This window comes from Musca domestica, unplaced genomic scaffold, assembly GCF_030504385.1.
Source record: "Musca domestica strain aabys unplaced genomic scaffold, Musca_domestica.polishedcontigs.V.1.1 60, whole genome shotgun sequence".
NCBI lineage: Eukaryota > Metazoa > Arthropoda > Insecta > Diptera > Muscidae > Musca > Musca domestica.
In genome coordinates this window covers 2,651,972-2,705,347 of record NW_026712364.1, presented here as the reverse complement: position 1 = coordinate 2,705,347, position 53,376 = coordinate 2,651,972, and the positions used below count along the sequence as shown (strand labels likewise).

General features: G+C 35.4%; 6 protein-coding genes across 6 annotated transcripts; 5 read left to right on the top strand and 1 right to left on the bottom strand.

The window, feature by feature from the left end:
- Positions 1-6,563: 6,563 nt before the first annotated feature.
- On the top strand, positions 6,564-7,268 carry LOC101895028 (protein FAM98B). The gene is made up of 2 exons (XM_005181691.3): positions 6,564-6,758; positions 6,816-7,268. Exons 1-2 carry the CDS (start codon positions 6,711-6,713, stop codon positions 7,104-7,106), a joined length of 339 nt encoding a protein of 112 aa, XP_005181748.3. The 5' UTR covers positions 6,564-6,710; the 3' UTR covers positions 7,107-7,268.
- Positions 7,269-27,332: 20,064 nt separating this feature from the next.
- On the top strand, positions 27,333-28,317 carry LOC101895195 (uncharacterized). Its single transcript, XM_005181692.4, has 2 exons — positions 27,333-27,453; positions 27,604-28,317. The coding sequence occupies exons 1-2, from the start codon at positions 27,448-27,450 to the stop codon at positions 28,162-28,164; spliced, it is 567 nt and encodes a 188-aa protein (XP_005181749.2). The 5' UTR covers positions 27,333-27,447; the 3' UTR covers positions 28,165-28,317.
- Positions 28,318-32,120: 3,803 nt separating this feature from the next.
- Positions 32,121-32,988, top strand: LOC101896221 (ctenidin-3-like). Its single transcript, XM_005181698.3, has 2 exons — positions 32,121-32,167; positions 32,322-32,988. Exons 1-2 carry the CDS (start codon positions 32,162-32,164, stop codon positions 32,871-32,873), a joined length of 558 nt encoding a protein of 185 aa, XP_005181755.2. The 5' UTR covers positions 32,121-32,161; the 3' UTR covers positions 32,874-32,988.
- A 3,212-nt stretch (positions 32,989-36,200) lies between these two features.
- On the bottom strand, positions 36,201-36,909 carry LOC101896572 (ctenidin-3-like). The gene is made up of 2 exons (XM_005181700.3): positions 36,904-36,909; positions 36,201-36,791 (listed from the first exon to the last, which is right to left on the bottom strand). The coding sequence occupies exons 1-2, from the start codon at positions 36,907-36,909 to the stop codon at positions 36,282-36,284; spliced, it is 516 nt and encodes a 171-aa protein (XP_005181757.2). The 3' UTR covers positions 36,201-36,281.
- Positions 36,910-40,144: 3,235 nt separating this feature from the next.
- Positions 40,145-48,295, top strand: LOC101896756 (uncharacterized). The gene is made up of 3 exons (XM_059129397.1): positions 40,145-40,237; positions 40,328-40,604; positions 47,830-48,295. Exons 1-3 carry the CDS (start codon positions 40,232-40,234, stop codon positions 48,237-48,239), a joined length of 693 nt encoding a protein of 230 aa, XP_058985380.1. The 5' UTR covers positions 40,145-40,231; the 3' UTR covers positions 48,240-48,295.
- Positions 48,296-52,515: 4,220 nt separating this feature from the next.
- On the top strand, positions 52,516-53,005 carry LOC101897101 (uncharacterized). Its single transcript, XM_059129365.1, has 2 exons — positions 52,516-52,581; positions 52,694-53,005. Exons 1-2 carry the CDS (start codon positions 52,516-52,518, stop codon positions 53,003-53,005), a joined length of 378 nt encoding a protein of 125 aa, XP_058985348.1.
- The last annotated feature ends 371 nt before the right edge of the window (positions 53,006-53,376 follow it).

Below are 53,376 nucleotides of genomic sequence, written 5' to 3'. Positions count from 1 at the left end.
TTAAACTAACAACTATGAAAAACACTTTTATTTCACAATACCCGTTTATTTATAAACTAATACGAACGACTTCGAACGTTGCCGAATATAAACTGAAGAAAGCATCGTGGGAGCTTTACAGCAATATACGAAATGACAATGTTATTATTCTATCTAATCATGTCATGTTTAATGTTAGTAAGATTCTGATAATTACATTATAGATTAAAAAAATCGACCATAGTATTATTGCTTACAACTATGTAAATGGTATGTAACCATAAAATATTTTATTAATGCAAACAATTATTGTATCAGCAACTATTAAATAGTTCCTCTGATAATTGTATGATTGTTCAAAGCAACCGTACTGCAGATTTTTTAATGAAAAACATTTTTCCTGCAAAATATTGATCAGGTTTTTATTGTGGAAATAATGATGTGGTTAAAACCAATAAAAACATGTTTGAGGGAACAATTGTATGATTGCAGCAAATATTTAGTGATTGCAGTGAAAATGTTCAACTATATTTTTTCTCTGCGTGCAGGCACAATAGTCCAACGAATTGGTATCCGGAGATTTGGTGGCCATGGTGCGCTGGAAATGAAGCGAGGAACCTCATTTTGTAATCATTTTTGGGGGCGCGTGCTGATTGCGAAGTTGCTAAGTTCTTTGGGATTTTCAAAGTCTGCAAAATGCTTGCGTGCCAATGGCTTTAATACTTCCTTCAGAATATTTTCGCGATAATATTCGGCATTTATTCTGATGCCACGGTCGATTAATACGAGCGGAGAGCGAACATCGACTGTAATGGCGGCCCACACCATCACCATGGCCGGCGCTTGAGTTCTGTTGGCAAACCGAAGGTACACATTTTCAGCTGACCTCTTTGGCAAGTAAGCACGATTATTTCGTTTGTTTACAAAATGCTGGACAACGATAGTTTTCTCATCGGAGAAAACCAAATTCGGCAGTTCACCACTTTCGGCCAAGCGAAGCAACACTTTAGCGCTTTTGAGTCTATTTTTTTTCTGTTGCAGTGTAACTTCTTTCACTTTTTGGAATTTCTATGGCTTTACCCCGAGCTCATTTTTCAATATTTGTCGAATAGAATATTGCGATATATTCAGCTTACGAGCCATTTTTCTGCCACTGTGACGGGGGTTTCGATCAAGTCGCTTCTTTACTTTTCGAACCATTTCGGCTGATGTTGCTGTTTTCTTCCGTCCACTTCCTTGACGTCGGGCTACGCTACCGGTATCATGGTAACGAGCGATGGTAGGAGACACAAAAAATTTATTCACATTTAAATGCTGGAGTGCTCTAACGATAGCCACTTGTGACTTTCCAGCCAAATATAAAGAAATCACACTATCACGCTTGAAATCCATCACGAATAACTTTTTTTCTGGAAAGTTCTCTTGTAAACAATATAATGAGCTGTCACTGGAATAATTTCAACAGCTGTCGGACGAGTGGCTTAGAAATAACAGCAGTTTGAAGTTGGTTGTAGTTTTTTCATCTCACCCTGCATATCAGAATCGATTTTCACCAAAATTTGAAGTACTTGCTTCTTGGCTGAATTTCGTAGGAAGTGTCAAAATTCGGTTCGTTTGGCTGATATTAGCCATTTGATGCATAATTAACCTGATTACGGATAAAGATATATATGGTAGCTATATTCAAATCTGATCTTCATATATATTTACAAAGGTATTTCTGGGTTGTATCTGATATCTGGCACCAAATATTGTTATTGTGAAGCGCATCTGAGGGACGTGAACACCAAATCGTAATTTGATGTACTTGCTTCTAGACTGAATTCTGTCGGATGTGCCAAAATGCAGGTCATTTGGACTGATATTGGCCATTTGGTGCACAATTATCCCGAAATCAGTTGAAGCTCTGTATGGGGGCTTATCTAAATTTGCACCGATTCTTACGAATTTCAATAGGGTTCGTCCTTGGGCCAAACAAATATTGTTTGAAAAATTTCATCTCAATCGGATAGTTAATGCGACTTGCATTTTGTTTACAAAAATACATGGACTGACATGCAAAATTCGACAAAGAAAGTAATTCTATGAAGATCTTTAAAAGTAACTATGGGTCTATCTCGCTTCCTTCTCCATGTTACAGATAAATGGTGGTAACGGCATGCGTTACTGTAATATAGGGGTTATATCAAAAAGTTGATCGATTTCAATATATTATTGTACTTGTTTGGCATGCCCATTGTAAACATCAAATACAACTAATAGCCGATGGAGTTGGAAAATTTCAATTCCATAAAACTGGCAGACATGATATAATTATCAACATAGTTTTAGACATCTAGGCCAATCTTTATAATAGTTATAGAGACGACCACAGACCATATAACTTGCCATAAAGTTAGACTATGATAAAAAAAGTAAAAATAAAAACATTAAGGACCAATTTTTAATACCCTCCAACGTAAAGTGAAAAAACATCAAAGGTATTTAAATTCATATTCGAACATATTCCACTTTAAACTGAAAAATAAACAACTTTGGTTGGATAATGCAGTGAAAGTTTTCGAGGTACCATACAATGAATGGAAACATTATATGGCCTCTGTACCAAAACTTAAACCTGTATAGACATTCTTCTACTACAATACAAAATATTGAACCATAGCTAAATCGACTTAAAACTTTATGGTGATCATGAATATACACTGGTGGCCAAAACTAAAGCAACTTAAATCGCAAAGACAATAAATGTCCTGTAACTTTTACAAAAATAAACAAATCGTAAGTATTTTTCCAGTTTTAAATAAGGGGTTTAATTCACTTTTAAGAAACTAAAAATAAAAATACAAAAATAATTTTGAACGAAAAATAATATGTGGAAAACTAAAATGACCCAATTTTTGCTTGGTCAAAACTAAAGCAACTTTTGATTTTTTATTTTAAAATAATTAAATTTTGGCTAGTAGTCGATAGCATAACCATTATTTTTGATAGCAGCTGCACACCTACGAGGCATTGAATTTATAACACGCTCAATTTGATCCTTGGGTGTGCCTTCCCAGGCACCCCGAATTCTTTAGAAAATGTTGTGCTTATTTATTTCCGAATCTCTCTTGATCTTCCTATCTACGATACTCCAAAGATTTTCTAAGGAGTTTAGGTGAGGTGATTGTGCCGGCCATAACAAAACATGAATTTTTGACTCCCGCAACCAATATTTGACAAGTTTTGATACAAGTTTGGAATCATTGTCATGCTGAAACACCCAAATCAGCCGAATATTTTACTCAGCGTAAGGGAATAACGTGATGTCCAACACATCTTTGTAAACAAACCGATCCACAACTTCCTTTATTTTATGGATAGGTCCAAGTCATAGAAAGAAAAACAGCGCCACGCCATTTTTGGCCCTCCCTCATGCTTCACTGTACCTTTGCAACACTGCGGCTTGAGTCCTTCATTTTTTGGTCTTCTCACCGTAAAATTTTTCACGTCTGAGCCTTTAATATTAAACGTAGACTCATCCCAGAAATAATGTTTTTTCCATTGAGCTTGATTCCACTTAATATTATCGTTTCCGAAAGCCTTTTTGATTTTTTCAGATATAAATGGTTTTTTGATGTCTTACGGGCATGCAGACCAGCTGCCATTACTCGTCTACGCACTGATCTCGAGCTTATATCCAATGATTGCTCTCTCACCAACCCGTTGAACTCTTAAATAGTTGTTTTTTATTTCTCACACAATTTGTGGATCAGTACGGGCTGAAGTTTTTCACGGCCTTCATCCGTTATAGACTGTTACTACTGATCCAATTTCAACCGACTTAGTATACGAAAATAATTATGAAATCACATAAATATTTATGAAATATTTCTCGGAAATCATTTTCTGTAATATGTTGTTTTGATAATCACTGATAATTTGCTGTTTTATTCAGGTAATGTATTTGCTTTAACCCATTTTTAAATTTTTTTGGGCAGTACTTAAAAAACGAAAAGAAAAACACATACTGTTGTAAAAAACTTGTCATAAACAAGCGAAATTGTCGAAGGAAGCAAAAAGCGATAAATATCACAGTAAAAACAACTGAAATTGCAGCGGTTATATGAATGTACAACAGAGTTGCTTTTGTTTTGTCCAAGCCAAAATCGGATAAATTGAGTTTACCAAACATTATTTTTTATATAAAAATGAATTTTGGTTTTATGTTTTAGGTTTTTAAAAAGTGAATAAAGTACCTAATTTAAAACAAGAAAAACTTTCTCATTTTCTTAATTTTTGAAAAAGTTACAGGGCATTCATTCTCCTTGTAATTTCAGTTGCTTTAGTTTTGGCCACCAGTGTATATACTTTATGGGATTTCCCATGAATATTTTGAGGTGTTACAAACGGTGTGACTATATTATACCCTCCTTTTCATGGTGGTGGTTATAAAATTTAAAATTTGGTAATTTTAACATCGGCGCTTCGTCAATAAAAGATTTTGTGCTTAAGCAGTGTAGCCATACTGTTTGTTTTCTTTTAAAGGGAGCGTAGCAAATTATGCGCCTAAAGGTATGCTCTGAATACACGTAACTTACAATAGATTTACACTAGGCTTAAAAAATAACTTGAAGTTAAACTAATTGGGAAATGCTTTGTTCGAGAAATATAAGAATGCTAATCTTTTTATGCCCTACACAACAAGGTGGTCAGGGTACCATGTCTTTGTGCATTTGTTTGTAGCAGGCGAAAGGAAACGAGATAGATCCATAGTTCCTTTTGATGATCTGCATACAATTACATTCTGAGTTGATTTATGCACGTCCGTCCGTCTGTCCGTCCGTCTGTTAATTTGTTTGGCCCAAGGATGAACCCTATTGCAATTGGAGATAATCGGTCAAAATTTAGATATAGCTCCCATATATATCAACGTAGGATTTGCCTTTTTTGTGCACAAAACGTGTAATATCAGCCCAAATAGTATGGAATTTTGCACATACGACCAAATTAGGGCTGAAAATAAGTATGCCAAATTTGATCGAAATCGGTAAAGATGTAGCTGTAGCTCCCATATATATTGTTCATCCGATAACGGCAACGCCCAGGTTTAGATCTTTTTAAAGTTGTTTCCAACGGAACTTGCTAAATTTTGCGGAATTTGGTTTATGGTATTGACTCTCCTCGAATTTACGTATTTTTAAGGGTTTCTCTTCATTTAAAACCATTTTTTTTCAAACTGCTATTTTGACTACTCGATAGATTTTCACGGTACTACATTCGCCCACATATTTCAAAATGCAATATAGAATAATTAAGAGCAAAATTGTTTATTTTCGCTTCGAGGCCAACAAAATCATCTGAAATTTTTTACACCTGCACATTTTCTCACCTTTAACTCATTGGGAAGGTATAGAGGGAGTGGGCTAACATAGTCCATTTTCAAATCTGCAAATCAGACATTTACATTTTAGGAATTTATTATTCATTAAAATTCCGAAGTTTTGTGGAGGAGGTACTAGAAGAAGTGGGCCGATAAGCCGGATATTCACACTGGATCTAATGTAGGTGGAAGTTTTGATTAAGATTATGAATTAAAAATGTTTAAAATTTTTGTGGAGGTACCGTAAGGATTGAACCGATTTCGTCCATTTTCTCATCTGATCGAGGTTCTTTGAAATATTCAGTTTGAGCAAGATTTGACATGCCCTTTGCTATTTATAGAGCAAATAGTTTTCTTTGAAAATGTTGACTTTTGTGGAGGAGGTACTATTATTGTCCGTCGCCGAACACGATTAAGGTTGATAAAAAATATTAATACGAAGTTATTGTGCACACGGAGAGACAGACGGACGGACACCCTGTGAACCAAATGTCGGCCGTCCGACACGTCTGCTCAAAGTCAGCTAAAACTTCAGACATTTTAGGAAACATCAACCATATGGCTGAGGGATTAAAATGGAAAAACTAAAAAACCAAACCATACCCACCACAATTTGGAAGGAACTTGAAATTTTTCAAAAAAAAAAAAAAAAAAAAATATTCCGTCAAAAAATAATGCTCAAATAAAAACCGTTATGTAGAGTTTATACGAAGACGTGGTACAGCATAAGTCATTTTTGTCATACGCTTTGGTATCGATTCCGAACTTCATATATGGATTATAGGTATATAATTTGTTATGACAAATAACTGGAATAACATTTATTTTTGGAAAATAATCTGCAACTCAATAGGTGGAACTGCTCTTACGAAAATTCGCGGTAGGACACTATTAATGACTAAAACAATTTTATATAAATTAAGAAACACTGGATGCAAATCTGAATATTTAAGATTTAAAAAAAAAATACTTGATATATTTCATCAGATTTTCTGGATTTATCGATCTACTCTCTAATTATTCCGTTTGCAATTTTATACAAAATCTCTTAGGTTTCCATAAAAATAACAACAAATAAATTACCATAGTACGATCTATTTTTACGTTCCTCCCAGAACAAAATTAAAACAAACAAACAAATACAAATTATTAGGAATTACCAAAAATTCCATAACATGGGATTAGAGTTCAACAATTTCGATTACTTGTTTTGTAATTATTCAATGAAAGAAGTACATCTTAGCGTACACTTAGAACTCGTTCCGTTTATATACGTCCTGGCAAATTTTGATTTTATTCTAAAATTTTAATTGTTATTGTTTAAAAAAAAAAGAAATGGAATAACTTTTCAAGATTGTATATATAAGCAATGCAGATGGTACTGACGGTATTAGTTTCAATTAGCCCAACAATGAAAGTAAGTGAGGCCTACAATTATACTATAACTGAAATTAATTTATCGTGCGGATTTTAGGGATACATGAAACTTCTGGCATTGGCATGCCTAGTGGCTACGGCCCAGGCTGGCTTCTTGTATGGTGGAGGCGGCGGCGGAGGTGCTCATGTTGACACTTATAAAATTATAACCTATGGTAGTGGAGGTGGCGGCGGCGGAGGCTGGGGTGGCGGTGGTGGAGGATGGGGAGGCGGTGGCGGCGGAGGCTGGGGAGGTGGTGGCGGTGCTCATGTTACCGTTTACAAAATCATAAGCAACGGAGGTGGTTGGAATGGAGGAGGCGGAGGTTGGGGTGGATGGGATAAATAAATATATTTTTACGCGATTCATCTGCTAAAATACAAAATAAAGTGTAAGACAAATTATTTAATAAATTAAAAAAAAATAAAGGAGTTAAAATTTATTTTCCGAGGCCATAGATAATTGAATTATATCCAAAGAAAATGACTCCTTTACAAAACAAATAACAAATCCAAGGGCCTTTCACATGACAGAAGTGGTCATTCCTTGGTCGTTAATAATTTTGCAAATAATTCGTTTTTATACCTTAGCCATATGGCTACAGAGATAAAAAAATTTGCAACCAAGTAAAACGCCATCATTATAACATTTTTTTAAATTTTATGGAATGAAAGCAAAAAATGTCGGAATTAGCATCAAATTTTAGAATAAGTTTAGATTTGTTCGAATTGGTCACCTTTGGCACGAATTATGGCCTGCAAATGGCCAATGAAACCGTCACACGCTGCCCGAATGTTGCTCTGCGGTATTTTGGCCCATTCCCGGCGAAGCGCTTGCTTGAGGTGACCGACACTTTGGTATTTTTAGCGCCATCATTGTTTTCCAAAATACACCAGACACAATAGTCCAACGGATTGGTATCCGGAGGCGCTCGAGTTCTGGTGGCCAACCGAAGGTTCACATTTTCAGCTGACCTCGTTGGCAAGTAAACACGATCATTTTGTTTGTTTACAAACTGCTGGCCAACGAATGTTTTCTCATCGGAGAGAACCAAACTCGGCAGTTCACCACTTTCGGCCAAGCGAAGCAACTCTTTAGTTCTTTTTAGTCTATTTTCTTTCTGTTGCAGTGTAAGTTCTTGCACTTCTTGGAATTTCAATGGCTTTCCCCGAGCTCATTTTTCAATATTTGTGGTATGTTCAGCTCACGAGCCATTTTTCGGCCACTGCGACGCTGGTTTCGATCAAGTCGCTTCTTTACTTTTCGAACAATTTCTACTGATGTTTTTTCCGCCCCCTTCCTTGACGTCGAGTTACGCTACCAGTATCACATTTAAATGCTGGAGTGGTCTAACGATAGCCACTTGTAGTTTTCCAGCCAAATATAAAGAAATCACACTATCACGCTTGAATTCCATCACGAATATAACTTTTTTCTGGAAAATTCTCACCAAAATGCTTTTGTACGCTTGTAAACAATATAATGAGCTGTCACTGGAATAATTGTAACAGCTGTCGGACGGGTGGTTTAGAAATTACAGAAGTCTGAAGTTAGTTGCAGTTTTTTCATCACACCCAATCCAATATCCAATTTTATGCGAAATCATAAATACCGATAAATTTCATATTCATATCAGGCTTTTGGTTGAGAGAAATATTTAGGCATAGCAAGTTCTAAAGAATTGCTGATATGTTTCGCAAGTTATGACAGATAAAAGTATTGAAAATTGTGGCCTTTTGTGGGATGTATATCATTTTTACAATAGATCTTGTGTTAGCAAAAATGCTTGGATGTGTGACATTTGAAGAGATTGGATGCTTATTTCGCTTTCTTCCTTAGCGCTTTGTTTTCAAAATATTGAACTCTACGTGCGGAAGGCTCACAAGAAATGGTCCGATGGAAATATTGAGATGTTCCAAGTTCTCGAATGGAATTGGATATTAATTTCGCGTTTTATGGATATTCAAAATTTCGACCTTTTGTAAGGGGGGATTGGACCGATATATTCCATATTAACACAAGATCTTGGGTTAATAAAAATATTGAGATGTGTGACCATTTGTGGGGGAGGTACTTGATGGAGTAGGCCGATATTATCCATTTTTCCACCTGACCGAGAACAAACGCAAAAAAAATCTGTTTATAATGTAGCTAAAATCCTCAAAATGCCGAACATAGGGAGGTACCATAGTGGTCATAAAATGTGGATCTGCACAGATAATTTTCTGTCATAGGCTATAGTATTCATTACGAACTTCAAATACCAAATTTGAAAAAGTTCCGGTAAATAAAGTCGCTAAAATCATCAAAATACGGCATATCGGGAGGTACCGTTATATGGGGGCTATACGAAGACGTGGACCTGCATGGGCCATTTTCAATACCAAAAGTAGACATTATACACATTTGAGTAAAATTTTATCAACCTACTTCATTTCGTTCGGAAGCTAGAGTGATTTCCACAGACGGATAGACGGATAGACTGACAGAAAGACGGACATTGATAAATCGACATAGAATTTTATGCTGATCAAGAATATACATATACTTTGTGGGGTCTAAAATGTATTTTTCGAGGTATTACAAACGGAATGACAAACTTAATATACCCTCCATACTATGGTGGAGGGTATAAAAATATATTTTTCATCAAGGCAACGCACCAGCGCACAAGAGTGTTTTAACAATGGCTAAAATCAACGAATTAAAGTACGAGTGACTCCCAGTAACTTCTTCCCAAATCTAAAAAAAAAATCTTCGCTGGCAAGCGTTGGACTAAGTGTATTAAAGTTTCAGGAGATTGTATTGAAAAATAAAAATATATTGAAATATAAAAAAACTAACTTTTCTCTTTCATTTATAGCAATACGAACAACATACATTATTACTCATTGCCATAGAAATATCGACAAAACAGAATAACATCATGACAAAAAATCTAATTATTATTTTAAGATATACAAAAATGTTTAATTAATATATTGTCTATCATTTCACAAATTAAAGAACTCTTGTATAAATAAACAAATTCCTTTGAAAGGGGCTCTGTCATTACCTTGACTATATTAATTTTTGTTTAAATACATTGAACTCACAGTGAATTTGTTCACTTTTTATTTAGGTGAAATATAAATAACACAGTGGCAATTAGTCGAGTCGTTGAGTAGTCTATTAATATTTAAGAGCATTGCTGAGAATTACATTTAAATTCGGAAGTCACCATTTAAGTTGGTCAAACAACTTAAATAGTGACTTCCGAATTTAAATGTGTCGCCAAGTTAGAGCTAGGGCAAATTAATAAATTTAACTTATGTTCCGTTTGTCTAATAAAGATAGATATTGGATGATGAGAACAAGTTCCGACTGGTAGAATAAATGATATTGGGTAGGTGAAATCAAATACAGAATGGAAATATATTTTTTAAATTTTATAGAAATCGATTCAAATTATATTATATACAGGGTGAGATGACAAAACTGCAACAAACTTCAGACTGCTGTCATTTCTAAGCCACTCGTCCGACAGCTGTTAAAATTATTCCAGTGACAGCTCATTATATTGTTTACAAGCGTACAAAAGCATTTTGGTGAGAATTTTCCAGAAAAAAGGTGTTCGTGGTGGAATTCAAGCGTAATAATGAGATTTCTATATTTTTGGCTAGAAAACCAAAAGTGGCTATTTTTAGAGCACTCCAGCATTTAAATGTGAATAATTTTTTTGTGTCTCCTACCATCGCTCGTTACCGTGATACTAGTAGCGTAGCCCGACGTCAAGGAATTGGTCGGAAGAAAACAGCAACATCAGCAGAAATGGTTCGAAATGTAAAGAAGCGACTTGATCGAAACCCGCGTCGCAGTGGCCGAAAAATGGCTCGTGAGCTGAACATATCACAATATTCCATTCGGCAAATATTGAAAAATGCCATAAAAATTTCGAAAAGTGCACCGCAGCAGAAAGAAAATAGACTCAAAAGAGCTAAAGAGTTGCTTTGCTTGGCCGTTAGTGGTGAACTGCCGAATTTTTGTTTTCTCCGATGAGAAAACATTCGTTATCCAGCAGTTTGTAAACAAACAAAATTATCGTGTTTCCATGGCAAAGAGATCAGTTGAAAATGTGCACCTTCGGTTGGCCACCAGAACTCAAGCGCCGGCCATGGTGATGGTGTGGGCCGCCATAACAGGCGATGGTCGCTCTCCGCTCATATGATTCTACCGTAGCATCAGAATAAATGCCGAATATTATCGGAAAAATATTCTGGAGGGTGTATTTAAGCCTTGGGCACGCAAATCCGTTGAACTATTGTGTCTGGAGCATTTTGTAAAGCAAGTTTGGCACCAAAAATATCAAAGTGCCGATCACATGAAGCTAGCGCTTCGCCGGGAAGGGGAATGGGCCAAAATACCGCAGAGGAGCATTTGGGCAGCATGTGACGGTTTCATTGACCCTTTGAAGGCCATAATTCGTGCTAAAGCTAACCAATTCGAACAAATCTAAATTTATTCTAAAATTTGATGCCATTTCCGACTTATATTTGAAAATGTGATTATGCATGAAATTCAGTTTTTATACCCTCCAACATAGTTTGGAGGGCATATTAAATTTGTCATTCGGTTTGTTACCCCTCGAAATATAAATTTTATACCCCACAGCAAAAATTGTATGGAAATCGCTGTAGCTTCCGACCAAAATAAGGTAGGTTGATAAAATTTTACACAGACATATGTCTGCAGGAATGTATTATGACCTACAAATACCAATTTTTAGACAAATCCGTGAAAAAATGTATCAAAAATCATGAAATATATCCTTCTTTTCAAGGTGGAGGGTACAAAAATTGATCGTAGGTTTGTTATAAAATCAATTGGGTACAGAATGAAGTCTAATTTAGTTTGGTTGGGAGATAGACTTCCTCTTACCTAATGGACAACAAACCATATCCCAACCATAGACACCAATAGTGACATCTATATCTAATTTCAGAATTTCTGCTCTATCTATTCACTCTAAGGCAAATTTAGTGCCATTGCAAATCCATCATCAAATCTCAATTCAAGATGCCAAAAGAGACCTCAACATCAAATTTGAGGATTACCGCCTTATCCCTATTTTTTACCATACTTTTCGTTCAGTCATACCACGCATGTCCAAAAACACTTCCTTTTCAAAACCAAATTTTAGAATCCCAACAGCTGACATCCATATAAAATTTTAAAATTTCAGCTCTATCCTTTCACCCAAAACCCAATTTAGTACTATTTAGTACTAAACTAAATATACCATTCTGTCCTTTTTGTACAATTATAGTACACATTTCCCAAACCACCTCCATATATCCAGAATACACATGAACAGGAACTGTAATACCAAATTTACGATTTCAAGCATTAACTGTTTAACCAATACCAAATTGTACCAAATATAGTACTTTTCGTGCATTTGTAGTACACATTTGCAAAAGCATCTCTTTATCACAAACCTACTACCAACGGGAACCCCAATATAAAATTTCAAAATGCCATTGTCATCCGTTCACCCTAAACAAAACTGTTCTCAATTTAGTACCATTAGTAAAGTTCGCAAACTTAGTGCACTTTTCCAAAACCACCTTCATATATCAAACTTATTTTCCAACCTCAATTCTCATACCAAATTTAAAAATTGTAGCTCTATCTGATTACATAGTATGAAATGGTACCCTCTTAGAAGTTTAGTACCATTTTAGAACTTTTAGTAACATTCGAATTTCCAAAAACACTTTGGTACATATATCCCTCACCTCATCAGTGACCCACATTCCTTTTTTCAGAATTATATTCAATTCACTTTCTGGTACTTTTCGTACTGTTTAGTACGAATTTCCAAAGTGCCAGCCTTATCAGACGCCTGTGCACTAAGATTGACTCTCCCTCTCTCTCTCTCTCTCTCTCTCTCTCTCTCTCTCTCTTGGACTCTCCCGTGCAACATTTCAAGTTTCAGAAAGTCAGCTCTTTCACTACTCTTTCGAAAACATATATTTAAAAACCAGTAAAGAAAGTCCTAAAGTCGGGCGGGCCGACTTTTTGATACCCTACACCACTTTGCTAATTTAGTAGAGCTCCACGTAACAATTAAAAGTTTTTATGGGAGAATTCAATCATACACGCTATGATTATAATTATAATTTAAAGTTCAAAGGACTATATATGCCGAAGCATTTGTATCTTTTAAATTCGGACTTGAATTGCGCATTTGGTGCACAATTAATTTGAAATCGGATAAAAATATATATGGGAGCTATTTTCAAATCTGAACCGATCTCGATAATATTTGGTAAAAATATTTCTGAGCTGTATTTCATATATTTCCCAGAATATCGTTGTTACGGAGTGCATATTACGACTGTGGGTAACAAATATAACAAATCGGATGAACAGTATATATGGGAGCTATAGCTGTATCTGAACCGATCTTCACCAAATTTGACATACTATCTTCTAGACTCAATACGGTCGTATGTACCAAATTCCATTCCATTTGGGCAAATATTAGACGTTTGGTGCACAATATAAGGTAAATCGGACGAAATTATATATGGGAGCTATATCCAAATCTGAACCGATCTCGATAAAATTCGGCACATGTATTTCTGGGCTGTATTTGATATATTTCCCCAAATATTGTTGTAACAGAGTGCATATTATGGCTGCGAAGGACAAAAATAACAAATCGGATGAACAATATATATGGGAGTTATAGCTATATCTGAACCGATTTGATCAAATTTGGCAAAATTCCATACTATTCGGGCTGATATTACAAGTTTGGTGCACAATAAAAGGCAAATCGGACGAAGATATATATGGGAGCTATATCTAAATTTTGACCGATTATCTCCAATTTCTATAGGGTTCGTCCTTGGGCCGAACAAATGATTTGTGCAAAATTTCATCTGGATAGGGCAATAATTGCGAACTGTACTTTGTTTACAAAAATACATGGACATACGGACTGACGGACGGACGGACAGACGAACGGACGGACATGTATAAATCGACTCAGAATGTGATTCTATGCAGATCATCAAAGGAACTATGGGTCTATCTCGTTTCCTTTTCCTGTTACAAACAAATGCACAAAGAAATAATACCCTGACCACCTTGTGGTGTAGGGTATAATGACAGTCATACTTCAGATGCAGATGTGAGGCGGTTTAATATGAGCATCTCATTTAAATCTTCCCAAACACAAACATATTATTTTCCATTTCTATTTTTTTAATTGCTTCGGACTATTTTGTTTTTTAAAATATAGCTGAAGGTCATCATCTTTTTAATCTCTTCTCTTTTAAGTTGTTTTGAAAATACAGGTTAGCGAAGGTTTGGCCCCTTCAAACATTTTGGAAGATTTAGTATTAAGCCATTAATAATAGAAAAAAAAAAACAACCATTTCAACAATGACCCTTTAACTAAAACAAGCCAAACAACATAAATCCCTAATTTGGCATAAATACGGAATATTCGATTGGTTTGTTGTGATAGAGGTAGAGATAGTCTCAGTGTCATTGACCAGTTATGTAAAGACATTTATTTATTTTACGAAAACAGATAACAACAAATATGGGAACGGATGTTGTTTTGCATTCGCATTGTGATCGTATCGAATTTCATGGCATTAGAAGATTTAAATCGTGGTAGGGTTAGTGTTGAAATATAAATTAAAAAAATTGATAAAATAACAAAAACTAAAATAACAGCCGGATGTGCCCTCTTGAACTGAGATGCTAGTGATATCTTTTTTTAATTGAGACACAATAATTAAATCTATTGATAATAAATCGACAAGAGCCATCGATGACGATCAAAACGAGTTCAGTGCAAATAGATGTTTGATTTAAAGTTTAATTGTAGTTTGTTTAGTCCGCTCTTTTCAATGACCCATGAAGGTCTAGTCATTTAATGTTGCACTATCATATTATTAAAACAAAGGTTGTAAAATTAATAAATAATTATTTATTTATTAATACCCCTACAATTAAATTTATAATTAAAAATAAATATACTTTGTAGGGAAAAGGGAAAAAATATTCTCCTCCGGAAACCGATTGCCGACTTAATAGTTGAATTACCAGTGGCATTACGTTCAACAAGTGTTTATCCCCAAGATAATCTTTTTGGTCCTTTAAAAAAATGGTTAAAACTCAGTTTAAACATGATCGTAACAAGTTAAAATATTTTACAAAACTACTTTTCATGAAATTCTAAATTCAACAAAAGGCTAATCTAACCTGATTTAATGCAAAAAAAACCCCATCACAAATAAAATCATCATCAAATTTCACCATAAGTCACCAAAGAGAAGCAATCTCAAATTCTATTAAATATCATAAAAAAAAACTAATTGCCTCGATAAAATTTAGCAAAGGTATTTCTGAGCTGCATTTGATATATTTCCCCAAATATTGTTGCTACAGAGTGTATATTACGGTTGGGGAGGACAAAAATAACAAATCGGATGAACAATATATATGGGAGCTATAGCTATATCTGAACCGATTTCGATCAAATTTGGCATACTTATTTTCAGGCCTAATTTGGTTGTATGTGCAATTTTCCGCACAATAAAAAGCAAATCGAACGAAGATATATATAAGGGAGCTATATCTAAATTTTTACCGATCATCTCCAATTTCAATAGGATTCGTCCTTGGGTCTAACAAATGATTTGTGCAAAATTTCATATGGATCGGGAAATAAATGTGATCTGTACTTTGCTTACAAAAATACATGGACCGATGGACGGACGGACATGCATAAATCGACTCAGAATGTGATTCTATGCAGATCAACAAAAGGAACTTTGGTGCTATCTCGTTTCCTTTTGCCTGTTACAAACAAATACACAAAGACAAAATACCCTGATCACCTTGTGGTGTAGGGTATAAAAAAAATATGTCATAAGTTTTTAGATCAATTTTTATCCTTTCTTGATAGAAAGTGTCAAACAAAAGATATTCTACACAAAATTCCACTATAATTTGGGTCCACGTTTTCATATTGCCATCATATAATGGTATTTATATGATTTTAGCGATATTTTTACCGGAATTGTTTTAAATTTCGTATTTTAAGTTCGTAATAGGTACTACAGCCTGTGACAAGATATCGTGACAAGATATGCAGGTCCACGTCTTCGTATAGCCCATATAACGATACCTCCCTGTATTCGGAATATTGATGATTTCAGCTACATTATTCACTGGAATTCTTTCAAATTTCGTTTTGGATACTACAGACTGTGGCAGAAGATTGATTATGCAGCCCCAGGTCTCCGTATAGTCCCCATATAACGGTACCTCCCTATATTCAGAATTTTGATGTTTTTGCGAAATGTTTCGTATTTGAATAATGTAATGGCCTATGACAAAAATTGTCTATAAAGGTCCACGCCTTCGTATAGACCTCAATATAACGATAAATCCCTATATTAAATATTTTAAAGATTTTTACAGAATTTTTAACGGATTTTGTTTTTCTTGAAAATTTCCAAAATTATTCCAAATAGAGGAGGGTACTTAAAGTTCCGTTCTGCCAAAATTACTGTTTTTTTACTTGTTTCATAATGCAAAATCCCTTGCAAAGTTCCTAGTCTACAATTGTCCAACATTTGAAATGAAATTGGCAATTTTCAAAATAATAAAACCCGTTAACACTTCTGTTAAAATCTTAAAAATACCGAATGGATCTATATAGGCAACTTTTATCATAAGCCATTACAATATTCAAATTCGAAACTTGAAAAAAATCGGTAAGTTATATAACTAAAATCATTAAAATACCGAATATAGGGAGGTGCCGTTATATGGGGGCTATACCATAACGTGAACCTACATAGACAATTTTCTGTCTTAGACTGAAGTATCCATTACGAACTGCAAATCCAAAAAAAAAAACAAGTAACAAGTAAAAAAGCTGCAAGTTCGGCCGGGCCGAACTTTGAATACCCTCCACCATTTGGAACGAAATTGACAATTTTCAAAAACAATAAACTCCATTAAAACTTCTGTTAAAATCTTAAAAAATACCGAATATAGCTATTATATTAGGGTCTATACGACGACATGAACCTGCGTAGATAACATTTGTCATAAGTCATTACAATATTTAAATTCGAAACTTAAAAAAATCGGTGAATAATGTATAGCAATCATTAATCATTAAAATACCTAATATCGATAGGTACCGTTATAAGGGGGCTATACGAAGACGTAGACCTGCGCAGACAATTTTCTGTCAAAGATTGTAGTATCTATTTCGAACTTCATATACCAAAAAATAAACTTTTCCGGTGAATAATATCGATTAAATCACCAAAAAACCGAAAAACGGGAGGTACCATTATATGGTGGCTATACCAAAACGTGGACCTACATGGCCCATTTTCAATACCAAAAGTCCTGCAGACATAATATACATTTGAGCACAATTTTATCACTCTACTTCATTTCGCTCGGAAGCTCGAGTGATTTCCACATACGGGCGGAACAAATACATATCTGATAGGGGGCGTATAGAATACTAGCTGAACCCGGTGCGCTACGCTACCCCTTTTGATTTTATATGCATTCAAAATTTTATTTACGAACATATGTTGGATAAAAAAAAAAACAAATTTAAACATTTAAAAAAAAAATATTGCACTACTTTAATGCGTAAATAACCAAAACCATTAGAAAAGCAGTAACATGACATACATACACGAAGGGTTTGTCCTTCGGATTTATTTATTTCATAGCAAATACCAAGCGTGCAGTAAACTGCAATCTTTTGAAGTTGAGTGGCATTTCTATTGCAATTAGTGAATTCGAGATAGCAACATACTTCGCCGTAATAAGCGTATTTCAAATCAATTGTTGTGTTGTTTTTTAGTGTTATCCTAAGGCGTTGTGGGTCAATGGTTCTTATTAAAATCATATCCCAATCTGATCCAGTTTAAATATAATTTTAAAAAAATTACTTTTACACCAAATTCCGCCACACCTTTCATATTTCATTGAAATTGGTGCGTCAAATATGTGAAATCGGCCGATAATATATATATGGGAGCTATATCCAAATCTTAACTAATTTCCAATTAATTTGTCACATTTATTATTGTAACCAAATTCCGCTACACATTCCAAATTTCATTGAAATTAGAGATACATAGCGTGTTTGGTGCATCAAAAAAATGAAATCGGTCGAAAATATATATGGGAGCTCTATCCAAATCTGAACCGATTTTAATTTAATTTGACCAATTCATTTTGGCTCCCAATTCCGTTACTTATTTTAAATTTCATTACAATTGGAAATACATATCGTGTTTGGTCCACCATACATGAAATCGGCCGAAAATATATATGGGAGCTATATCCAAATCTGAACCGATTTCAATATAATTTGTGAAATCAATTTTTTAGATAAAATCTATCACACGTTTCAAATTTCATTGAAATTGGGGATACATAGCGTGTTTGGTGCATCAAATGCTTGAAATCGGCCGAAAATATATATGGGAGCTATATCCAAATCTGAACCGATTTCAATATAATTTGACAAATTTATTTTCGGATTAAATCCCGTCACACATTCCAAATTTCATTGGAATCGAACGTTCATATTGTGTTTGAGGCATCAAATAAACGAAATCGGTCGAAAATATATATGGGAGCTTTATCCAAATCTGAACCGATTACAATATAAATTGGCAAACTTATTTTTGTTCCAAATTCCGTTACGTATTCCAAATTTTGAGACTGTATCTTCAACCAATCAATAGATATGTGCATATAAAATCTAAATTTTTGGGAGGTACCTCCGATTCTGATGCTATATCTCCAGTTCCAAGTGGAAATTCAAAAAATTCAGGCGATGTTGCAGTATATATGGAAATTTTCAGGAAAATCTATTCAGCGGTTTTCGAGTCCATAAATTACAAACAAACAAACAAACTTACAAACATTTTCCTCTTTTATAGATATAGATCCCGTAAGGCTGAAACTGCGGACGTCGTAAAGGAATAGTCTCGATACCTGTGAAATTTTAAATCTTGGGTGAAAATGATCAAGGTCCATTTGTGCTTTCAAGGGAGAATCAAAAAACTAGAAATTGTGACACAAAAAGATTGAATAATTTAAACCATTTACGTTTTGGGGTTTCAAAACAAAATGCAAATTGTGAATCTCCCAGATTTTTGGAAATTAATTTATGTGTGCTGCGCTTGGGGTTACGATATTATCAGAGGATTTATTTCAACCTTTCAATTTTTTTTGAACCAAAAACCTCGATCTGTTTAATACATTTAAAAACAAGTAAACAAAGGCTACAGTCGTGCGGGCCGACCATGTTATACCCTACAACACTACAATATATTTAAAGCCCCCTCATGTCAAAAGCTCAATCTTTAGGCACTCCGTCGCCTTATTGGGCATTCAAAACAATTTCACACAAAAGTGGTCCATTTTACAGCTAGATATGATCCAAAGGTTTTCCAAAATACTATATTTCTTCTATATAATTAAAATTATAAGTCAAATTGAAAAAAATCGTATGCGATAAAAAATATGACAAAAATTGAAAAAAAAAAAAACTTAATAAGAAATATTCACTTTTTATCCTTTTCTGGCAACAGACCATTCCGAATTGATGAGAATTTTGAAAATCCGTCCAGCTGTTCTGGAGTTATAAGCGGTCTACTGACATCTCCTTCATTGATATATGAGATTGTATATACTTTGCTACATATGCGATATCTTGGCTATCAGTATCACTGTAACGGTCAGAAGTGAGATTTTCGTACATTTGTGACATTTGGAAATTGTAGTATTTTTTACATAAAAGTTATGGTTTTTTTTTAACCCGGTAATGGTGGGCTTCTGACCCGCCCTAAACTCTAACTTCATGCAAAATTCCACGTCGATTGGTCTATAATTACGACCTGCAGAGCAACTGCAAAATGATAAATTTTTTCCTGTTTTTGGTCCACTTCAACTAAATACTTTGCGATCATCTCCAAAAATATAAGGTTCTATTTTGACCGTAGTCCCACCTTCATGCTAAAATTCGTAAGGATCGGGCCATAATTGCGACCTGTAGGGTGATTACAAATTTATATGGACAGACGGACGGACGGAGCTAGATCGACTCAGTTCGGCGATATAGGAAGTTCCATATATAGTTTCCTATGTTGGGGAACAATACTTCGAGGTGTTATATTATTTTTGGCCCAATCAAACTTATAATACCCCCAACACATAGTGTTAAAGGGTACAATAAATTCAGGTAAACTGCCAACGCTTTGCCAGACAATCTGTCTAAAAATCTTTGTATTTTAGTTGTTTTTCAGCAGATGTGTTTCAGTCAATGTTAACCAGACAAATGATGGAGTAATTTGTTTGCTGTTTGCTCAAACCCCCCTGCGGACGTCACCTTGCCAACCAAATGTGCATATTTAATTTAATTGTTTTATCACTCATCAACATGTGTACATAATGGTAAGCATAAATGCGCGTGCGCGCACACACACATACACGCATATACCTAGAGACGCCCATGCGCATAAAAACTTCACGTCTTTGAATTCAAATTCAATTTCTGATTTCGTTTAGTTTTATTTTATTTCTATGAAGCTTTTGTTTTGTGAGAAATAATTTTCATTGGAAATTCGATTTTGTTGACCACTTACTGATTGATGTGGTTAAATGTCTTAAAACGATCAAAAAATCAGATAGCCTCCAGCTTTATTGAGCTATCATTATCGGATACAAAGAGTAGATTTGTAGAAACAAAAAAAAAAAAAACCGACAACAAAAATATAAATAATTAATGAAACAATGAATGTTTAAAAAAATTAAAGCAACAGAATGCAGATTCAAATGCAAATCAAGTGGAGATTGTTTTGCTTTTTATCTTGCTTTTGTTAAAAAAAAATCTTCAAGCGTCAACCGGTAAAGTTTTATAGGCTAGACAGAAGTGCGACACTTCAGCACAATGACGAAGTGTTTTTGATTTGCCGTTGTTTCTGTTCGATGGCAAATTTAAGGCCAATGGAGTATTAATTCAAAATTTTTGCAAACACAAATGTGAAGTGTTTCAATTGCCATACATCGACCCAATTATATGGTGTTTACTTTTCGGAGAAGCCGTGTTGAATTTTGTTTGTTTCCCAATTTTAATTCCACATGCATCTTGTAAACATAGTTTTTGATTCCCACCAATTTAAGACCATTATATATGAAACTAGCTGAACCCAGTGCGCTCCGCTACCCCTTTTGATTTATGTACAAATATTTTGTGGTTAAAAAATAATAATAAAACAAATTCAAGAATTTAGAAAACGTATTTATTGTAAGACTTTAATGCTTGAACAAACAAATCTCTCGGTCTGCCAACGCGGAAAATGCCAAATGTAGTCCGCATAAACCAAGAGTTTGTCCTTCGGATTTATTAATTTCATAGCAAAAGCCAAGCGTGCAGGAACCTGCAAGCTTTTGAAATTGAGTGGAATTTTTCTTGCTATTAGAGAATTCGAGGGAGCAACATATTTCCCCATAACAATCGTATCCTCAATTAAATTTTTGTGTAGTTTTTTACTGTTAGCCCAATACCAATAGCAAAGGCATTGTGGGACACAATTATATTCCAAACTAAACCGAATTCAATATAATTGGACAAAATTTATTGCTGGACCAAATTACGTCACTCCTTTTTTTTGTAGAAATCGACCGAAAATATATATGGGAGGCATATCAAAACCTCAAAGAATTTCAATATAATTTGGAAAATAAATTTTTATTTCACAAAACATTCTGCTATTCCCTTTTTGCGAATTTCATTTGAATCTCAACCGATTTCAACATAATTTGGATTTTTTTTGTATTACTGTCATAAGTCACTACCAAATTCAAATTCGGAACCTGAAATAAACGGTGAATAATGTAGCTAAAATCTTCAAAATATCGTATATAGGGAGGTACCGTTATATCGGAGCTGTGCGAAGACCTGGACCAGCATAGAAAATTTTCTGTTATAGGCTGTAGCATCCATTACGAACTTCAAATACGACATTTCAATCAATTTCGCTGAGTATTGTACCTAAATTCGTCAAAATGCCGAATATAGGGATGTACTAGTATATGGGGCCTATACGAAGACCTGGACCTGCATAGACAATTTTCTGTCACAGATTGTAGTTTCCATTACGAACTCTAAATGCGTAATTTGAAAAAATTCCGGTGAATAATGACGCTAAAATCACCAAAATACCGAATATAGGGAGGTACCGTTATATGGGGGCTATACGAAGACCTGAACCTGCACAGACAATTTTCTGTCTTAGGATGTAGTATCCATTGCGAACTTTAAATACCAAATTTTAAACAATTCCGGATGATAATGTCGCTAAAATCATCAAAATACCGAATATCAGGAGGTACCGTTGTATGGGGCTATACGAAGACATGAACCTGCACAGACAATTTTCTGTCTTATGCTGTAGTATCCATTTCGAACTTCAAATATCAAATTTGAAGCAATTCCGGTGAATAATGTCGCTAAAATCATCAAAATACCGAATATCGGGAGGTACAGTTATATGGGGGCTATATGAAAACGTGGACCTACATGGCCCATTTACGAACTTAACCTGCTTACTGAAAAAATAAACATGTGTGCAAAATGTTGGCCTTCTATCTCACTTCGTCGAAAGATAGCGTGATTGCAACAGACAGACGGACAGACAGACGGACATCGCTAAATCGACTTAGAATTTAACGCTGATCAAGAATATATATACTTTGCTGGGTCTGACATGAGTATTTCGAGGAGTTACAAACGGAATGACGAACTTAATATACCCTCCATACTATGTATGGTGGAGGGTATAATAATAAATTGACATTGGATTTATTTCAATTTCTTTCGAAGAAAACAACTGACATTTATTGAAAAGTGCAATTGTATTAAATGTGTCGGAAACTATAGCTCTATCGGCAGCTGTCATTAGGTGGGGACGTAAAAAGAAAGGTATATCGCAAATATTCCGGGAGCGGTCAACTGGGCAAAAAAATTACTTGTACTTATAAGATATAGAAGTATTTTCAGAAGAGTAATTATTGCAGAGAGAACCCGGGTCTAAGACCCTTAACCATGGGTACGTCCTATTGGAGACTATATAAAGTACTATAGAGTACTATATAAAGTTTTTTTTATCGACTTAATCTGAAGTCCAGTTTAGAAATGGGACTTTACTCAATTTTTTTTATTATTTAGCTTAAGAAACATTTTTGAAATGGTATGGGACCTATGTATGATATCATAATTATATCCAAATGATTATGGAATCTTTCAAAATAATAAAAATAAAAAAACGCGTGTTAATACCAACTCGCATACATTATTCAAATGAAAAAAAAAAAAAAATCACAATCTCGCCCACACTCTACCATACGATTTGTGGTCTTTTTTATTTTGATATATAAACAAAACTAGATATAGTTGGTACCTGTTTCCTCACAGAATATATTTCATAAATATTAGAATTACTGTCTTCGTTCTATTTGTTAGTATCGCAAAGAATTTGCATATCGTGATCTTTTTTTTTTAAGTTTTGATAATATCAAATATATAAACTGTACGAAAAATGTATCTTAAAAAAAATATATGTCAGGAAAAGAATGAAGAAAAAATATTCAGATAGGAAATTTTTTTATAATTGGTAGGATTAAAGGGTTCTTGTTTTTGTGGAATAATGTCAACAGATGTTCACTTATAAACTAAGATTATTTAAACTAATAAACTGAATTAAAACAAGTTAAAATCAGGTAAGTTCGACAGGGCCACCATTTGGAAGGAATTTGAAAATTAAAAAAATACGTTAAAAACAAGTAAGCAAAAGCTATGGTAGTGCGGGGCCGAATTTGTGATATCCTACAACACTACAATATGTGAGAAGCCACCTTATATCCAAATCCATTTTGGAAGATTTCGCTTTTAAAATTATGTCAATATTATAAGTCAAATTGAAAAAATCGCATGCGATAAAAAATATAAAAAAAATGAAATGTCAAAATACTACAAAATCTATATTAACATCATTATTGACATCTTTTTATGCGATTTTTTTAGAATTTATACTTTTATGCCAAGAAGGCATTCTGAATTGACAAAATTTGTCAAAATCGGTTCTTGAGATATAAGCATTCTAGCTAACATCCCCTTCCAGTGTATAAACAAATTGTATACGTTTCGCTATATACATCCGACATATTTACTATCGTCATCTACGTAACGGTCAGAATTGACCTGTTCGTCTATTTGTGTTTTCGACGGGATTAAAAATATTCGGGATTTAATGGAAAATTTGACTTTTATTTAACACAGATGTTATGGTCTATTTCAACCACTAAATATTACCCGACGACCATCAAAATTGGAAGGCATCTGCCCAGCTCTAAGCTCTTAAACCATGCTAACTTCCACGTCGATTGGTCTATAATTGTGACCTGTAGAGCAACTGCAAAATCAGATTTTTTTTCAGTTTTTGGTCCATTTCCCCACCTAGATATTATGCGATCATCTCCAAAAGCAATAGGGTTCTATTCTGGCCCTATCCCCACCTTCATTCTAAATTTCGTGAAGATGGGGCATAATTGCGACCTTTAGAGTGATTACAAATTAACATGGACAGACGGACATTCATAGCTAGATCGACTCAGCTCGGCGAAATAGGAAGATCCATATATACTTTCCCATGTGGAAACGAATATTTCGAGGTGTTACATAATTTGTGGCCCAATCAAACTTATAATACCCCCAACACATAGTGTTGTAGGGTATAAATACTGTTAAAAATCATAAAAATACCGAATATAGGCAGTTACCGTTAAATTGGCATCTATACGAAGATGTGGACCAGCATAGGAAAGTTTTGTCGTAGGCCAATATAATATTCAGATACGAAACTTGAAACAATTCCGGTAATAATGTCGCTAAAATCATCAAAGCCCTTATATTCCTTATATTCGGACGTCGTTATATGGGGGCAATACGAACACCTGAACCTGCATACGACATTTTTTCCGTTTTCTACCCGTTACGAACTACAAACACGAAATTTGAAACAATTGAATAATATCCCAAAAATCATCAAAATACCAAATTTAGGGAGGTGCCGTTTTATGATGACTATACGAAGACGTGGGCCCGCATAGACAATTTTCTGTCACAGACTTTGGCATCCATAACGAAATGTGAAACACTTTCTGTGAATAATCTCGCTAAAGTTATCAAAATACCAAATAAAGGGAGGTACCGTTATATGTGAGCTGCATATACAAATTTCTGTAACAGGCTAAAGTGCCCATTATGAAGTGCAACTGCGAAACTTTAAATAAATTCCGGTGCCATATGGCTACAGAGGGTATATATCATTTGAAACGGCCAAAACGTGCCTCATCGATATAACAGTTTTAGACCCCAAGTCTCTTTGGACCAAATCCGTTTCAGGACATTTGGAGTCGATCTAGCGATGTTCGTCCGTCTGTCTGACCGTCTGGCTGGTGCGCACGATAACTCTCGAAGGGAGTTTCCGATTTTTTCCAAAGTTGGTACATCGTAATATTATTATCAAACTTAGATCGAGTTCGAAGATGGGCAATATCTGCCCACTCATTCTGGTACCATACACAAGGTGAAAATTTTCAAAAATAAAAAAATATATAAAATTGAAAGTATTATCCGATTTTGCTAGGTCAGGTGTGAAAATGGACAATATCGGTAAACTACATCAAGTACCTTCCCCACAAAGGGTAAAAATTTTGAATATTTATAACTCCTATAAAATGTGATATAACAGACCGATTGTTTTCAACTAAAACACATCACAGTATTTTTATTACCCCAAGATCTGGTGTAAAGATGGAAATTCCAATTCCATTCAGATGTGGCACATCTTAATATTTCTATCAACACAAGAACTGTTATAAAGATCGGACCATTTCTTTTGCCACCTCCTCCATATAGATTTCAAGATTTGAAAAACATAACGCTCAAATATAACGATAAAATATAATTCCGAAATCCGTTTCAAAGCATTAGAAGTCGATATAGCCATGTCGATCCGTCTCTCTGTCCATGCGCACGATAAATCTTTAATGAAATATCTGATTTTGTCCAAGTTTTGTAAATCTTCTGATAATTCTGAGAAAACTGAATATATAAGCCCACTCTTACTGACATCTCCCATAAATTTTTGCAAAAAAAAAACGAGTAAAAATCCACGAAATTTGATCGGGTCACTCATTTACTTCCTTTTAAGGATTGGCTCGAGATTTTGAACTTTAAAATCATTATGAGTAGTTATTTTCTCAATTTCAAATCAAATGGGTTGAATATAAGTCAAGGATTTTGAATATCGTTCAAAAGCGGTACCTTCCGATATTTGTATTTTCAATGGAACTGTCTGAATTTTGATATTTGAATTTCTGTCTGAAATTTAATATTTGAATTTCGCAATGTGTTCAATATAAGTCAACGTTTTTTAATATCATTCACAAAATAATACCTCCCGAAATTTGGGTGTTCAGTGGAACTATCTGAAATTTGATATTTGAATTTCGCTATGGATTCATCATGGTTTATTATTGGCACCTATTAATCTGGGATAGACAACATTTTCGGCACTTCCCCATATTTGAACAATTTATTTATTTTTATAACCATTTGCTAAAAATGTGACTTGATATGAATACCTTTTTGCTCCTCCCAAATAATAAATACTAATCGTATATCAAGTCTCGATAAACGGGTTTCCTCCGCCTTTTGTAGAGGGTATCCAGATTCGGCCCTGCCGAACTTATCCGCTTTTTACTGGTTTTTGTTTTAATTTTTAAAATATTCTGAAGAAGGTGTTAGAATAAGAAATCAAGCTGTATTACAACAGGCCGATGGACGGATAACATTTATGTGTATTATACATAGCATTGGCTCTGATATTTATCAAAAACAAATTTGTTTGGAGATTTATGGATAGGTATATGTTGTTTATGTTTAACACGGATGTTTTCAATTTTTTAATCGCTATTCAGTTTATTCAAAATTCTTAACTTTAAAAAACAAAGCCTTTCTTTCACAAAGCATATCAAGTTTGTGATTCAATGTGGAATTCTTTCCAATTGTTGTAGAACATCTTTAGACAGGCCACAATGAAAGCCATGGCAACAACATATGGCCAACACCTATGTAGTTTACCGAAACCGCAAATTAAAATGCAGATTTAGACAATGCAATATAATGGATGATATATTCGAACAAGTTGGGGTACTTTTTTTCTGTTTTGGTACGACTTAATGAAATTCAGATAACTAAAAAAAAAATAAACAGATTAGTTTGGATTTTTATTTATTTATTTTTTTTAAAGCATACGCCTTTAATTTGACTTTGAAGCGATGCGATGCGCTCCTATTATTGTCTATTTTACTATCACACGTTTTTGCAACACATGCCTGATATTTTGTCAATTCTCTTTCATAATCCACATTTTTTCCAACTTGGCCAGAAAATTAATTTCTAAGTTTTATATAAAAAGATGGCAAAATTAAATGTTAGCTATCAATCTCCATTTTGGTTTCATTGGATTTTGAACGTACAAGTTCGTTCGAGACGGCAACTAATATGAAGGTGTGTATAATCGGAAAAAAAACAAAGGATTTTTTTTTTCGAAGGATAACTTGACCGCCTAGCACTGTGGATTATAGGCCCAAGTTTCCTGCGAAATCTCCTTTGTAGTGGAAAGTGAAGTTAATTAACAAATTATATTCTTATTGTCAGGTTTTCGTTTGTCTTATGGCCATTTGTGCCGTTGCTAATGCTGGCTTCCTATTCGGAGGAGGCGGCGGTGTTGGTGGTGGCGGCTACGGTGGCGGCGGTGGCTATGGTGGTGGCGGCGGCTATGGTGGTGGCCATGGAGGCGGCTATGGTGGCGGCCATGGAGGCGGCTATGGCGGTGGTCACGGTGGCGGTGTGTCCGTCATTAAAGTAATTTCTGACGGTGGTGCCGGTGGCGGCTATGGCGGCGGCTTTGGCGGCGGTTATGGCGGTGGCTACGGCGGTGGTGGCGGCTATGGCGGTGGCCATGCTGATGTCGGCGAAGTCAAGGTCATCAAGGTCATTTCCCAAGGACACGGTGGTGGTCATGGTGGCGGCTTTGGCGGCGGTTATGGCGGTGGTTTTGGTGGCGGTTATGGCGGTGGTCACGGTGGCGGCTATGGCGGCGGTCACGGTGGCGGTGTCGGTCACGTCAAAATCATCAAGGTCATCTCCGAAGGCGGCGGCTACGGTGGTGGTTACGGCGGCGGTTATGGCGGTGGTCATGGCGGTTGGGCCGATTAAGTTCCTACTTACTGTTTAGCCAATTTGTATATATGTATATGTCCTGTCAAACGAAACCTTTCTAAGACGGCTAACTGTCTTGAACAGCTTCATTTTTTCTGAAGTTGTAATGTTATATTTATAAAATAAAGTTTTCTTGTTATTAACCAAAAATATGCTTCTAAATTTGGACTCAAAATGGCATCGAAGTAATACATAAGACCAGCTTACCTTTCATAGACTAAAAGATGATAATGCAAAAAATTCACTGACAAAGGAACCCATTTAGCAAGGATAAAAGAGAAGAATTTTTAAAACATTTTTATACCCTCAGCCATATGGAAACAGAGGGTACATATCATTTTATACGCCAGAACGTGCCTTATCGAAATAATGGTTTTAAACCCTAGGTCTATTCGGAACAAACCCATTTCATAACATTTGGAGTCGATCTATGGGTGGTCGTCCGTCCGCCTGTCTGGCTGGTGTGCACGAAAACTCTCGAAGGGAGTATCCGATTTGATCAAAACTTTGTGCATCATAATATTATTGTCAAACTTAGGTCGGGCTCGGAGATGGACAATGTCGGTTCACTCCTTCTGCTACCTATCCCAAAGAAGTTCAAAATTTCCATAGAAAATAATTTATCTCATATAACAAGAAAGGATCATCCAGTTTTGTTCAAACTTTGCAAATCCTAATATTTGTATTAGCGATAGGTCGGATGCGAAAATGGAAAATGTCGGCCAACTCCATCAAGTACCTCTCCCACAAAGGGTCAAAATTTGGAATAATTATAGCTTTTATAAAATGTGAAATTAAAGCCCGATTGACTTCAAATTTCACACATTCCTATATTTTAAGTAAGGAAAGAACTTACGTGCAGATGTGATATATAGGTCCAATCCCTCTGATACCTCTTCTGGTAGAAGTATTGACATGTGTGAAATTTGAAGAGAATGGTCTGATTATTTCGTATTTTATGATCGTTTTGGTTAATCAAAATATATCTACCATCCTCACATCAGATTTTGCTTTGAACGAAATATTGAAATGTGCCAAGTTTAAAAGCCAGCTAGTGCATATTTTACGTATTTCGAACTTCATTTGACCCGTGGTGGGGGTCAAAATTTGGAATAGCAATGAAGTTCGAAATACGTGAAATATGCACCCGCATTCTGCAGGCAGGTCAAATTCGAAGATTGGATATATAGGTCCACGATATCGTCTAGCCCCCATATATTCGGTATTTATAAGACTTTAAACACATTTTCAATGGATTTGTGGGAAACACTACACAAGGAGTACTTTTTGAGTATTTTACACCACGAAAATGTATTATCTATATAGCTCCACGATATCGTATATCCCTCATACAACGGTACCTTCCTATATTCGGTATTTTATTGATTTTAGTCAAATTTTTCAATGGAATTGCATGAAAATCCACACAAGAGGTTCCTTCTGAGGACTTTACCCCCCAGAAGAGAGTTGTCTGGCTATGTCCACGATATCGTGTAGCCCCATGCAACGATATACACCCAATATTCGATAATTTGATGTTTTTTAACGACATTTTTACCGGAATTGTTTCAAATTTCGTATTTAAAGTTCGTAGTGTGTATTAAGCCTATGACAAAAAATTGGGAATGCAGGTCCATGATGATGATATTGCCGACATTTTTTACAGGAATTGTTTCAAATTTCGTATTTGAAGTTCATATGGGTACTACAGCCTATGACAAAAAAATTATGTCTTCATAAAGAACCTATGTGAAGGTTTTTTTCGACGGCGGTATTTTTCGACGGGTTTATTTGGAAACTTTCCAAGTATTAAAAATTTGGCCCGGTCGAACATAACTTTTTTACTCGTTTAAAATATTTACACCTGAGATTAGGCTTGCCGCTTTAGAAAAAACAAAATTCCAACAAAAACACAAACTCTATTCCATTTTTATATTCTCCACCATAGTTTCTCATTCCGTTTGTAACACCTTGAAATATACATTTTAGACCCAACAAAGTATATATATATATATATATTCTTGATCAGCATAAAATTCCATGCCTATTTAACGATGTCCGTCCGTCTGTCCGTCTGTGTAAATGACTTTAGCTTCCGAAATGAAGTAGGTTGATAACATTTTACCCAAATGTATACAATGTCTGCAGGATTTTTGGTTTTGAAAATTAGTTATGTAGGTCCACGTTTTGGTATAGCCCCCATATAATAGTACCTCCCGATATTCGGTATTTTGGTGATTTAAGCAATATCATTAACCGGAAATGTTTCAAATTTGGTATTTGAAGTTCGTAGTAGATACTACAACCTAAGACAGAAAATTGTCCGTCCAGAGACACGCCTTCATATAGCTCCCTTATAACGGTACCTCCCCATTTTCGGTATTTTGGTGATTTAAGCAACATCATTAACCGGAAATGTTTCAAATTTGGTATTTGAAGTTCGTAATGGATACTACAGTCTATGACAGAAAATTGTCCGTCCAGGTACACGCCTTCATATAGCCCCTTTATAACGGCACCTCCCGATATTCGGTATTTTAATAATTTCAGCGACATTATTAACCGGAATTGTTTCAAATTTGGTATTGGAAGTTCGAAATGAATACTACAGCCTAAGACAGAAAATTGTCTGTGCAGGTTCACGTCTTCGTATAGACCCCGTATGACGGTACCTCTCGATATTCGGTATTTTAATAATTTCAGCCACATTATTCACCGGAATTGTTTCAAATTTGGTATTTAAAGTTCGTAATAGATACTACAGCCTATGACAGAAAATTGTCTGTGCAGGTTCACGTTTCGTATAGCGCCCTTATAACGACACCTCCCAATATTCGGTATTTTAATGATTCTAGCGTCATTATTCACCGGAGTAGTTTCAAATTACGTATTTCGAGTTCATAATAGGAACTACAGTCTGTGACAGAAAATTGCCTATGCAGGTCCAGGTCTTCGTATAGGCCCCATATATAAGTACCTCCCTATATTCGGTATTTACGATTTTAGGTACAATACTCACCGAAATTGTTTGAAATGCCGTATTTGAAGTTCGTAATGGATGCTACAGCCTGTGACAGAAAATTGTCTATGCAGGTCCAGGTCTTCGTATCTGATATAACGCTACCTCCATATATACGGTATTTTGATGATTTTAGCCACCGTTTATTGCAAGTTTCGAAGTTGAATGTGGTAATGGCTTATGACAAACAATGACTACGTAGGTCCACGTCGTATAGACCCGGTATTTTTAAGATTTTGAGAGAATTTTTAACGGATTTTGTTTTTTTTTTTAATTTCCAAATTCGTTCCAAATGCTGGAGGGTATTTTTTATTTGTCAATTTCAAATATGCCTGTTGTACGAACAGAACTCCGCTGACAGTGGAATATACCCAACATATTTTGCATAATTTATCGTTATCGGATTTCAGAAGCTATTCACAACATAAACATGTATGCAATATAAAATCTATGGCTAGCCTAGCAGAATTTAAACAAATATTATGCAAATGATAGTAGTGTGATATGGGTTATAACAATCCCTAGTTGATTTGAAAAACAAACAAAAAACACAAACACACATTATGACAACAACAACAAAAACAAATTAAAGAACCCAAATAAGGTACATCTACATCAACAAATTATGTTTGGATAATTTTAAATTACATTATCTGGTTATGCTCGTACCGTATGAACGGACGAACGGAAGTTAATGTATTTTATTTAGCCCTGGAGCATCATATCTTCATACTCCTCACTTTAACAGTTAACTGGTTTTGCTACGAAAAAAAAAATTATTTGAGTCAACCTCACTTGGTTTATAGGCCAATGCTAACAATTATGAGACTCTTGTGGCCAAGTGATTTGGCTGCACATCAACGCCTCCGTTGGTTGTTGAGTATATAAAGCTGTTGTAATTCTGAAAATAGCATTAATTTCAAATCAACGCTCATTGAAGTTACAATACAAGACACAAGACGAACAAAGTCTAACATGAAGGTAGGTTACCAACTAAATTAAGTTTCCCCCAGACCATCTAAGGGAATTATTTTGCCTAACACTGTGGATTATGGGCATTTTCAATTCCTTAGATGCCCCAGTGTCCTTTGAGTGGGTCCGATTTCGAATATTTTTTGTTTTTATAATTTTTCAGGTTTTCGTATGCTTATTAGCTATTTGTGCAGTTGCCAATGCTGGCTTCTTGTTCGGTGGTGGTAGCTCCGGTGGCGGCGGCGGTGGCCATGGCGGCTGGTCTGGCGGCGGTGGTGGTGGCTCCGGAGGTCATGGTGGCTGGTCTGGCGGTGGCGGTGGTGGTTACGGCGGTGGTCATGGTGGTGCCGGTCCCACTACCGTTGTAAAAGTAATCCACGAAACTGCTGATGCTGGTTTTGGTGGTGGAGCTGGTGGTGGCTGGTCAGCCGGTGGCGGCGGTGCCGGAGGTTGGTCATCAGGTGGCGGTGCTGGTGGTGCTGGCGGTGAAGTTAAAATTGTCAAGGTCATATCTCAAGGTTCATCCGGCGGCGGCGGTTATGGTGGTCACGACCACGGTTATGGTGGTCATGGTCATGGACATGGTGGCGGCTCTGCTGGTGGCCATGTCAAAGTAATCAAACTCATCCATGAAACTGCACCTGCTCCATCTGGTGGCTGGTCTGCCGGTGGTGCCTCAGGCGGTTGGTCTGCTGGTGGTTCCGGTGGCTGGTAATTATATTTCACCTGGCTTCAAATGAAATCCCCCTTCTCATGTTATGTTAACTTTTGTGATATCTTGTTATTGGAAACAATGTGAAGTCCCCCTACTGGACCTCCATTGTCCAAGTGTAGGCTGTTTCATCTCTTTGTGAAACAGTGTTGTTGTATTTAAGTTAATAAAATTTTACAAATGTTTTTACTGAATTTAAAGCGTTTCATTTTCAAATTAATTTGAGCGGAAATATCAATGAGGTTGTCTTGGGGAATTAATCTAAAATTGTAAAACATGACTCATTAATTCTCATCTTATAAGGCTCTAAATTAGAATCTTGATATTTCGCAAGATTTTGATAATCGAATAAAGAAAATCCTTATCTTTACTAACATCTGTGTTTGTAGAGATACAGGATTTAAAATTCGCATGCTCATTATTTAAATCTGCTTTTGAAGCTAAACTATATAAAAATATGAAATTGTGGACGACCATTGACTGATCACATCATCAACGCCCAGAGCAAACGGCGGGGCCTAGAATCTCGTTGGTTTGGCAGGTAGTTGGACGTTAAGGTACGGTTTTTAGAAATTCGTACTAAAAATATTCATTCTACTTATTGTTCAGCTAGAGCTAGAATTCAGAATTTTTGTAGGCAGAATTGTCCGGCAAAGAAAATATGTTGCTAATTTATTTTGTTGCTCAAATCAGGAAAAATGTAGCAAAATTTAGATTTTAAGAATATTTTAAAAGCATCAAACGTCGATTTGTTAGACATATTTTTAAGGACCCAAATTTAAAATAGTCCCAATGGTCCTAAATTTAGAATTGGTGTAAATTCTGGTGTCATTCGATTAACAGCAGTGCATATGCAAATTTGTTCTAAAAAGTACTAAAGTAGCAGCGATACCTCAATATCAAATCTCAGAGCATAAGCTTTATCCCTTCATCCAATTCCAAATTTAGTAACAATTACGCATATCCCGAACAATTTCCATCTCTCCGTTCTGGACACCAACAACGATAAATAATTAGTACCATTTCGTACTTTTCCACAATTATAGTACGCATTTCCAAAACCATATCCATACCAACAGAGACCTTAATACCAAATTGCAGAATTTCAGTTCTATCCCTCAACCAATACATACAAAAAATCTACATATTTCCATCCAAGTCACCAAAATTGATCCAAATTAATTACTAACAAGTAAAATAGCTGTAAGTTCGGCTGGGCCGAACTTTGAATACCCTCCACCATTTAGAACGAAATTGGCAATTTTCAAAGTAAATAAAATCCGTTAACAATTCTGTTAAAATCTTAAAAATACCGAATGTAGCCGTTATATTTGGGTATAAACGACGACGTGGACCTGCATATCCAACTTTTGTCATAAGCCTTACAATATTCAAATGTGAAATTTGAAAAAAAAAATCTTTGAATAAAATCCCAAAATCATCAAAATTCCGAATATAGGTAGGTACCATTATATGGGGCCTATGCCAAAACGTGGAACTGCACAGACAATTTTCTGTCAGAGGCTGTAGTATCCGTTTCGTACTTCGAATGTCCAATTTCAAACATTTCCGGTGAATAATGTAGCTTAAATCGCCAAAATATCAAAAATAGGGGTACAAGTATATGGAGGCTACACCAAAACGTGGACCTACATGGCCATTTTCCTACAGACATAATTTAAATTTTAGTAAAATTTTATCAACCTTCTTCATTTCACCCAATATCAAATTAAGTACTATTTAGTACTTTTCGTTCAATTATAGTACACATTTTTAAAACCTCCTTCAACCACTATTTGACTTCCATTGTCCAAATATTGGCTGCTTCAATTTTTTTCCTGAAGCAGTGTTGTTAAGTTTTGAATTAAAAAAATTCCCAAATATTTTTACATTAAAACCTGTTTATTTTCATTGCACACTATAGTAGATTATAAAGGAGGATCTAAAACTAGAAGGCACCTGCACTGGTGTTCTGGAAGTTGATATCGAAGGAAGCAAATTTCACATTATTTGAAATTTTCGGATTAGAGGGGCTTAAAATCCTTGCAAATTATATTAACAAGAGAGTAAAGTAATAGACTGACTGGCTTGATGATTCATCAACGACCAGTGTACCAAAATATTTTTTTTTTTAAGATTTGCAAGATTCCACTCCTATCGGTTCGCCCAAATACAAATTGCACAAAATTTAGTACCATGTAATACACATAATTACGAATTTCCAAAACTACCTCCATATCCCAATATTATACTCCGACAATAATCTTATATACAAATTTCAGGATACCAGCTCTATTGCTGGTATGGTATTGTACCAAATGTAGTACATATAAGTACAAATTTCCTTAAGTAGTGTAATATCCCAATACTACTCTCCGGCAGTCAACATATTTCCAAATTTCAGGATACCGGCTGTATTGGTTCACCCAAATCCAAATTGCTCCAATTTTTGTACAATTTGGTTGACATAGGTACAAATTCCCATAATTATCAGCATGATACAATCCAATAGAAATATTAATTCCAATTTTCAGGTTCTCCAAAATTAAAAATATTCCCAAATTTCGTACCATTTAGTACACATAATTACGAATTTCTAAAATTACATGCGTACTCTAGCTCTACAATGCTATGGTAAACTTTTTTCAAAATTTCTGGATTCCAGTTCTACCGATTGACGAAAATTGAAATTGTACCAAAAATAAGTACCATTCTTTAATTTTCATGCACCTAAGTACAAATTTCGAAAACAAACTCCATATCCCAATCCTACATTCCGTGAGTAGTGTTAATTTCAAATTTCAAGATTTCAGTTCCATCAGTTTCTACAAATTTAAATTATAACAAATTTAGTACCGTTTAGTACTTTTCGTATACATGAGTACGCATTTCCAAAACTACCGCCTTACATCGACCCTCCTCCTCAATCTTGATTCCTATTCCAAATTTCACGTTTTTAGTTAACATGATACGAAGAGGTACCAAATATAGTACATTTTAGTACTTTTCGTACACTTATAGAGCGAATTTCTAAAAAACCCATTTGGTACATGCTGCATACACTGGACGTTGATGAATCATCCAGTCAGCCAGCCAGTCTCTTGCTTTAGTTTGCTTTTCGATATCAACTTCCAAAACACCAACGCAGGTGTCTTCTATTTTTAGATCCTCCTTTATAATCTACTGTAGTGTGCAATGAAAATAAACAGCTTTTAGTGTAAAAATATTTGGGAATTTTATTAACTCAAAACTTAACAACACTGCTTTAGAAAAAAATTTGAAGCAGCCAATATTTGGACAATGGAGGTCAAATAGTGGTTTCCATTGATTCCAATAACAAGATATCACAAAATTAAACTTAGAATTAGAAGGAGATGCCAGTTGAAGCCAAGGATTGTGTGGGTACTGTTATTACCAGCCACCGGAACCACCAGCAGACCAGCCTCCAGATGGACCTGGTGCAGGAGCATCTTCATGAATGAGTTGAATTACTTTAACATGGCCGCCGCCAGATGCACCGCCATGACCATGACCATGACCATGACCACCATAACCACCGCCGCCGGATAAACCTTGAGAGATGACCTTGACAATTTTAACTTCACCGCCAGCACCACCAGCACCGCCACCTGATGACCAACCACCGGCACCGCCGCCACCGGCTGACCAGCCACCACCAGCTCCACCACCAAAACCAGCATCAGCAGTTTCGTGGATTACTTTTACAACGGTAGCGGGACCGGCACCACCATGACCACCGCCATAACCACCACCGCCAGACCAGCCACCATGACCTCCGGACCCACCACCACCGCCGCCAGACCAGCCTCCATGACCACCACCGCCGCCACCGGAACTACCACCACCAAACAAGAAGCCAGCATTGGCAACGGCACAAACAGCTAATAGACATATGAAGACCTGCAATGAAGATGACAAAAAAATAAATAATTAAATAAAAGACGAAATGAAAATGCAAAAGCAAAACATTTCTCGTAGATCTTCGTTTGTAGCCAATTAATTTCCAATTTACCTTCATTTTGGATTTTATTCGACTTGTGTCTTGGATTGTAACTTCAATGGAGGTATGTTTTAGATTAATGTTAGTCAAAGAATTACAACAGCTTTATATACCTCAACGGAATGAATGATGGATTTTTGTAAACATAATTATTGGTCTATTAATGCAGCAAGGTTGTTGTAACCAAAACCGGTAAATTATTAATGTGCATTAGTATTGAGATGAGATTTGTCAGGGCTAAGTTGTAAACCATAACAGAGTTACAAAAATTTTCCTTTGATTGGTATTGTAAAAGAATCTCATAAGTGAATTTGGTGTTACTAGTTTGTCATAAGTGAATTTGGTTTCTTTAGTTTTCTTAATGTTTTAAATCATAGAAATGCATTATTTTTTTGTTGGGGTGTATGTTGTATGCAAATGATCCACATTAATTTTGGCATATCATCATTTAAATGCTAATGGGTATGTTCCATACTTTGTGTTTGTTTCTCAAACTGAACTTAAAACAAAAAGCTCTTTTATGCAAATATGTTCGCAAAATTATAGTTTCATTCAATACTACAAATTATATAATAAGAGCTTTCAATTGGGACATCATATGTTGGAGATTTAAAAATTCCGTTTGTAACTTTGGTGCAAGCTTTTTTAAAACGTTAAAGTTGATGAATTTTAAAACAGTATGCACTTGTTAAAAAAAAATTAAATTTAAAATTTAAATTGTTAAATTAAAATTATATATAAATAAATGTTTTCATAGTATCCACCATAAAATTGATTGTATTCGATTTCATCTTTCCGTTAAAAAAGCTCGAAATATTTGTAGATGATATATATTTTCCACAAAAGATCATATTTAAGATATGTACATATATTTTTTTTATTCCGAACCTGCCTTCGCTACCCCTTTATAAAATAAAACATAATCAAAAATTAAACAAAAAAAAAAAAAAAAAGAAAAACATTTATTGTGATCCTTTAGGATATGCAATAGTTTGTGAAAATTCCACATAAATTTAGTCCGCATAAAATACGATTTTTTGCTAGGGATATTTTAATTGTATTGGCATGTTTGTTGATATCAGAGGAATTCTTGATAGCAATACAATTGAACCTACATACTTCCCCGTAGTCTCAATTAAATTGTTGCGAATTTGTTATTGTCTATATTTCTTAATAAAATAATATACGATTCTGAACCTGCTTCAATATAAATTGACAATATATATTTTTGGACCATATTCCGTCCCACATTCCAATTTTCATTGAAATTTGTTTGGTGCATCAAATACATGACATCGGCTGAAAAATGTATTTAGCAACATATAACAGTGTTGGTATGTTTGTTCGGGATACCATAGTAGTAAATGGTCAGGCTTAATCACATTATTGTTGTTTTTATAAAAACAACTTTTGTTTATTGGTGGAGAACGATGGTCATTTTTACCAGGTAATTTCCTCCCCAGGAGTTATCTTAAAAATAACTCCCTTGACAAGAAAATTTTTTTACCCAAGTGACGAGATCGTACAAAGCTAATTTTTAATGGATACTACAGCCTAAGACAGAAAATTGCCTGTGCCGGTCCACGGCTTCGTATAACCCCCATTTAACGGTACCTCCCGATATTCGGTATTTTGATGATTTTAGCGAAATTTTTTGCCGGAACTATTTCAAATTTGGTATTTGAAGTTCGTAATGAATACTACAGCCTACAGACAGAAAATGAGCCATGTAGGTCTGCGTCTTCGTATAGCACGCATATAACGGTACCTCCCAATATTCGGTATTTTGATGATTTCAGCGACATTATTTACCGGAATTATTTCAAATTTTGTATTTGAAGTTCGTAATGGATACTACAGCCTATGTCAGAAAATTGTCTGTACAGGTCCACGTTTTATAACCCCCAAGGTACCTCCCTATATTCGGTATTTTGAAGATTTTAGCTACATTATAAGCAGCCTTTTTTTCAAGTTTTGCATTTGAATATTGTAATAGTTGCCTATGCAAGTCCACGTCGTCGAATAGACCTTTCGGTATTTTTAAGATTTTAACAGAATTTTTAACGGATTTTAATTTTTTTTCTTTTTTTTTTTTTGAAAATTGCCGAATTTGTGAGAAATGGTCAAAGTTTGGCCGTCCGAACTTACAGCTTTTTTACTTGCTTTTAGCTCTTTTTTGTTGCACAGTAAATTTGAAACAATTCAGTTGAAAAGTTTGGCTAAAATTATTAAAATATGGATGATACCGTTATATGGGGGTATAGTAAAATATAGAGATATGTGAACCTCTTTCGGTGTGAGACATTTTAAGCCACTTAAACTTTAAGTACCTTCTTTAGAACAATTCCGTTAGAAAATGTATCTGCAATCATAAGCATACCGAATATTGTTATATTCGGCATGGAGGTGGCGTTATATGGAGTCCTATATAGACAACGTGGACCTATATCGACGACTTGTGCCAGGGTAAGATATCTCCCATTACGAATTTCAAATAACGAATTTCTAATAATTCTCTTGAAGAAAACTGGACGGAATGTTTGGAGTACCATTATAAAGGGGCTATACGACTGCAGACAGAAGACTGATCTGTACAAAATGTGAGCTTTCTATCCTACGTCATTTTAACCCTAGCGTGACCACAACAGACGGACTGATATGGCTTAATCGTCTTAGATTTTATGCATGTAGCTATTTGGAAGGGTTGCAAACGAATTGCAAAATTAATATACCCCATGCCATACATGGTGGAGGTTATAAAAATGCAGAATATTTGTTATATATTCATAATTACTGAATACTATGATCCGATTGAGCAGGGGCGTAGTTGTTTTGCATGGAATCGAGAAAACTTTCTGGAAAATTTCAACATTTATCTGTTTTCATTATTTGAAGAGGGTATATTTACATACTTCTCTGGTTGGTACTCGTTTCCTTTTCAATGTAGCCCCCCCCCCCTGATATACACTTCCTACGCCAATGGCATATATAAACACTCTGAATACATAAAAAATTTTTATCAGAAGCAATAAAAATATTTTGTTAATAATATTTGCATAGTTATGACGACATTCATGGCTGACGAATATTTTGTGTTTTTTGTTAGTTTTTTTTTTTTTTTTGAAAAAAAAAAATGTTTGGAAAATTTCAAACATTGCATCGATAAAAACTACGTCCTAACTGCAGTCATAAAAATTCTTCAACCTAGAAATGAGACCTCATTTAAACGATTTGGTCACATACATTAATTTGGCGCCAGTTGTCTTAAATATTTTTCTATAAAAGTTCGTTGAGAGTTGCAAAACGGTATTAATTTTAGCGACACACCCACAGCTACAACATGAAGGTAAGTGTAGTTGGCTAACGAAAGTATTGAGTTTTTTTCAGACCAAATGTATTTCTATATTAATGATATTAAATAATTTTTTTCTTACAGATCTTCCTTTGTCTGATGGCAATTTGCTCGGTAGCCAATGCTGGTTTCTTATTCGGCGGGGGTTTTGGTGGTAACGGGGCCAGTGGTGGTGGCTGGAGCAATGGTGGAGGCTGGAACAATGGCGGCGGTTCCGGTGGATGGTCAAATGGTGGAGGAGCATCTGCAGGACCTATAACTATTCTAAAGATTATATCTGAAGTACCTGCTACTGGTGGATCCAATGGCGGCGGCTGGTCTAATGGTGGTGGTTGGTCGAATGGCGGTGGTTGGTCCAGTGGTGGCGGATCTACAGGCGGTACTGTTAAAATTTTCAAAATAATTTCTCAAGGGTCTGGAAGTTCCGGTGGCTGGTCCAGCGGTGGTTGGACCAATAGCGGTTGGTAGAAATCGTATAATGATGTAATCCAAATTGTTATTGTTTTATAGTCCTTATAAGTTGTATAGTATTATGTGTTCAATAAATTGTTAAACAAATTCCAGGTACCCTTTTTTCAAGTGGATATTATACATTGACGTTCTGTATATATTATATCGATAACTTTCGGAAGGTTCAATGAGGGGGGAAAAAAAAACTTGCTATAACTGTTTTTCAAATAGTTTTCGACCGTTTTTTTAAGGATAACGAGGATTTTAAGGCCAGACTTAGGCATTGTGATTTCAACTGGTGATATAGCGAGAGACACCCTAGATTGATATTTATCGGGTCGAGGTTATAAATTAAAGGTAGTGTTGCTGATATAGGAATGTTTTGATAAACGGCTCAGTGGAAATCGGGTAGCATTAGTGGAGTGTAAGCAGGCGGAAATGATAAGGCTTCTTCTGGAAAGAAATTTGATGGGTAAAAGGTTATGGTAACAGACTAAACGAACCATAGGAAGCGAAGGAATATCATTGAACTATGGAAAGTAGGATATAAGCGAATGGACAGTAAAGGGATCAAATAGCAAGGCAGATTCCTATTATAAAAATCGATGGAATTTTATAAGAGTACTGCAAATTTAATAAACCTTATTCTCTGTTTCGATTCTTGTTCTATGAAAATTGAAAAAAGATGAAAAATATTTTCTTTGTCAATTTTCTCATTTAACATTTCTCTTCTTTAGAAAAATTTTCATTTCAGGTTTTCGTAAAACAAGAATTGGGCCCATCGCTCGAAAACTTCGAAATAATTTTTCTGTTTTTTTTTTAGCTGTAATTCGAATTTAACGAAACTTACTGAACTTATTATAACGCTGTGCAACACAGTATATATTTACAGAAAAAAAATCTAGTAGATTATGATGAATAGAGCTAAAAATAAGAGTGTATCGGCGTTTTGAAAGTTTGCATCGTAAATTAACCTAATATGAGGAAGCAAACTCGCGAAAGAAAAGAAATACCTATTTTCAAAAAAAAAAAAAAAAAAAAAAAAAAAAAAAACAGTTGTCTTTTTTTTTCTTGTTCAAATTTTCCGTCCGCCTTTCTGTCCACTTTAATTTTTATACCCTCCACCATACTATGGTATGTAACTCCTCGAAATACTCATGTCAGACCCAACAAAGTATATATATTCTTGATCGGAGTAAAATTCTAAGTCGATTTAGCGATGTCCGTCTGCCTATCTGTCTGTCCCTCTATATGTCTGTTGCATACATGTTTATTTTGCCAGTAGGCAGACTAAGTTCGTAAATGGATCATGTAGGTCCACGTTTTCATATAGCCCCCATATAACGGTACCTCCCGATATTCGGTATTTTGGTGATTTAAGCGACATTTCTCAGGAAATGTTTCGAAGTTTGTAAATGAAGTTCGTAATGGGTACTACAGCTTATGACAGAAAATTTTCTGAGCAGGTCCACGTCTTCGTATAGCCTCCAATATTCGGTATTTTGATGATTTTAGCGACATTATTCACCGGAATTGTTTCAAATTTGGTATTTAAAGTTCGAAATGGATACTACACCCCAAAGACAGAAAATTGTTTGTGCAGGTCCACGTCTTCGTATAGACCCCATATAACGGTACCTCCCAATATTCGGTATTTTGATGATTTTAGCGTCATTATTCACAAGAATTACGTATTTAGGATTCGTTATGGGAACTACGGTCTGTGACAGAAAGTTGTCTATACAGGTCCAGGTCTTCGTATAGGCCCCTTATATCAGTATCTCCCTATATTCGGTATATATACGATATTTTGATGATTTTAGCTACATTATTCACCGTTTATTTCAAGTTTCGAATTTGAATGTGGTAATGGCTTATGACAAACGATGCTTATGTAGGCCCACGTCGTATAGACCCCAATATAACGGCTATATTTGGTATTTTTAAAATTTTAAATTTTAATTTTTTAAGGATTTTATTTTTTGAAAATTTCCAAATTCGTGCCAAATGGTGGAGGGTATTTAAATTTCGGCTACAGGCCCGTTATGGCTCGATCTTTGCATGGAGGTGGGCTAGTAAAGAAGCCTATTGCTTTTGGAGGAATGGACCAGAAACAGAAAAACTTCTTGATTTTGCTGTTGCTATAGAGGTCGCAATGGACGTGAAATTTAGAATGGGACTAGAATTAAGGGTTGGGCCTACCACTTTTTACATTGTATGTGATATTTTAAATTTTGCCTTGTAATGTTGAATTTTAAATTTTGAAAATTTTGTTAACACCCTGTAACACCATGTGTTAGGGGTATTATATTCAGGTTGCAATTATTGACCGATCTTCACGAAATGTTGCATGGGGATAGAGTTAGGATCGGAATAGAATCCTATTGGGTTGGAAGAAAGACAAATATTCATGAATTTTTTTATTAGGCTAGTATAGAAGCCTATTGCTTTTGGAGGAATGGACCAGAAACAGAAAAAAGTTCTTGATTTTGCAGTTGCTATAGAGGTCGCAATTATTGGCCAATGGACGTGAAATTTAGAATGGGACTAGAATTGAGGCCTGGGCCTACCACTTTTTGCATTGTATGCGATATTTTAAATTTTGCCTTGTAATGTTGAATTTTAAATTTTGAAAATTTTGTTAACACCCTACAAAACCATGTGTTAGGGGTATAATATTCAAGTTGCAATTATTGACCGATCTTCACGAAATGTTGCATGGGGTTAGGGTTAGGATCGGAATAGAAGCCTATTGGGTTGGAAGATGTTCGCGAAATATTTGGGGGTTAAAATGGACCGAAAACTCAAAAGACAAATATTCATGGATTTGTTTACGAGGCTAAAGTTTAGGACATCGCTGAAGCCTATAATTGTGATAATTTTACAATATTAAGCAAATTTGAGTGAAAAAATACCAAAATTAAAGATATCATAAATAAATCAAAAGGCACACATCTGGCCTTTACATTGATTCTGATTTGTTGACGAATATAGCCCAATATCGGAGATAAAAATTAATCATATAGCGGAATCCAAATTTTCGAATACTGCTTTAAATATCCATTAACACGACATAAGGAGAAAATATGGGTTAAATCCTACGAAGATTTGGATGATCTCATGGTTTTGGTTTGGTAGGTATTAGCGACTACTTTGATTTCGTCTCTAACTTAACGATAAATTTCGTTTATTACCAATCATTTTAAGTTTATCGACTCAAGAAATTAGTTAGAGAATTCCACTACAGTTCTGCAAAAACTTTTCATAAATTGTAGTGTTGTAGGGCATCAAATGGTCGGCCCTCACGACCATAGTCCTAATTAGAGAATTCCACTACAGTTCTGCAAAAACTTTTCATAAATTGTAGTGTTGTAGGGCATCAAATGGTCGGCCCTCACGACCATAGTCCTAATCACTTATGAATGCCTGGCGTTTAAGTAAGATTTAGAGTTTTGATGTATTTTAAGACTTATAGTAAAATTTGACGACCCTATTAAGAGGGAGTTTTAAATCATAGATTGAGATTAATATCTCGACCAATATGATCCTGGTATTGTAATCCGATATTATTGGAAAACGATAACTTCCGAATGAATTGAGATAGAAGGGTACAATTTTGCATACATGTGTATTTAGCCAGTAGGCAAGATAAGATCATAAATAGGTCGTTTCGGTCCCCGTTTTCAACATTTGTTATTTTCATTATTTTAGCGACATTATTCACCGTAATTGATTCAAATTTCGTATTTGAAATTCTGAATCGGTACTTCAGCCTATGACAAAAAATTACTCACGGTTTTCATTTGAGCGGTATTTTTCGACGGGATCTTTTCCTTCAAGTTCCTCCCAAAATGTGGAGGGTATTAAAAGTTCAATCCGGCCGAACTTAGCTGCTGTTAGACTTGATAGGTCTGCTTTCGTAATCTACTTGGCTTTGCTGTAATTATTTCACATTGCGATATAAATATTCAAAACATCGGTACACATGCTTTCTCTTTTTATACCTTCCACCAGTAGTTTGAAGAAACATTTTTTGCCGATTTAATCATGTCAGTCGTTTGTTTGCTTGTCCGTTCATCTGTGGGAATCACTAAAGCTTCCTAACGAAGAGAAGATGGTTGATAAAATATTACCCAGTTGTACTTCACATCCGCAAGATTTTTATACCCTCCACCATTTTTATTATGGAGGGTATATTAAGTTCGTCATACTGTTTGTAACTCATCGAAAGTATAATTGTAGACCAAACAAAGAATATATTCCAGATTGTAGTAAAATTCTAAGTCAATTTAACCCTGTCCGTCCGTCTGTTGTAATCACGCTAGAGTCAAAGCGAAACAAGATTGGAAGCTAAAATTTTGCACAGATATGGCTTTTGCCCGCAGGCAGGTCAAGTTCGAAGATGGGTTATATCGGTCCACGATATCGTATAGCCCCCATACAACGGCACCCGCCGATATTCGGTATTTTGATGATTTTAGCCACATTTTGTAATGGAATGGTCTGAAAATCCACAAAAGAAGTTTCTTATGAGTACTTTATCCCTTGAAAGAGAATTATCTATATAGGTCCACGATATCGTATAGCCCCCATATAACGATACCCTCCGATATTCGGTATGACGATTTTAGCCGCATTTTTCAACGGAATTGTCTGATAATCCACACAAGAAGTACCATTTTTACCTCGAAAGAGAATAATTTATATAGGTCCACGATATCGTATGGCCCCCATATAACGGTCCCCCGATATGATGATTTTAGCCATATTTTCCTATGGTATTGTCTGAAAATCCACACAAGGAGTTCTTTGTGAGCACTTTAACCCCTGAAAGGTAATTGCCTATATAGGTCCACAATATCGTATATCCCCCCATAAAGCACCTTCCGATATTAGATATTTTTAAGATTTTAACAGAATTTTAAATGGATTTTTTTTTTTCATTTTCTAATTTTATTTTCTAATTCGTTCCACATGGTGGAGGGTATTCAAAGTTCGGCCCGGCCGAACTTACTGCTTTTCTACTTGTTTATGCTGATTTCGTTATCGAATATATCCAAATATCGTAGACAAGCAAATCATATAGATGAGTCTAAATTTAGAGAAGATGATGCATTTGAAGATGATCGGTTCAAATTATTTAAGGGTTCATATGAACCAAAAACAGACACATTTTCCTGATTACACAATTGAAACCAATCGACATGGAATTTTGCATGAGAAGAGAGTTAAGGACAGGAAAGAAGTCTAGCATTTTGGATGACCATTGGATTAAGCTGTAAAATTGACAACAACAAATAACAACAGGACGGAGTGCGTAAATATTGGGCAAGAGCCCCTGGTCAATTATCTAAGGAAAATATTCTGCAAAATGGATTTGGACATAAGGGGGCTTCGAACATATTGTAGTGTTGTAGGGCATCATAGGTCGGCCCGCACGACTATAGCCTTTGCTTACTTGTTTTCGAATAATTTTTTTTTTTTGAAATTTTCCAAGTTTCTTCCAAATTGTAGAGGGTATAAAAAGTTCGGCGCGACCGAAATTAGCTGCTTTTTTACTTGTTGTAATTAAAAATTAGCCATATAAGTCCTCGTCTTATTATAGCACATCTGCTTTTTATTTTACATATATTCATTTTATTTATATTTATGCAGATCCACATCTTCGTATAGCCCCCCCCATCGAAATTTTTTCAAGTTCCTTCCAAATAGGGGAGAGTATTTAAAATTCGGTCGAACTTTGCTGCTTTTTTACTTCTTAGCTCTTCTTTCGTAAACTACTGAACTTTAGTGTAATTATTTAAAAAAATAGAATTTTGTCGCACAGTGTAATCATAACTCTCGTATAATACTAAATGATTTCTTATTTTTCTTCAAATATAAATAAATATGTCCGCAAACGGACTAATATTTTTGAAAATTGCTTCTTTCGTTAACGTCTGCTTTAAAAGTTTTGTTGTTTTACTCCTCACACTACTCAAATTTTTCCGAAATAGATAAGAACAGCGATATTATGCGTTTATTTCTATAAAATATTTATAATAACCAGGCTCTTACAATATTCAATAAATTTCATATTCTTTGTTCGGCTTTCAATACATTGTTGTATTTTTATTATTGTTCGAAAATAATATTTTTATACCCATTTTATTTTATGCTAATTTCTACAATTTGTTTTTGTCTTGTTGTTGTTTTTTTTACTAAATGGCTTTGCATTAAGTATTTAAGTGTTTTATAGCCCCAACGATGTGAATCATAGTGGCGGATCGTTTATAACAGGATATATAACTTCTAGTTTGACAACTAATTAAGCCAATTAATGAACAAAATATGTACATATTTATTTATATAACATAATTGTTTTTTAATAGAATATTCCACAAGTTCGAGAGCCGGTTAAAATCTGACGATTGTTAAAAGGAAGCTTTTAGTCAAACACAAAATATAGGTTATAGTGTATCCAAAAAAAAATGAAACACGTTTCTTCTTCTTTATTTCTCTTTCGTTAAAAAGATAAATGATCGGAAATTTGCAGTGAAAAGGAAACCGGATAAATGCCACACACCCCCAAATTATAAAATGTGTTTCACAGCTAGTCTAAATCTTTGATGATGTGTTTGAATGGAATAGGATTTAACTTTAGATGGTGAATGCTATCCTAGATATAGTAAATGCATACTATTAATAAAATTGCAATCCACAAAAATAAATATTCCCCTCCGAATAGTGGGATATTCCACATTTGAATTATCGGTAATTAGATGCAACATTCACTTTTTGACACAATAATCTATTTGAAAATTCTACAGCACCTTTAATTGGTTCCGAACACATACCCATTTCTATAAAAGCGTTTCCAAATTTATATTTTATTATAAGTCCGATTTGATCTTCAATTGAATATCATCGAAAGTGAACTATTATGAAGGTAAGTAAAAAACCAAAAAATATGGACAAACGGAAGGAATATCTTGCCTAGCACTGTGGATTATAGGCAGTATTCCTGGTCAAAAATGTACCAGAGGGTCCCTAGACAGAGATGAAATTTAAAAAAAAAAATAATATCATGTCGGTCTAGGTTTTCCTGTGCCTATTGGCCGTTTGCTCCTGTGCAAATGCCGGCTTCCTTTTTGGAGGCGGTAGTGGTGGAGGCGGAGGTGGATATGGTGGTGGCGGCGGATATGGAGGTGGCTATGGTGGAGGCGGTGGTTACGGAGGCGGCGGTGGCGGTGGTTATGGAGGAGGTGGTGGTGGCGGCGGAGGCCTCACTATAATTAAAGTCATCTCAGAAGGCGGTGCTGGAGGCGGCGGATATGGCGGTGGTCATGGAGGAGGTTTTGGTGGTGGCCATGGAGGTGGTTTTGGTGGAGGCCATGGAGGTGGTTTTGGCGGAGGCCATGGAGGTGGATTTGGCGGTGGTTTTGGTGGAGGCCATGGAGGCGGCTATGGAGGTGGTCATGGAGGAGGCTATGGTGGCGGCTCTGCTGGAGGCATCTCCATTATTAAGATTATCTCTGGAGGAGGTGGCCCATGGGCAAAATCGTAAATGTTAAAAATCTGTGAAAAAATAGTAAATATAGTCACGTTAATTGTTAAAAATAATACTCGGCCTATTCCATAGGAGAGCAGTATTTATACAACGCAATTGCTCTGGTCCAGGACCTGAAAGAATCTACAAGTGTGCAATTTTTTTCGATATCATAGAGGAAAATTTTTGACATACTTGCAGTTCTGGAAGAAATTTGTTTTTTTTTTTTGTTGTAGCTGTTCCAGTGTCGCCTGGACATACAGATGTGGTTTCGGAAATGTGTACTATAGTTGTACGAAAAGTACTGAATAGTACTATGTTTGGTATTGGCTGAAGGTACAGAGATAAAATTCTGAAATTTGATATTTAGATTTCTGATGGTAATCTTAATAGGAAAATTACTAAATTGGTATTGGTTGAAAGGATAGGACTTGATCTCCAAATTTGATATTGAGGTCACTGTTGATATGTGGAGTTGAAATATCGTTGTGGTTTTGGTACTCTATAATTGTACGCAAAATACTAACTGGTACTAAATTTAGCATTGGGTGAAGGGATAGGGCTGTAATCCTAAAATTTGTTGGTGTCTGTGGTTCAGATTTGAAGGTTGTTTTGAAAATCTGTACTATAATTGTACGAAAAGCACTAAAAAGTTCTTAATTTGGTAAAGGGTGAAGGAATAGAGCTGTAATAGTAAAATTTAATATAGATGCGACTGTTGGTGTGTAAGTGGTACTAAATTTGGTATTGGGCAAAGGGATAGAGCTGGAATCCCGAAATGTGGTATTGAGTTTTCTATTGGTATCTGGGTATGTGCTAACATTAAAGACAATCCTACTATTATTTTACATTTTAAAATATTTACTAAATTTACCCCTTTGTTTGGGAGATCTTTGATCGAGTGGATCGTTATTTTCCCTTTTCGTCCTTACATATCATTGATACAAATATTACAATTTGTCAAGATTGACCAAAATCACATAAGCGGTTCTTTTTTATAAGGTAAATTATTTTCTTTGAAAAATGTGTACCAAAGGGAGGTTACCGATACTGCCCATCTATGATATGAATATAAAAATAAATAAAAATAAACAAGTGAAAAAGCCGAAAGTTCGGCCGGGCCGAACTTTGAATACCATTTGGAAGCAATTTGTAAATTTTCATCAAAATACCGAATATAGGGAGGTACTATTATATGGGCGCTATGCGAAGAGGTGGACTTACAAAAGAAATTTTCTGAATCTAGGGAGGTACAATTTTATGGGCGTTATACGAAGACATGGACCAGCATGAACAATTTTTGAAAATATCTGTTAAAGTATGTAGAACCTTTTATGAACCTCAAATTCCAAATTTGAAACATTCCCGGTGATAAGTGTAGCACAAAACCTTTATTGGCAGTTTTATGTAAGGATGTATCTCGCATAAGGGGGACCCACGGCAAATTTAGGCTAAAATTGTGACTAAAACCCCCAAAAAATTAAATCTTTCGAAACAATTATATGGCGGCTTTTTTAAAACGTGAACCAACATAGCCCATTTTCAATACCAAAAGTACTACAGACCTAACAGACGTCTAAGTAAAACTTTATAAAATTGGTATTTGGAGTTCCTATGACAGAAAATTACCTAAGAAGGTCCACATTCTTTTATATCCCCCATTTGCCATTGAAGGCATATTTTGACTTCCAATCACCAACGTTGAGATAATTCATTTGAACAGTGTGTTGAAAATCGGAAAATACCATATATCGAATACAGCTCTACGCTTTTTATATCCTACACCACATGGTGGTAAGGGTATTTTGTCTTTGTGTATTTGTTTGTAACATGGAGAATGAAGCAAGATAGACCCATAAATACTTTTGAGGATCTTCATAAAATTACTTTCTGAGTCGATTTATGCATGCACGCATTTATTATCCAATTGAGATAAAATTATCCAAACAATATTTGTTTAGCCCAAGAACGAACCCTATTTAATTTGGTGATAATCGGTTTAAATTTATATATATCTCCCATATATATCTTCAACCAACTTCGGGGTAATTTTGAACCAAAATGGCCAATATCAATCAAAATAACCTGATTTTGGCACATCCGACCGATTTTAGTCTACAAGGAAGAAACATCGAATTCGGAGAAAACCGGTTCAGATATAGCTATAAGTCCGCCACATTCGTAATATGCACCCCAAAAAAATGTTTAGTATCTGATATCAGTATCAGATGCAGCCCAGAAATATCTCTGTCAAAATTTTTCAAGATTGGTTCAGATTTGGATATAGCTCCCATATACATATATCGTTAACCGATTTCGGGTTAATTGTGCATCAAATAGCCAATATCTTTCCAAATGACCTGAACTTTTGCACCTCCGACCGAATTCAGTCTACAATCAAGTACATCAAATTTGGAGAAAATCGGTTCAGATAACCTCGATTTGGGGTTTTAAGTCCCTCACATGCGTACTCCACAAGAATGAAATATGATACCAAATAACTTAAGGAGCCCAAAAATACCTCTGTGAAATTTTATCGAGATCGGATCAGATTTGGATACAGCTCCTACATATATCTCAATCCGATATAAGGTTTATTGTGCACAACATGGATAATATCAGCTCAAAGTGACTAATTTTTTTCAATTCCGACTGAATTCTTTCTAGAAACAAGCACTTCAAAGTTGATGAAAATCGGTTCAGATATAGCTATAGCTGCCATATATATGTTTTATCCGAAGTTGTGTTAGAGTCACTAACATGCGCAATATGCACTCCACAATAATAATATTTGATACCGGGCACCAGATACTTTTAGAAAATACTTCTGCCAAATTTCATCGAGATCGGTTCAGATTTTTATATAGCTACGACATCCGATTTTACGGTTATTGCTCACCATATACAGGGTGAGATAAAAAAACTGCTAAAAAGTCAAACGCCATAATTTTTAAATTCTTTTTAATTTTGGAATGGAATTGCCCACCATAGATGTAATACCAGTCCGAATTATACCATTTGGTGAAAAACGGTTCGGTATATACGGAAATTCATAGTTGGTGCGACCTACTTCATATAAATTCCAAATATATATATATATATATATATATATATATATATATATATATATTTTTTTTTTTTTTTTTTTTTTTTTGCTACGGGAGCTCTACTAAGGTATCATATAGTAGGCCCGCTCGTCTTTTGGCTTTTCCTTACTGGTTAATAGCTCCCATCTATCGAAAGATATTTGATATTTATCCAAATTTCGCGACAGTGTTTAACAGAATTATCTCAAAGTTTGGTAATTGGAGGTGGCAATATGCCTTCTATGGCTAATAATTGGCAAAATAGACCAACGCTTTTGTACAATAACGCCAGATATTCGGTTTTTAATAACTTTCGAGGCATTTTTCAACGGATTTTTTTACGTTTTACAAGTTTCTTCCAAAAGTCCCTCTTCACTTGGTGTCACATTTTGAGTTAATTGTGGCCCGTTCGAACGTTGTTGCTTATACGACTTTTTAACATCATCCTCATCGTAGCTGCTCAACAATGTGTTTTGTATTGACAATTTTTAGATAACCTGTATTTGTGCATCTTCTTTTCGAAGCTAATCTTATGTTATACTCGGTCCCCTCCAATCTTCCTTAAACGTATGCCTGTGACAACATCGTTTACTTTCAAGGCCGAGGTCGTGTGTCATAATAACCTGTTCGCCCTTTCCCTCTAAACCAAACCAATTAAATTAATTTAAAAATTACAATCCTAGCTAATAAATTATACTCATAATATGTAACATTCAAACGAATAATTAACCCGAACCCCCTGCCAGGGGTTATGAAGTTATTAAAAATTCAAAAGATGACCACGCACGAACAAAGCCAAAGAGTTTAACGGTAATTCACGTCGATAAAAACAAAACAGATAATGATGAATTAATCTTGTCAGCATATAAACATAGTCATAGCCATAGCCAACCACACGACCCACCGGAGGGTATAGCTTCTGCGTGACTAATTCTACCAACAAAGTCGCCAAATTAGCCGATGTGTCTTCTGGTGTTTTTCTTTAACCTTCTGTTTTTGTCGTATATTTTCGGATGCTGCTTCTTGTTTTTTTTTTAATTTCTTGTGGCCACATTCATAGAAATAATTACTGGATGCTGAATTGGCTGGCAGCAGAGCTCTTATACCTTTGGCACAATACCGGCAGCTGACGATCCCCCTTTGATAGTTGTATAAATTGAAAGAAGTTTTGAATCGAGGCATCAATCTCAGTTGAACTTCGATCCAACATGAAGGTGTGTATTGTGTTGCGACAACGCATTGGTTTCGGCTTGGCTCGAAGGAAACATCGTCCGGTGAAAATAATATGCCTAACACCGTGGATTATAGGCTTTATTTTTTTTCCGGCGATGTGACTTTTTGGGTCTTTTGGATACATTTTTAATGAGGATGTTTTTCTTTTGTTAGGTTTTCGTTTGCTTACTGGCAATTTGTGCTGTGGCCAATGCTGGCTTCCTCTTTGGAGGCGGTAGTGGTGGTGGCGGCGGTGGCGGTGGCGGCTTTGGCGGTGGTCATGGAGGCGGCTACGGTGGTGGTCATGGTGGCGGTCACGGTGGCGGTTATGGCGGTGGCCATGGAGGCGGTTATGGCGGTGGCCATGGAGGCGGTTATGGTGGCGGTCATGGCGGCGGCTATGGTGGTGGATCAAGTGGACCTACCATCATTAAAATCATCTCCGATGGCGGAGCCGGAGGCGGTTTCGGAGGCGGCTATGGTTGATATACAATTTTACACAACATTTTGTAAAAAAAATAAACATTTTGTGATAGAAAACAGTTCAAAATCGAAATAAAAACTTTAAAGATATCCTGTTTAACCCTTGTCCCTCCTTTGCATTTTCCAATTGCAAATGTTTCCGAAAACTGTACCGAAAGCTTTCAAACGACTTAAATCGGAAGTTTTATACCAACATGAACTTATATTGACTATATTTCATGAGACTATGTTAAGCCCATTTAGAAGCTGAAGGTCGGAACAGTTCTAGTCTAGAAGTCATCAATCCTAAAAATTAGAGGCATTTCGTAAAACTTCTTACACGATGAACATCTGTAGAAGATATCTTCACCACGAATAGGACAAATGTACAGACA

Coding starts and splice junctions, on each gene's coding strand:
- LOC101895028 (XM_005181691.3), top strand. CDS start 6,711: ATGCAGATGGTACTGACGGTATTAGTTTCAATTAGCCCAACAATGAAA. Junction 6,759..6,815: donor CAATTAGCCCAACAATGAAA/GTAAGTGAGGCC, acceptor TGCGGATTTTAG/GGATACATGAAACTTCTGGC.
- LOC101896756 (XM_059129397.1), top strand. Junction 40,605..47,829: donor TGGCGGTGGTTGGTCCAGTG/GTGGCGGATCTA, acceptor TCCTTTTTGGAG/GCGGTAGTGGTGGAGGCGGA.
- LOC101897101 (XM_059129365.1), top strand. CDS start 52,516: ATGAAGGTGTGTATTGTGTTGCGACAACGCATTGGTTTCGGCTTGGCT. Junction 52,582..52,693: donor CTCGAAGGAAACATCGTCCG/GTGAAAATAATA, acceptor TTCTTTTGTTAG/GTTTTCGTTTGCTTACTGGC.